The sequence below is a fragment of the Lichenostomus cassidix genome, chromosome 13, assembly GCF_008360975.1.
Source record: "Lichenostomus cassidix isolate B80296 chromosome 13, HeHo_3.0, whole genome shotgun sequence".
Taxonomy (NCBI): domain Eukaryota; kingdom Metazoa; phylum Chordata; class Aves; order Passeriformes; family Meliphagidae; genus Lichenostomus; species Lichenostomus cassidix.
This window is the reverse complement of record NC_139494.1, coordinates 10,802,918-10,856,621: the sequence shown is the minus strand read 5'-3', so window position 1 is coordinate 10,856,621 and position 53,704 is coordinate 10,802,918. Positions and strand designations below refer to the sequence as shown.

At 39.1% G+C, this 53,704-nt stretch overlaps 1 protein-coding gene across 8 annotated transcripts; it reads left to right on the top strand.

The window, feature by feature from the left end:
• The first annotated feature begins 7,454 nt into the window (after nt 1–7,454).
• On the top strand, nt 7,455–52,059 carry FAM13B (family with sequence similarity 13 member B). 8 transcript variants are annotated; one of them, XM_085073599.1, is made up of 26 exons: nt 7,456–7,659; nt 17,857–18,023; nt 19,008–19,198; nt 19,643–19,855; nt 21,946–22,123; nt 22,790–22,934; nt 25,037–25,194; nt 27,808–27,999; nt 31,016–31,057; nt 32,069–32,224; nt 34,150–34,285; nt 34,508–34,531; nt 36,850–36,917; nt 37,463–37,517; nt 37,895–38,042; nt 40,532–40,597; nt 41,657–41,867; nt 43,379–43,508; nt 43,970–44,051; nt 44,324–44,553; nt 44,888–44,971; nt 45,762–45,857; nt 48,039–48,122; nt 48,219–48,391; nt 48,807–48,908; nt 49,693–52,059. In XM_085073599.1, exons 3-26 carry the CDS (start codon nt 19,042–19,044, stop codon nt 49,814–49,816), a joined length of 3,054 nt encoding a protein of 1,017 aa, XP_084929725.1. In that variant the 5' UTR covers nt 7,456–7,659; nt 17,857–18,023; nt 19,008–19,041; the 3' UTR covers nt 49,817–52,059. The 8 variants fall into 8 exon arrangements, with proteins under 8 accessions (XP_084929728.1, XP_084929725.1, XP_084929723.1 ...); XM_085073597.1 differs by having other exon boundaries at nt 7,456–7,727; XM_085073598.1 differs by lacking the exon at nt 7,456–7,659 and adding an exon at nt 10,376–10,927.
• Nucleotides 52,060–53,704: the final 1,645 nt, after the last annotated feature.

The following is a 53,704-nucleotide window of genomic DNA, read 5'->3' as shown; positions in this document are numbered from 1 at the left end:
ATCTATCTGGGCTGTAGCCTTTCACAGGCTGGGGGATGCTGTGCTCATGTTTGGCACAAGAGGTGCTCTGGAAATGCCAAGTTTCACAGAGATGAAGTGGGCAACTGCCAGAAGAAGGGGTTTCTTTCTCTTTGGTGCAACAGTGGGAATCAAATGGTGTCTATTTCCACAGGGAGCTGAGGGGGGACAAAGCACCCTAATGCGAGCAGCTGGGTAGAGGAACAGACGCTCTCGCAGATCAGTGTCTGTAGCTGAGCCAATAAGCTGACACAACTGATTTTATAATCACATTAGTGCTGTCTCGAAATAACACACCCACTCAAATATAACAGTGATTTCATTTTCAAAATGTTGTGGTATTTTTGGTGCTAAAGGTAGAGGATTAATTTGTCAAGGCCAAAAGCTGGGCTGGAATCTGCACGCACCCGAATTCCTGTAGGTCCCTGTGAGCACTGAGCACCTTCCAGGCAGGTAGCAGGATTGGGTGTATTATGAGCTGTCCTTAGAAGGTTTCCCGTCCTCAGGGGAGCAGGAAAAAGAAAAGACTACGGCTTCACTGAAAGGGTTTTCTTAGCTCTCTTTGTGCCTTTTGTTCCGTCTTGCTGCCAAAAAAAATATCCCTGTTTGGGAACGGAGACAGGTTCCCAGGCTAAGAGACAATGAATCCTGGGGGTGTAAGGAAGGCACTGATCCCTCTTTGGCAGACTGTCTGCTCTAAAGCTGCACTGCCAGTGAGTAAATACTTGACACTTGTCCTACCCTGGATGTTTTATCATTACCTAAGGTGTTTCATTTTCCTTATCAAGACCATTGAACCCTGAGGGTAGGTACATACAGAAGATGAGGAGGGAGGAGAAGCAGTTGTAGATAGTCCTTCTCCCTGGGCTATTTTTTCCAACCCCATGTTTTCCAAATAGCTCCGGAGTTCAGACAAGTCTACACCAGAAGCCCTGTTGCAGCGACGAGCAAAAAGAGAAAACATAAGCTAGTGGGAGTCGAAATTTCCTCTCTCTTTTTTTTTGATATTATAAAACTTGGTATGGGGATGAATTTTTAAAAGTTTAACCAGATGGAGATTCTTGCAACAGAGCTTTCTCAAGAACTGACCCAAAAGCATGTCTTCCAGCACACAGTACTAGGCTCTGGCCTGGCCTCTTCTAACAAAATGTGTTGATCTATGCATGCATTATTAAAGGAAAAATCAAATTAATACAGAATGTCCATGCACAGGCTTCTCCCCCCAACGCCAGGGTGGGGAAAGAAGCATGTGATGTGTTAGTCACATTAGTTAGTGCTACAGAGCACATGACAGTTTGTGATGAATACTGGTCTAGAAGCACAAGTCGAGCATGACTTTGAGTCCTCAACAGCCTTTCTTTCCTCTCCTTTCTGTCTCTGGACAGAAACATCTCTTGCAAGCAGCAGTTTAGGGAAGGAGTAAGACAGGGAAATCTTGGATGAGCATTGAGAGTGTGCTCAAACATGGCTGTTCTCAGTGTAGATGGCTGCTCTGGAATTAAACAACCCATCCTTGGGATTCTCCCTCTCTTTGCTTCAGACAGGTGGAACATTACTATTCCTAATGAAGTTCAAATTGTGGTACCCACTGTGCAGCAAATAGATAACCAACATAATCCAGGAGAAGTTAATCAGAGATAATAAAATACAGAGATCTACTAACCTTTGATTAACTTCATATTTTCCTTTTGTCCAGAGAAAAAAGGACAATAGGTGGGTTTGTTGTTACAATCCGTGTTGTGCTGGAGTAGATACAGAGGTGTGGTATTCACTGCTGGGACACAGGGCTGTGGATGTAGTTTTGATGGGTGCCTCACCAGCACTTCTCTTTGTGTTGCCAAATCATTCCACTGTCAGGAGCCTGGGAGCTCCTGGTAGCTTGAGGGGTTTTATGTGTGGAGGAGAAGAAGATAAACCCTGAAGTTTTTCAGCTGCTTAAAGAAACAAGGCTGCTGAAGCAGAGGAACAGAAAAGGCAGCCACGTGTCTTTTCTAGCTGATTATTTTGAGCAATTTACAGAATAAAAACTCGTATTTCTCCATCATCTTTTCCAAAAAGGATTTTCCAATCTTATAAGCTTGTTATATAGTGTAAGCCAAGCACATAGGTATATTACATGCTGTGTACAAGGTCAACAATTATGTAAGAAAGTGATAATCAGTAAGTTCCACATCTGTTAACTTCTGCCTATTCAATGAAAGCTGCAAGTATTTTATGCTAAATACTGTTTTTCTTTCTTAAGATTAAAAAAAAAGAAAAAGAAAGATTTTACTATTTTCCTATCTGGGCATCTGAAGTGAGCATCTCTCTCTTTAGAACCTGACTGAACTAGAACATTTTCAATGTGTACTTCTGTGGATTTTTTTCCTGCAAATGTATGTAAAATGCTGAAATCAGTTGGATTAAAGCTCTGTCTTCATCCCAGAGTTAACCCGAGCTCTGTCACAGTGACTCCTCTGGCATTAGTGTACCTTGAATGTGAGTGACCACACCATGAAATAACATGGGAGCAGCAGAGAGTGATTGTGTTGGCAGCTGAGAAATTGTGCTAATGTGAACTGTAGCCTTTCCTCAATCCAAGGTAAAAGCACCATGGCAGCTGACTATAGACTCCATGTAAGTGCAAAGAATGGGAATTCAACAGGGATGGGGACATATAAGCTTCAATTTGAGTTAACTTTAACTATCTTTAGGGCATGAGTATGTATGTCCACAGCCCAAGCTGGTGAATGCAGAGAAAAGCAAATAGGAAGTAAAAAATGCAAGTGTGCAATACTGCAACTTTGGCTTGCCTGGTGCATACATTGAGTGATTTTCCCCTTTGGATGAATACTGGCTTGCATAAAATTCAAATAACTCAGCTGTCTACAGATGGGGGGTGGGGAGGAGTGTGGGAAGGGGAACAGACGGAAGGAAATGGAACTGAGAAGACTGAATTAACCTTTCGAAGTCTTGAATTTCAAGGAGGGAAGAATTATCTCTTGTTAAGTCTGCAACCATGCAATTAAAATATGAACAAGCCTTAAAAGCCACATTTGACCCATATTCCTAGATTTCTACTTTAACGACAGATCTTCTAAAACCAAGATTCAGATCCAAAAAGTATTCAGAGGCAGGGAAAAAATCTCATGCTGTAAATGTTTATTTTAATCCCAGAACTCTAGTAGAAAAATGAGTAAAAATGTCTGACATTTACGCAGAACATGTGCCTTTGATACTGAATTCAGTTTTTAAAAATCCTTACATATGTGTGTCTAGTAATGGCTGACTGTATCTGAAATGATGAATGGTTTTCTCTGGGCTGGGGTTTCTTCTTCCATGAAACAGATTCTCGTACATGTTTGCTTGAGTATTGCGAAGCCTCATTTGTTAATACAGGGCAAAGCTTTAAAAACGGACTTTGATTATAAAGTGCCCTTTTGGACACCATGAGTCAGAAGAACTGGATACTTGCTGATAGGAGAGTTTCTGTGGAGAGTTATGGATATTCAACATGGCCAAGTGTCATGTGCTGGGCAACCTGAAGCAAAATGTTTGTTAGAAAATGTTATAATGCTGGAAAAGAAGAACAAAGTAAAGACTCAGTTTGGGGACATGTCTGTTTCTGGGTGAATTTTGCAGAAAAGGAAAGCACTTTGCAGAGCAACCAGCTGGAAAGCGTTTGCTAGTTCTTCCTCAGTGTTGAAAGGACTCACGTTTGTCAATATTTTTTGCAGGATATCAATAGGACCCACTTAAGGCAAAAATGGAGCACTTCCAAGTTGACAAGAATGTAGCAAATAATTTGTAGGTGAACAATGAAACCCAAAAGCAAACACTTTGCTGACATATAGATAATTTCCAGGAAAAACTGTTTGGCATATAATACACAGGTATTGCAACAGACGGTATCTTGTTTTGCTACATATCCCATTTCCTTGATTCCCATTTCCTCCTAATAAGATAATAACCTAGTATGAAGGTAAGAAATTGCATGGCAGGCCATCAACCTTCCAAGGATTCAATGGCTTTGCAAAGCTGATTTCAGTTTTGGAGTATTTTATCTCAGTTTGAACTCAGCCTTGTACAACAGTGAGCAGAGTTAGGATAAGGATATTTTTCTTTAAGTTGCTTCAATTTCTGATGAGGTGCAATGCAGGGCTATTGCTGGAACTAGACTTAATTGTAAGCTAAAGACTTCAGAGAATATTTATTCTGAAGCCATACTAGGTCAGGATGGGAACTGGGGATACATGAAGGAAACACAGCTCCAATTCTTCTGTGACATATACAGGCAATAATGATTTATGCTCATGAATAGCTTTTCCAAGAGCCAGGGAATTAAACCAGTAACTATTTCAGATCTACTGAGTTACTTGGTAACTCAGCAGTCAATCTCTGCAAAACTTTTAAGCTGAGCAATTTAGCTGGACTTGTAAGAAAACACCCTGAGCTACAGGAATGGCTCCTCCTTTGTGGTGTGGCTCTGGACATGATTTACCAATGAGCCAGGGATGCCATGGCACTCTGGCTCTTCAGTCCTAGGAGCCACATGCAGACCAGATGCATCCGCCGAGCCCCTGGAGCTGTGCAGCAGCTGGGGAATGGGTTCTTTCCTGAGCAGCCTCACACTGGGTCACTTTACAAGGCAGTGCACTGTCATATGTCCTGACATGGGGTGACAGTGCTGTGTCACGTGGTGGGACACAGCTCATTCTGCTATGAATGAGCCTGTGGGTTCAGAGGATGGAAATGAGGCTGTGTGAGCTCCACAGCCTGCACAGCGCTAGAGTGGGAGGAATATGAAATGCTGCCTTCAAAACTGAGGTGTGCCTGAGAGAGGGATGGGAACAGCTAATGGACAGTGCTCTATTGTGAGGTTTAGGAGTGATCTGAGAGGCAGATGCTTTCAACAGCTGAATTTTGGGGCTGTAACCATGCTGCCATTCAAGAAGTTGTTGCCTCTCTTCTCTCAGTATTTACTATCTTAAAAATGTGGCTAAAGGACCAGACAGAGACTAAGCTGGTGAAAATTCTCGAGGGAAAGTCTTACAAAGAGCAGATTAGCTCACTGCATTGTTCAGCTCAGAGATGAGGAGACAGAGGGGGCTTCTCATCACACTCTACAGCTTCCCTTAAAGGCAAGTGGAGATGCTGATCTTCTCTTTGATGATCAGTCATAGAACCTGAGGAAATGGAATGAAGTTGTGTCAGGGAAAGTTCAGGATGGATATTAGGAAAATGTTCTTCACTGGGGGGAAGGGGGGTGGTTGGTCACTGGAACAGACTCCTCAGGGAATTGGTCACAGCACCAACCCTGCCAGAGTTCAAGGAGCATCTGGACAATGGTCTCAGTCACATGGTTTAGTTTTAGTGAGTCCTGTGAGGAGCAGGGAGTTGGACTCAATCCTTATGGGTCCTGTCCAACTTGAGATATTATACGACTCTGTGACTCCTGGGTTGTCCTCAACCTTTCAAGTAGACAGCAAGAACAAAAAGTGAGCAGAAAAGCCTAAAATGGCAGCCTGGGACTGCATATGTCTGCCCCCTGCAAGGAGCCTTGGAAGCCTTTGAAAGGAGGTAGGATAAGCTGGCATGAAATGCTGTATTCAGAGCCAGTTCAGAGGAGGGAAGCCACTGCCTTGGCCTCAAAACCAGCAAACAGGTGCTGTGCAGCGCCTGCCTACCTGCCTGCCTCTGCTGTCTGTCTCCTCTCACTGCGTGTGCTTTCTGTGTCAGGTTTCTTGCAGTTTTATTCCTGTCAACTGGCCAATGTATCTGCTGAAGAGCCAGCTGGAGTCCGCTCTTCCCCATGTTTCATCAACAAAATTGCCAGCTTGTTCTGATTCAGTATCTTTATTGTTGTCGATGAGGCTAAATGAATCAGAAAGAACACAGCTATGTATACAAAATACAAATTCGGAAACCTCATCCTGATGTAAGGAAATTTTATTAGTGGTTCAAGTGGAGAAGTCTGCTGTGGAAGCAGATGGACAGCACACACAGACCTTCTGAGAGGCCATTTCCCCTGACCTGACACGTTTTATTGGGTTTGCATGGTACCTCCTAATGACACGAAATCTTCCAGCAGGAAAACAGAGCTTTAGATCTGATTAAACCCAGATTAATTTACTGTGGGGTTGTGACTCTCTCTTCTTTAGATTATAAATGCAAAACCTTAATGAGTCTTATAAATATATCTCTAGATAAAATTCAGAATCCATGTTGGAAAACCTGAAACAAAACCCTCCCAGCTATTGAAAACACAGAGGTTTCAATTAATCCCATCCTGCTTGTATAAATTTTTTTTTTCCTCTTTCATATATTCTTTGTCAATTTTTCATAGGGGAAAAATAGCTTTTCCTGAGAGGAGTTTTACTAACTAAATCCAAGTTTCCTTAAATGCCTTATTAAACCCACCACCTATGGCTGCTGGCACTGCATGACAGAAAAAGCTGTTGTAGTTTCAGCGTGGCATGTGGGAACCACAGACTGCCAGGCATGGGTTTTAACACTTCGGGTGTAAGCTTGCATCTCCTCTCTAACTTATGCTAACTCACTTTAAGGGTGCTAAATTTTGTGTTTCAAAATGCATTAGCTCTTTGTCAAAGGGCACTTCGTTACTTCTGGCGCGCTTACATTTGGGAAATGTTTGGCAGCGATCGCTCTTGATGCTTCAATTCAGAAGATTTACAGGAAATATTTTAATATGGTTGTGAGAAAGGTAAAACTGGAATCACAGAATCAATCAAGCTGGAAAAGACCTCTGAGGTCGTTGAGTCCAACCTATGCCAACCAGGCCATGGCACTGAGTGCCACGTCTAGGCTTCTCTTAAACAGCTCCAGGGATGGCGATGCCACCACCTCCCTGGGCAACCCATTCCAGTGCCTGATCACCTCTTCTGTGAAGAAATTCCTCCTGATGTCCAACCAAAGCTAGCAGGGTGTGAGCCTGCATGGTGCCACTGCTCGCCATGGTCACTCTCTGGGCACCCCAGGACGAGAGGAGCCTTAAACTGCCGAAGAAGAGGTTTAGGTTGGACATCAGGAGGAATTTCTTCGCAGAAGGGGTGATCAGACATCGGAACGGGCTGTCCAGGGAGGTGTTTAAGGAAACGGGATGTGGCACTCGGTGCAGTGATGTGGTGGACACGGTGATGTTCGGTCCAAGGATGGGCTCGGTTAACTCAAGCGGTCTTCCCTAAGCTATTCGATTCTGTGACTCTGCAACCGCACGGGCCGAGGCTGGCGGGTGGCTGAGTCACCGCGCGGGCGAGAAGATGAAGAAAACGTTAATTTCGGGGCGGCTGCCCGCCGTCCCCTCACGCCGCCCCGGGCCGCTCAGCCCACAGCCGCCGCCTCAGGGCGCGAGCCCCGCCCGCCCTCAGCGCCCGCCCCGCCCCGCGGCACGTGACCCCCGGGGGGAGGCGGGCGGGGGGGCGCGCGCTCTGCACCTGTCAGTCAGCGCGTCACTTCCGCCCGTCGCCGCCGCTGCCGTCGGGGACCCCCCGCTCGCGGCTCGGAGCTCGGAGCGGCTGTGAGGCACGGACGGCGCCGGGTCCGGCAGCGCGGCGGCCGCGGCACAGGACGCGGGCAGCGGCCGGCGGAGGAAGGCTGCGAGCACAGCGGAGCGGCGAGGAGAGGCCCGCGCCGGCCCCCGGGGTAGGAAGAGGCGGAGGAACCTGCTGGTGGTGCTGAGGACGGCGGGGAGGGCGAGTCACCCGGCAACGGTGAGGGGCGCGGGGCGCATGCGCGGGGGGTCCCCGCTCGGGCTGGTCGGTGTCACCTCAGGCTTCAGGAACCTTCTGGCACCGGCGCCGAGCGGGGCGCGGGAACTTCCTCCTGCCGAGTTGCTGGAGCCGCTGCGGGGAGCTGTCAAGAGGCGGGAGCGTCTCCCAGGCTGGTGGCGGTGGGACCTCGCAGGCAGCTCTGACAGCCCGGCTCCCGCAGGAGTTGTGTGCCCAGGCTGTTCCCTCCTCCCACGGACCAGCCTGGTCCCCCTGCGATGGGGTTGGCGCGCTGACAGCATCAGCCTCGCAGCTCCCTGACAGCACCAGCCTCGCAGCTCCCTGCCAGCCGAGTTGGTCCCAGAAGTTGAAAGAAGGGCAGTCAATTAATCGCCCGTGATCACGAAGGGAGCGCTGGGTCATGGGCTTAACGCGTCAGCCTGAGATCAAATGTATCTTCCGAGGGGTTTGTGGGTGTGGGTTTCCATTGTTCATGGAAGCTCCTTAGGGATTTGAACATTTGAGTGGAAATGTTTCTTGCTAGCAAAAAGTTGCCGTAACATGAGATGTGCCAGTGTTGGGGTGCTCCTTCCAGGTTTGGAGAAAACCCCATAAAAAAAAAAGCCTGTCATCATACACTGCAATGCCAGCTTTTAATGCACAGCTCTCTTACTCTCAAATTCCTTGGTCTGGCTGCATTTTAAGAAATTTTTACAGAATTTCTTACTGCTGTCAGGCTCAAGATGGGGAAAAGCAGTAACAGATGAAGAAAGTAAATACCGCCTAATAACGCTTGCCTGTTCGAAAAAAAACAAAAGAAAGTGAATATATGAAAACCTACACAGTTGTTTATTTTTTTTTTTGGCATGTGTTCCTGAATGTCCTCGGGGATGGAATTGTTAATATGTGAGTTTAGAACAAATTGTTAAACTGGATTAGCATTTAGGTTTGAAGTTTTTCTGTCTTCCATGCAGTTTAATCTGCCAACATAAGAAGAATAGAAAGCTGGTTTGTTGGCCTATATTATAAGCAGTTTAGCTATGTTGTTTGTTTTCTTTTTTTTTTACTGCTCATTACTCGTAAATTGCTTTATGTGTTCTTTGTTGCATAGACTTGGAGATGTTTGGAATCTCTTTTAATCTTCTTTGTCTATATTTTATACATTGTTTGGCTCCATAGGGATCCTTTCCTTGTCTTGACTATGTAACAATAAGGAATCAAATATCTCAATGTTTTGAAAGCATCAAACTGGAAATTTGCAGTATTGTTTTAGAAAAATCAATCAAGTAGAGTGTCCTATGGTTACATTTAAGGAAGCTGACTCGGAGGAGCTCCTGGTAACTTTTAATGCTTGCAAATTTTGACATGGACAACATGTCAAAACATCTGAGTTTGGCAAATGGTAGTTTTTATCTGCTCGGTCTTAGTTTGGGCACTTGGTTTGTGTGCTGCTTGGAACACTGGAGTATCTTCTCACAGCTCATTAAAAGACTTAATTTAACGTTTGTCATGTGTGGCTCATACCCTGAGACTTGTGCAAGAAGTGAAGTTGCTTTCTAATGTACATAATGGCATGTTTGCAAAAGCAGGTGAGGCTGAGGAAATACTCTGTGCATTTGGAACGGGCATCAGTAAGTTCTGTGAGTCCCTGCTTGCTGTGTGGGAAGGCTTTATGGGGTAGATTTTTTTTCCTTTTCTAATACTCAGCCTTTTGATCTCTGGTCAAATGTTTATAGCTGAGTAGCGATGCCCTTTTCTAGGGCTCATTGGAAAGTGAGTAAAACCTGTCAAGTCTGGGGTGAGTTTTTAGTTTGGATTTTTTTTTTTTTTTTTCCTGTGGTTGTTCTCTGTTTTTTCCCATCCCCCACAAAAGAAGCTGCAGCTATATGGAAGAGGAAGTGATGTCGGTAAGAGCTTCAACTTGTCCTCTAATTCAGTGCATAGCACCAGGTTGATTTTACTGCCATATTAGCACACAAAAATCTAGTGGCCATTTAGGTGGGAGTGAAACAACTACGTGCAGGGCGGTTCATCATTTTCATCTGTGAGGATGAAGGATGGCAAACTCTTTTAACTTTTCCCCTTGCATTGCAGACCTAGTTGTGTACTGATCGTTTCAGATGTGAGGACTGTTACTTGAGAACTGAGAAATAACAATTTATCCAAAACATACGAGGAGGAGATACAGAATCGAGGGAATATTAAATCTTCTGTGAAGGGCTATGGAAGAGGGGGATTACAAACTGCATGACAAGTAACAAAGTGATGGCTCTATCAGTTTTTCAGCAGAGGGGCTGTATGTCTCCTGCCAAAACTGGATTCAGGCAGACAATACAAGAATTTTCCATTGCTCCCTGGAAAGTTAGTGAAATTGAGCAATTCAGTCTGCTGACTATTCTTTTCTGTAAGGTAAGAGATTTTACCTGCAAAAATTTTGTTTGAGAATGACTAGCTCTCAAGGCTTTGGTAAAGTCAGATTTATCTTCACAGTTTGTACTGGATTGATAGCCAGCTGTTGAGATTTGTGAAAGTTCAGTCAGTTCAGGGGAATTCTGTGGATTACTGCAGCCTAAAACATAATGTGTTTGTTACTGCATCTTCTACCAGGCTTTTTTTTTTTTTTTCCTTCTGTAGAGCTGATTTGTTTTGAAGTCTAAAAAACACAGTTTAGAAGGTCAAAACCTGTTATGCTTGCAACATATGAGTGGAGTCATTCACTACAAGAAATGGGTAATATTTTGCAGGACCATATTCTGATTAGTGAAAATAGTTATATTGTGACAATAGCAAACAGTTCTACTCTTGTGGTCTTTCCCCTGTGAATGTATGAAATCCTGTATATTTGTTTAAAAAAAAAAAAAAGAAAAAATATGCCAAATGAGCTTAAAATACAGATAGGGCTTTAGGTTTATGTTCAAACAGCTTGTAACAAAGACTGTGGTTGCGGAGCCTTTTTCCTATTGAGAGATTTAAATGGTTTTTATTTTCTTCACTGTTTGGACATTTCTCAGGATGTTTGGGTGGGGCATCTGCTCGATCTGAGCCCTGTATCTGGTGGGAACCCTGCACTGATTGTCCAGGTTCCAGTCTCGCTGGCAGCTCTCCTCATGTGTCTCTTCTGTTCAGTGTTCCCTGCAGTGTGCTCAGGATTAAAATTTGTGCTCAGCTGTGTAGGATAATAATGCATGGACAAAACTGAAAAGGTGAGAGCTGGAATCTTATGAATGTGGTTCTTTCTTCCTTTATGCTCTTTTTTAAAGTGTGTATGTTTGAAAGATTTTTCTCCCCTTTTTTCTGAACTTCACATTTAATAAAATCTTTTGTTGTCTTGGCACTCTTGTAATGCAATCAGGTTAGTTAATTTTAGCCTGCAATGTAACTTTTAACCTTAGGATTTCTGGTAGTGTCTTCAAATTTAGTCACAATCAAGTTTTGACAGGATACCTCAGTACCAGACCTCTTTTTTCAGATTGGATTTTATTTTTTTTTTCTTTCCCCATCTCTTGAAATTCAAAGAATCATTGCTACAGAATTGAACTCTTCATTGCAATGCCTTTCTCCTGCAGTGGGGATGCTGAGCCTGTCCTTTATTTTGGAGGCACGTGCTCATGGTTCTGACAGAGGCAGTGTTTCGATAGTGAAGAGGCTGTGTAACCATTTTGTAATCTGCTGAGTTCCATTGTGTATTTCTGTTTACCTGTTTGGGGGGGGGAGAAACAAGCTGATGATAAATGTACGTAATAAGATAACTTATGTATAATGAATTAAGTGCATTATATATTTATAATTTGCTTTTTTGGTGTCTCTGAGGTAGCTTGATGTCTGTTCCAAAGTCTGTTTTAACAGCAGTGACAATTGTTAAATTGCTTTGGTTTTATAACGTGGAGCTCCCAAGTTGCATAGTTTTACTGATAATTTCTTCCTGTCTGATACCTTACTGGACTTTTATAGTGCCATTGCACTGAAGTTCTGCATTATCTGGTGCAGGGCCAACGAGACGTGTGTGGTTGGTGGAGTAGAGCTTTGCATTGGGGGGCGGCAAGTAGGATGAATATAATTAGCTGTTACACAAGATACAAAAGCCTTTTTATTTATTAACTACTGTTGTTAAGAATGTGATGGGATCTGTGTGAGCAGGAAGTTTCTTTATAATTCTGCACATGTGCATTGGCAGCAGCAGATGAGAGCAAATCTGGCAGTGTGTGGTGGTGGGTGTGAGGCACTGAGCAAACATCTACTTTTTCTGGTATCGCTGATGGTTTTATTTTCTTGCTACAATGCCGTTGGAGGATTATGAGTTGCTGTAATGCTGTTAAAAAGCCTTTGGATTTTATCTAGTAAGTGAATATAAAATGTTGGTTTTGCATATCAAAAACAGCTAACATTTTGCTGATCTCTCAGCTTGTTCTTTAAAAGTGTAGATTTTTTTTTTAATGTTGCTTACATCAATTATTGTATTTGAGATTTTTCTAATAGGTGGGATCTGCCTCTCCTAAAAGTCTGTGAAGGATGGGCTTTTTCAGAGAGTGTGATCAGGTTCTGTCAACTGAAATTGTAGAATAAACTTTATTCACTGGAAAATAAATACTAATCAGTATTATGGTTTCTTGGGTTGTAAACGAAAAAACCCAAAATCCAGAATTCTATTACTTTTACTTATGTCTCTCCCAGAGGAGCTTTCGTGAGGTGTTTTGTTGCTTTCTTGCGTGGTAAGGACATAAAGGCTTAAGTTAAATTGTTTTAATTTGTAAATTAGAAGGCTTGCTACCACATTCCCAGGAAACAAAAATTGCGTTAGACTTGCATTCCACTAAATCTTATGTTGTATTTTTTGTGCTGCTATTTGCTTTGTCAGTATAACCAGTATTTTGTTAGTTGAGCAGTTTTTGACACTATATCTCAGAAGTGCTGGTGGCAAACGATGGAGAATTTCTGCTAATAGAGTTGAGGTTTAGTGTGTGAGTGCACATGTGAAGGCATACACAGGCAAGTAGTTCATTATTTAAAGAGCTGGCATTCATGCTTCTGCTGACTCCTTTTGTGACTGTGTGTAGAACTGCAGTGAGCTGGTTTCCTTCTGATTCCTACTTCACCAAAAAGCAAAAAGGACAGTGAAGAGTTAGGAGCCATAATGGGAAATTAAGGGAGCAGGAAAGTCACATCTGCTTGAGAAGATATTTATTCCAACATGGATTCCTTCAACACTGCAATTTGAATTCTACAGTTATACTTCATTTCAAATTAATATACTTCATTAATGGGGATGGGGATTGTATTCCTAAGAAGACCAACTTATTAAATTTAAAATAATAACTGAGCCAAATTGTCTGATTTGCCGGTCTAGAGTTGTGACTAAAATACCTCTTGATAGCTGATTTCACTGACAGCCAAAAAAGAGGAAATCTTGCTTTAAGAATCTATTTTAAGCTAATCTTGCTGATTTTGAAACTTTTATTTTAAATAATTATTGTTTTGACTACTCAAATATATTAATGAGTACTGAAATGTGATTATTCTTTTTGCATGGAGGATGTTCTGTGTCTGTTCAAGCACAGGCACATTTTTGCATGCCTTTAGCTGTGCTCTCGAGACAAGTTTGTCCTTTTCTGTGTCCTGGATTTGTGGTAGTGTTCTGTTTGTGGGGTTTATTTCAGTTTGTCTTTTATAAAAATTTACACCAAGCCACATCCCCTCCCCAACCTGGCCATCTTTTCAGCTTTGACTGGATTAATTCAAACAAGTAAAATACTGTTTTTATTTGTTAGCTTAACAAAAGCTGAAAGTCAGATGAGCAAAAGCTCTTTTGTCCAAAAGCAGTTCATCCATTGGGAATGCTAGCAGTAATTTAAGTACACAAACAGCATAAAAATCAGTCAGTGTCAATTGTTACAGTTCTGACACACAACATTATAGAAAAATCAGTTTCCTTTTAACTCAGCAAAGCTTAAGAGTAAGGACAAGAGTGCTGGTTGCCTTTTTTTTTTAAACATAAATAGTGTGTAGTAGAGTAGTTGCTGAATTGGTGTGTGTGTTCTCCAGTGAGTTGGAACGCAGAAGTTTCCTGAGGAAGACTTCTTGCTCATGCTCATGCCTGGCAGCTGGCTCTGCGTGATGACATGAGGAGATGATTACATGAGGAGAGTTCCTGTGATTCCAAGTTGGAATCTGTGTCTTAAATCTTGACTATCATTTAGAAATTCTTAAAATCTGTTCTAACTTTGATAATTTCAAACTTAGCAAAAAAAAAAAAATCAATATTTTAACAGTATTTTTGCTGTAGGCATCCAGGGGGACATCACAGGTTTTGTCTAGCTGTAAGTCATAGAAGTAACAAATTACATTATTTTTCTATATCAAATATAAAGAACAAATATTTGAGGCACATTTTTTTGGTGGAGTTTTATTTATAAATAAATATTGTAGACAAGGAGCATTGATCTCCGTTGCTACTGGAGGATGAATGTGTGATCTTTTAGGACCTGGTTTGCAGGCGTGTGATGGTTCACAGGGCCACAGCACTGTGGGCTGAAAAAGCCAAAAAACTTGAGGTGTGTTTCCTGAGAAGCAGGGACAGGCCATTTTGTTGCTTTTTTTCCTATCTAAAAATCTTACAGTTCGTTTTTACTTCTGTGTATTTAAAAAAAAAAATCCACTGATGATGTTTGCTAATGCCACGAAATAGTATATTAAAAATAGAGCAGAACAGCGGTCAGTGTTAGCTTTGGGTTTGGCTTCAGAGGCGATACGAATTTCTTGCTGCATAAAACAAGCAAATAAAAGAATTGCTTAAATAGCTGAGACTTGTGGCAGAAATTCTACACGCAGAATTAATGTTTTCATTCCTATGGCATGGTTTCAGTTTGCAGCTCTTCTTTGTTTATTTTTACTTGTTGCTTCATTCCTTTGTTTTAAGGAAAGGTGGTGGAACCCTGAGGACTTTAATTTAAAATGATACCCATATATTATTTGTACTTCAGTCATTAATGTAAAAGCTGAACTAAATTAAAGTCTAAATTTTCATGTGTGTTCCTCAAATATTAACAGTTATACATGTGTTCTGTGGGGGTTTTAGTGGCATTTCATGTGTGGATGTAAATACTTCCTGACTTGCCAAGATAAGTGAAAGCGATTGCAATGGCAAAATGAAGCTCATGGTGCTGTTTTCCCAGCAGTCTCTGTGAAGAGCTTGCCTTAATAAAAAAACCAAATCAAATTTTTTAAAATAGTGCATGAGACCATTAAATCTACAATATAGAACAAAATTCTATGTTTTACCCTAATTTAAGATGTTTGGGCTCAATGTGTTGCAAAGGAAGTTGTAAGTTTTGTGCAGTCTCTTGTAAAATTGTGGTATAATATGTGGTTATAATAAGGTGTATTTTTAGTTTCCTGCATGTACAGTTTGCAGAGCATGATTGTGGGTTATGGATGTTTTTAAATATTTGTACTAACGAGGAGGGGAAGTAGATTGAAAAAGATGCAACCAAAATGCTTGTAATTAAAGTCCAGCTAGGTAGTTTTCTTTTGTGTGGAGTTCTTTTTGGTTGCTATTTTTTTTTTCCTTTCTTGACAGTACTCGTGAAGCATTTAGGTTGTGAAATTGTGAGGGGGAAGCATGTGCTCAAGGATCAGGATAATATGGGCAAAAGTAGAAATAGTTGACTGAATGGGTTAGCTCCTGTTTCCTGAGTTGTTTGATCAGGCCAAAAAAAGTATTAAACTCCACAGCATTGCTTAGTATTTGTAAAAGATTCTGGAAATAATCCTGAAGGTTACATGTCTTGTCCTAATTTTCATGTGTCAGTGAAGTGCTGCACTTCCTGAGCCAGGGGAGGTCAAGTGGGGAAGCTTTTGATCCATATAAAAAGTGGAGATAAAATGTTTAATTATTAACAGTTTTACAGTGTCGGAAATAGCAGGAAATAAAACTTGCTGGAAGTTGAATAACTTTCAGAGTTTCTAGCTCTTTCTAGATTTCGTGAATGTCAGATTAATTGTATCACAGCTTTTGAAGATACCAAAGCCTGAATTAAAAGAGAAAAGGCTGAAATCCTCTGAAAATAAACTGTTGCCTATAATGATGTATTGAAATGTGTGTATAAGTATGTGTGTATCTGAGAGGGTGAAAATGAGGCTTTCACTAATTTTTCTAGGTGATAATAAGCCATATAAAGCTTTCTTTAAAGTATAAACCTGGCTTGTAAATCCGGTTTTGCTCTAACAATGAGACAACCAGGCTGTTTCAACTTCATTGTTACGTTGCCAAGCCAGTTAAAATAGAAGTCTGTATTTTTTCTTTTTTTCATGCCTCTTGAATGAAATTAATATTCAGACAGCCTGTTCATCTGCTGCACCTGGCAAAAGTGGCTGAGCTTTCATGTCAGTGAACTGAGCATAAAGTTGCCTCTGCTGAGAAAGCTGGGCCTCAAGATTGTTCATTTAGTGCCAAATTATAAAGAAGTGGTTACTTCTAATTTGGTCTTTTTATTAGGTGATGTTTGTTTTGAAGGTTTGTTTGTTGGTTTTAGCAAGTCAGCCTGAAGCATTGTGGCAGATTCATCAAAGGTTTTCTCCCAGCTGCCCTTAACCCCACAGCTGGCCAGTGTGAGGTTTTCTGGTTCATTGTGGACAGGCTGACTTTGGTAGAACTTGAGAAAATAGCCTGTGTGCAACTTCAAGTTTTAAAATTCGCATGATATATTGGGATTGATTCAAATCTACTTACATGCAAAGATTATGTTGACTTTCATTTAATATACCAAAGCAATAAGAAAAATGGCTGTACAAAGCCTTCATAAATTATAGGAGGGTCATGAATTGCAACTGCTTCACTGTTGCAATCAGATTTGAACATGATGGGTTAAAAAAAAAAAAGTAAAGCCCATTGACTGGAATATAACCCTTCATTTTCTGTTGTCAGCTCACTTGGAATCTTGATCTCAGACCAGGATTCACTGGTGTGAGACTTAACAGGTTTAAAACCTGTGTGTCATACTAGGCAATAGACAGAGACAATTTAAACACTTTTAAACCTGAAATACTTTTTCCCTCTAGGCCTCAATGCACGAAAATGCTGAGGAGGTAGAAGCAGTCTTGTATAGAGCGTATGATAAACTCCCTTAGCAAATGGATGCTGTTTGGAGAGGATTGGGAGCATGAAAACTGCTTTATTCAAACTACTGAAAGTACTCTGGGTTCCTGTTGTGATAGTCTAATGAATGGTCTGGCATTTTGGGACTGAAACCAGAGGGGTTGGTTGTCAGGAATTTGCAAGTGAAGATGAAGTTTATTTGTCCTGATGTGGAACAGAAGCAAGAGCTGTTGTGGGGGAACAAAGGGAGGGAATGTACTTGTCTCCAGTTTGTCATATCAATCTCCAGTTATGAAACAGAAAGTTTCAGTGCATATACTTTGAACCTAGGGAAAGCCTATTTCTGTAATCATAAAGGCAATTATTGCTATGGTTTGTAGCTATTTTGAGAGCTGAGAAGATGACAAATGTCCAGATCTGGATTCTAAATAAAAGGTGGCAAAAATGTGGGTGGTTCTATGGAGTCTTGACTTGTGAGAAGTTGCTTCCTGTATTCAGATCTGATGATCACTTGGACTTGGAACTGGCAGTTAGGACACATAGTCACCTTGCTAGGAAAGGTGATCAGTATGACCGGAAACTGGTTGATTGTAAATGTTCCTTAGTGAGGATTTTGGTTTTGGTCTTGGTTTTTAAAGACAGTGTATTAAACCAGTGCCTGAGATCCTTGTAAAAATTTCATAGCCATTAAATATTTCAGTATGGTAGGTACTTTAAAACACTCTGTGTAACCTACTTAGCCCTCCTTGATTTTTTGGAAGAGGATTGAATGAGTCTGCAAATTATTTTATAATGGTAAAGATTTAGATGTCCTGTGCTAACTTTCACTTCAGGTTTGGTTAACTCATTAGTGAAAAAGGGGATTTGCTGTTTTGGGGACTCTCTCCTAAGCTGTGCTAATGTGGTCTTTTTGCTTTCTTGTTCAGAGCAAGGAACTGGTGATTTGACAAGGAGAATTCCTCTAACGTGATGTTTAGATTTGTGACTGAGTTTAAAACTGTTGAAAACTTGATGATCTAATAATATTTTCCTTATTTTCAGATTAACTGCTGAAGTACTGATCGGGTTCTGCTATTCTTCAATGAGGAACTACAGGCTGATCTTTTGCCATAATCTTAAACAACCATAAATGACAAAAGAATGCTTGGTCAGTGAGGGCAGCTGGCGCAGAAAGCGTTTTTCAAACTCGGCTGTTTAAGTACTCGGAGGTAGGTTTCTTGACTTGTTTTACTGGGAAGAAAAAAAAGAAAAGGAAGAATAAATTTCAGAATGTCTGATCTATTAGAATTTATCCATTAATAAACAGAGAATTTAAGATTGATTGCAGTGCTTTGACTAACAGCATATAATTCGTGTTCTGTGTGCCAGCCTTTACGAAAGTGACTGCTTGCATTTAAGCAAGTATGTTTTCTTTTCTTTTTATTATTTATTTTGAAAGGACAGTTTTTTCTTTGCTAGAAGAAATATTTTGGTTTTGACAGGATAACAGCTTGACTGAGTGACTTACACTGCCCTTTGTTATCTGTCTAGATCCTTTATCAAGCAAAGACTTGCAGGTGAAGCTTGAGCTTCTGCATGATAGAATGGTATCACTGAGTATCTAGAAACTAGCTTTGGGGGTTTTCAGTTCAGTAAAAATTTTAATTTGATGCAGGTGTTGAAAGCTTTATTTGTTGAAAGCTTTATTTCTGTAGACCAGAAAATGCCAAATATATTTTAAAGTTATTATAGTGCAGTTGTGTATCAGAAAATACTTAATCATTTAATCTAATTGAAACTTGGGGTTTTGGTTTGGTGTCATCCACTGGTTGCGTTTCCTGTTGAGGGGCTTTTGGGTTAAGTTCTGAAAGCCTGACTACTAAATGCTGTCAGAAAAAGTACTGAGGAATCTAACAAAGTACCTTAAAACTTAATTAGAAATTTTGTAACTAGCATTTTCTGCATTTTCTTTGCTGTATACATGTTTTTCTCAGTCCTCTGTTGAGGGTTGGACAGAACACCTCAGTGATAGTTGTTTATCGAGTTAGCTGTGTTTGGAGTAATTTCAGAACTGTCCATTAAATCAGTGAATTGATGGAGACAAACTAGAGAGTATTTGCATTGGGTGATTAAAACACTTTGTGTTACAGGTCAATGCTTTCAACAACATATACTGAAGTGTATTTTTTGGTTTTAATTCCTCTTATTGACAGAAAAGACAGCTTTGATTTTTGGCTGCAAAAAGATATGAGGAAGAGCTCCTCCCCTTCCTTGAGTAACTGCAACTCTGTTCTTGCTAACAAAATATTTGGAATTCCACTTGATGAGCTGCAGCAAGAAGGGCAACCAGACAATGAGGTTCCATTCATAGTCCGCCATGTTGTGGACTATATTGAGGAACATGGTAGGTATTACCTTGCTGTATGTAAAATCATGTATTTTACTGTTATTCTTACACAATAGATTGTGGGTTTTGAAGAATACTTGTTTTCTGAAGTTAATAATTTAATTGGATGTGATTTGGTTGTTTTGGATACTTCCTTTCTTTACTCCGTTATGTTTATCACTGTTTTCTAGCCAGCAGTAATGCAGCCAGCTCAGCAGGGCACCTCCTAGGAAATGCTGTGGTTTAGGTACTGCTAACATTTCCCATGTTATGTTATTGTTACCTGGGCACAAGAATGTGTGTGTTGGGAAGAGAGCTGCTGGAAGTCTTGCAAAACTGTTGCTCAGAAAATGTTTCAGTCAAGTATGGGAATTATGCGTATCTTACTATCAGTATTTTTTCTGATATATTTGCCCATACTGGAGCTAAAAGTTTATTTCTGCAATTTTTTTTCCAACTCAGGGGGTCTGGAACAAGAAGGACTTTTCCAAGTCAATGGGAATGCTGAGACAGTGGAGTGGCTCCGGCAACGATACGATAACGGAGAAGATGTGGACCTGGTTAAAGAAGCAGATGTACCCTCAGCTATTAGCCTTCTTAGATTTTTTCTTCAAGAACTTCCAGAGCCAGTTATTCCAGGCAGTTTGCACATACATTTGATGCAACTTTCTCAAGGTAATAACTGTTCTTGATTCAGAGATTTTATTTTACAATTTTAAGTGTAAAACCCAGTGTTGAGTTGAGATTTGTAGTGGTACTAAGGTGTCTTTGGTCTCTGTGTAATAATAATACTGCTGTGCACCTTGGTTGCAATGTTATCTGTCAGGACTGGACGTGGGGTTGAGGTATACTCACTTGGTGTGACATAGCATAATTCCCTTCTACTGCTGTAAAATCTCATGTGAAAATTGTTTTTTTCCTCTAGTCTTTGAATAGATGGCTGTGGATGGGTTTACATATGGATTGTTTTTAGCAGGCAAGACCCCATTTAGTTCCCTTTTGTTAAATATATGGAAAAAATTCACTTAAACGTGCAACTTACTGTCTTTGCTGCCTTTTTAAAAGTGTAAAATCAAGTTATTTCAGAAGGATGTAGAGTTATCTGTAACAAGGAAACCAAACCACATAAACCCTTAGATAGTGTTTCCAGATGCTAAAATTAGACTTTTGCTGTCCTCTAATTGGGTTTTGCCTGTCTGATAGACTTATCTCAGTTACTTTGCAGAAATTCATCATCAGCTGCATTTGAGGCAGAGGAATTGGTTAAAGAAATGCGGAAAGTGGTAGTAATTGTTGATCCATGTTAGGTCTGGTCTTTTCCCTCCTTTGCAGTCCTTCTATATCATTAGTTTAGGCTTAGTCCTCAGGGCTGACTTCATTATACAGCAAGGTGTGGCCTGTCTACATTTGTAGAGGCTCATTGCAGGCAGGTGGTTCCTCAAAGACAGGTGATTTGGGTAATTGAGGTGTGAATGTGATGATCCCAGTGCACTAGGCCGTGTGTCCCAGAGGTGTGTATGCATGCTTTAGTGCCAGAGGACTTCAGTTAGAGGTAAGAACGTTCTCCCTTTAGGTCTCTGGTTGTTTAGAACTTCAATTTCGGGACAGATTGGTTAGACAAAACATGGAGATGTGTATGTGCAAAGTGATCTAATTATCACCTCTCTCATGCTCCCTTTCTTTTCAAAGACCTGCATTGTTAAGTATTTTTAAAGTCTTTTTTTTTTTCCTGTTCAGTTTCCAAAATGCATTTCTAGAGTAAGTACTGTCAAAGAAATGTTCATTTCAGTGTCTTATGTGTTGAGGTTATTATTTTCTGTACCTCATTGCCTGTATTCAGCTACTGTAGATGTTGACTGTGTCTGAGTAAATGAAATCCTGCACAGTTCCTGCTTGCTGTTCCTCTATGTACACAACAGGGAATTTGCCTACTCTTTGCTTTGATATTAAGGACTAGGATATCTCTGCTCTCTCATGTAGAGAGGCAGAGATGGCTCATCATCTTCAAACGTACTTTTTCCTCTCCAACTGATCTGAGAAGAGTTTTCAAGTGTCTGAGAAAGAAGGGGAGGCTGCTTTGTATCAATTTTTCTCCCATTTTGCTTTCCTGGCGTTTCTTTTCCTATATATGGAATTTCTCAGGTACAAACAGCTGTAAACTCTTTGAACCTTGTTGGCTGTTAGGCTGATGATGTAACAAATGAGATTTATGGGGAGATATTTTGATGTATAGTTAAATGAGGTGAGAATGTGGAGGTTTTATGGTGACCCTTTTTCAGATCTGAAATTGAATCAGCAAGCTTCAAGCTAAGCATGTGTGAAGATGATTGCATTGAGATAGCTTAAATTTATCAGTTAAGTATTATAAGAGAAAGTAGAGTGGTGAGAATGGGATGCTTGTAAAAGAAAAGGTGTCAAAGTAGCTCATCTGCTAGAAGAATTCAGCTAGATGGAAGCTAACTCACTATCTGGAGCTGTTGCTGTCTGTAGAGCTCTTCTGCAAAGCAATTGTTATGTAACAGTGGTAAAACAAAAACATACAGAGTTTGCCCTCTGAAATCAGAAATTTGAGCACTTATTGGGGAGAATGTGGTGGATAATATTGAACAAATGCAAGTCAATTTTCATATTTTAGGCTGTGGTTTGACCAAATTAGTTGTACTCCTAGAAGTAAGTAATGGTCATAGGAAAAAACCGGATCAGTATCAAATATTAAAAAGCAGGTATCTTCTTTGTGATTAAAATATTTTCATTAATTTTTTCAGATTATAATAATGAAGATGAATTTGGAAGAAAGTTGAGGTTCCTCTTGCAGCAGCTTCCACCTGTTAATTACAGTTTGTTAAAGTTTCTGTGTAAATTTTTAGCTAACGTAGCATCACATCATGAAGAAATTTGGTCAGCAAGTTCCTTAGCTGCAGTCTTTGGCCCGGATGTTTTTCAGTAAGTTAATTATAAAAGTTCATTCTCTGTGTCTGTGGGAATTTGAGTGTCTGTAGTTTACAGTCATTCCTAGTCCATGAGCAACAGTAGCAAAGTGCACAGTGTGTTTAGGGCAGAATCTTTCTTTCTGTTTCCACCCACTCCCTCACCCCAGTTTGGTTTTACAATTTTTGCTAAAATTTAAACAGCAACTAAGATTTAAACAGCAGCCTTCTGTGGCATCAGAAACCTCTGGTTTGATTGTTGCATTACTGTATTTATTCTGAGGTTCAAATATTTTAGTGATTGTATGTAAGGCAATTTATTTTCAAATATTTTAGTGAATGTATGTAAGTGATTTGTAGCAAGAAAACAGTTTTCAGAGAAGACTGTTAAAGTAACACCTTATACTGTTGTTTCTTCTCCACAGGAATATACTTGAATTTTAAATACTTGTCTTGAAAAGTTAATTGACTATATTGTTGATAATTCATAATTTTTAAATATAGTATTGTGAGCACATTGTAATGCAGTAGTGTGAAGACATGCTTAAAGTTCTGTGTGTTCAGAATGGATAGGGATAATGGTGTGAAGTGTAGCACTTAGTCATGGAAGACATTCAGAGGTGTTTTTTTGGGAAACAGTTGGATTTAGATTTTTAAACTAAAACAGTGTTGAAATCTTTAGCATTTACACAGAGGTGGAGGATCTGAAAGAACAAGAAATAGTTAGCAGAATAATGGCGGGACTTCTGGAGAACTACTATGAGTTTTTTGAAAATGAAGAGGAAGATTTTTCATCTACTAATGATTTGAGCTCAATAACTGAGCAGGTAAGAATATTTTGAATGGCAATATGTTACCACTTAACTGCCTGTTATACACATTTATGTTTATGAAAGGCACATTGAAATACAATTTCTTTAGTATGACTTCAAGAAGTTTCTTGGAAACTGACAAAACCTGGCATTTTCTTAATTTTCTTAAAGCTTGTGAAATTGTTGCTTTTGTAGTAAGTATAACAGTGCTATATTGAAAAATACATAGGGATAAACTAACAGTGGTATCCTGCCCAACACAGACACTGTTATAAACAGCTAATTACCAACTGAGGCATGAAGAACTTTGTTTTGATCAAATGAAGAACGACTCTTGTTGGTCTTGGTCAAGAGTATTTCTAGGTGTGACTTACAGGAACATGCAGGGTCCTGCACTCCACTTGATGATGTTATCATTGGTACTTTCCTATGGTAAAGTTTTTGGATGGTGTTTCTGATTCTAAGACTTGAAAACAATATATTTTTTGTAAAGAGGAAAACCGATAAATAATAAGCAATTGCTAAGGTAGGTAACAAGAAGTACTGAATTTTAAAGCCTATCTCACAAACTCCTCCTCTAGCAAGGCAGGTAGGGCAAGTACTGGGGCACTTGGTTGCCTCCTTTTCCCTGCAGCAGATGTTGGTCTGGTCTGCCAGGCATGGGCAACAGGTTCTGGAGTGAGCAGCATCTGCTGTGTGAGCTCCTCGAGCAAGTGCTGCAGCTCTGCAAAGCTCCATGCAGGAATATGTCTGGCACTGGGAGCTGACACAGCCCTGCTGCCTGCAGGGAGCTGCTGAGCAAAGCTGGGCTGTGACTCCTGCAGCCAGAGGCTGGGCGCTGCTGCTGGTTTGGGATAACTGCTCTGTAAACCAGAGCTGCTCTGTGCTCTCAAGCTTTGAAATTACTGATTTGGCTGTGCCTCGTTATATGTTTTAGCAAAAGAGTTTCCTAAGCACAAAGTCTGTTTGGTGTGTGGTTTTGTTTGTTTTTTCCCTTAGTTGGAGGGCTGGTGGGGTGTCCCTTTAATTTCGTGGTGTCTCCACCAGATGTCAACAGTGCACTTCTGTCAGGGGCTGCTGCGGTGGGGACAGAAGGGCTGCTGTCGCCGCTGGGCACAGCCCTGCTGGCAGCTGCCCCAGTGTGTGGGTGGGCTTGCCTTTGCTTCACTGGCACATCCTCTTGCAACTACAGAGGAAAATCGGGGATAAATACATTTCTTGCCTGGAATGTAGTGCCATATAACATGTTACACCCCTTTAAAAAACTAACAAATATCCCCTCTCTTTCTTCTGTGTGATCTCAGACTTCTAAAGTTTCAGTTTCTCTTAATTTAGTGGTTTTGTTTTATACTGGTGACTACATTCTGTTTTTAAGGTATTATTTTTTAAGATACTATTTTTTTGAGGCTGCTGCTCTAATTTTTGGGTTTGCAAGGTTGGGAGATCAGTGATCACAGAGGCACCTTGGGAGTCAAACAGAATCACTTTTGTTCTCTTTACCTTTTCCTGTTTTAGACGTAGTTGCTTTTTAAAAAATGGAAGTGGCTGTCTTGAGTTGCCAGTTGGCTATATTGTTTTTCTTTTTAAATTGGCCGTATTTTGCTGCTTCAGTAAAAACATCTGTGTTTGGAAACAAAGAAACAAAAATAGACAAGAGCACAGAAACTTTGTAAGTGTTCACTCAGTGCTTAGAAGTTTGGTTTCATAGACTTCTGTATTGCATTCCCTAGGAGAGTTTGAAAATGCTTCTGATACGTGAATAAGGCTACCTGTGGAATAGAGCAGAATTATCTGTTTTAGACACAGATAAAGAAAAGTTCTCTAGTTCATGATTTCAGTGTGGTTGAGATTTTGTTGTTTCTTCATTCTGCTTGTGTTCATTTATGGCATCAGAGGTGCTCCTTGCTTCTCGGTTGTTGTCCAGTGTTGAAAAGCAGCTTTTTAATGGTGTAGAATTTATAGTTTTACATAAAAGCAAGTCTGGCGTGCCTGTTTATTCCTAAAATTGAGAATTCTCCTCCTACACGTTACTTTCATACCTTTCATGCTCTTTTAATTCCATGGACCTCTATGAAAGGAACTTTTCAATCCATTAACTTCGATTAAATCTTTTTTAGATCAATGATCTCTTGGAAGAAGAGGAAGATGTAAAGCTTGAGCAGTCGGAAGAACTTCCGGAAGATGGCACAGAGAAACCTGATGAAAGGCCAGCTGTGGTGCATCTAGATATGACAGGGAGTCTCTCAGATTCCAGGAATGTTACAGCATCAACAAGGTAACTTAGTTCTGCCTTGGAGTTTGGATTTAAAGTTTGGATTGTAATTTATTCCGTCAGAGAGAGAAACTGTCAGACGTTTGAGATGAGTGTTGGTGTCGACAAACTGAAGCTCTAGATGTAGGTGCAGTTCTTATAATAGCAAAATATGGGTTAAAATAACTGTTCCCAAATTCAGCAGAGGAATGTAGAACTCAGATCAAGTTAAATATGGTGATTTACACAGGGAAAGGTAAAAAGGGCATATTTTAGTGAAACTGTAAAATATTTAAATAGTAAATTTTACAGCATTTTAAAGCAGAAATAAGAAGAATAAGAAGAATCTGCATACTAGTAGATCCAAACCTATTCTGTACCATGCTTCCACCAGTCCCTTTCAGTGGGAAATCATACGACTGTTTCTTGCCAGAGAAGAGAGCTGTGGGCAGGTTTGGAAGTTGCAAAATGTGATATAGGCAGGAATGTTGGAGTGGGAGTCAGCTTTTAAGAGCAATTCCCATAAAAGACATGTGTAAACATAAAATCATACTTTCATTTGAGAGCTTATTGGTGCTTGCTTGTAATACACATATTTATATTTTACTTGCTTGTAGTACACAAGGTTTTATTTTTAAGTCTGCTTTACTCGTACTTAGAGTTTACATTTTACAGATGGTGAATTTTACTCTTCCCCTCTATGGCATGTGTTTGCTATGGGCATTGCATGTAAGAACTTGTAGAGAGGAGTGAGGAGGAGTCTGTAATAAAAATGTGACTAAAAGCAGAAGAAATGCAGGGAAAATCACAAGTAAGTTACTGCCTAAGAAAGGGTAGTTTCAAGAATGTGGATTTTGGGTTGAAATCTGTTCAGCTGCTGTCTGCATTCTTCATTCTACGTCATGGCAAGAAGCTGTAAAATATCAAATAATGACAGAATCGTGATTCTGTTTTGTAATTTAGAATATATTTTAATAGTTAATTGTCTGTGTCAGTAATAAAGCTTCTTAATTTTAGTTGGAATTAAATTATAAAAAAAAGCTGTAATTTAACTATTCACAGGTATTAGGTTGCTTCTGGAATGTGTAAACACAGCAATAGTGACAAACTCAACATGTTTCAGAGTTTAAATTGGATAGCCTGAAGAGAAAAACATTTTTACTTGATGTTTAAGGTTAATTTAAAATGAATAGGCATTAATTATGGTTGGCATTTTGCATAATTTGTGGGGAAGGATAAGAAGGAATCCCGTATAGGAAGGAGAATTTTGACTGTAAAACCAGAACAAGTGCAGGAAACATTTAAAAAAAATAGAAAGTGCTCTTCATTAAACTTTTAACCACTATAAATACTGTAAATATTTTCTAAAACCTAATGGCTTTTATGTATGCGTTTAGTGGCCTTCTTTTGGTCTTAGTTTCTTGATATAAAAAAAAAAAATTAAAAAGCAAATGTTAATGCAGGTTTATTTGGATTATTTACCTTTGTCCTGACATAGAACCTGTGGCAGTTTATACAGGAAAGAGGAGGAGAAGTAGGTGTTAAACATGATTCTTGCACTTCTTTAACCTGGGGTTTTGTTGTCTTTTTGCCGCTGTCAGGTTTTGGGAATCAAATATCTGTGTATTTTGGTCTCTCTATAGAGAGAAGTAAAAGAGATTGGTTATCTTGATTTGTACAATGGGGCATCTGACCTTCCTCCTTGTTATTTGAACTATAACTTGCTTATAATTTTGCTCACTACCTTTTTTCTCTACTCATTCTGTTTGTTCTGTCTGAAACCTATGACCTTCCTGCACTGCATGGCGTTAATTGGACTTTGAGTTAGAGATCTTGTGAGAATGTGGATAATCATTAATGAGCTTTGATTTAGTGACTGCTTGAAAATTGTATTTATAATAAACTTGTTGAATGATCTTTGAGCCCATTACCCAGCAGGGAGCATTTGTTGCTTGCAGGTTGGCATTGAGTACGTAAAGGAAACTTCTCCTTTACCAGAAGCCTTTTCTTTCCTTTTTGCTGCCCTGACTTCTGGAGTAAAGAATTACTGACTCAGCATTGCAGCTGAATTTTAAGATGTGCTGTTAAAATAAGTACTTTGGAATCCTTCTCTGTCATTATTCCAAATTTTTCATCCCAGAGCCTTGCCAAGCAGTATTTGCTTTAATTGGGCAGTTCATCTCAAATGTTGCCAGTCAGAAGCCTAATATAAAAACTCTTTGGTTTTGGACTTTTCAAAATTATATGTGTAAAAATACGAGATCTGACAGGCAGTAAGTTGTATAAACAGTTTGCTTTGTTTCTACTAAATGCAGTGACAATAGCAACATCCTCACTGCTTCTGTGATATTTTTTTAACCCTTTTGTGATTTAATTAGTTCTTATCAGAGAGAAGTGATAATATTAACAGCTACCAAGGGAGAAAAAATGCATAGTAAAACTGACCGAATAGAAGAGCTGCCTAAATTGCTAAAAAATACATTATTATTTTAATGTAGCACTGTTTTTAACATCTGAATACTTGTTCCTCCTTCCATCCTGGAAAATCTGTAAACAACACGTTAGGAGAGCTTTCAAGTGTTGATTGGGCAGCTTATTGTCAGGAGTGACCTCATGTTGCAGTCGATTTCTATTTAGACTGCAGGGTTTAGTGCAGCACTCCAGAGGTGCCGACTCGACTCGCAGGCAGCCCCGGAGCCCAGCCAGCAGCATGCACAGCCAGCAGCCCACAGCACGCTTTGCTGGCTTCCAAATGAAGCATTTTTACATGAAGTGCTCTTTTGGGATAGCAAAAATAATCAGAATGGCCTGCAAAGTTCTGCTGCACAGGTAAATATATGAAAGGAAAATGTCGTTTTGATAGGATTGCCAAGTAAGGCTTTAACTTTAAAATTATGGGAGATTAAATGGGGTTTGGAGATACAAAATGAAATAATGTCTCAACTGATTATTTTAATGAAAAATAAGAATCTATGTGCCATCAGGAAATTACCAAGGGAAGCGTGGACATATTTTATCTCTAGTTAATGAATTTTTCTACTTCAGATATGTTTTTACGTTTTATGGGACGTTTTATGGATAGGGAGCCAGTGCAGAAGGGATTCTCAGGAGGGGGTTAGCATTATGAAACAAAGATGTTTACCTTTCTGTGTCGTGCTGTGTCATGCTGCGTTGAGGCTCTGTCTGGCAGTATAAATTACAGCTTTTAAAAAGTATCCTTGATCTGTGCTGCATGGGCTCAGAACTTGTAATGGCTTTTCACCTAAGGTTGTCACATTTGTTTCAGAAAGTGCTTAATTGCTGAAGTGATTAGTTGAAGATGTAAGATATTCTTTATGTAGTAAGAGGATTCTTTAGGCTTTAATACTGCTAATTTATGCACAGCTTTTGCTGAATACCTCTAATGCTCCTGAAGGTGTTGAATAAAAGCACTGGAGAACTATCCTGTGCTGGGGGCTGAAGGTTACACACTAGGATGGAAAATTTTGTTGTGAACCATATCTGAAGTCATCTGGATTCTTTGGAGATGAGTTTGATTCTTCCTGTTCTTGACACAGTTCCTTATTGTCTCAAGTGGTAGAATAAAAGGATTTCAAGTCATCACAGTTTCCTATAAATAGTGTTTGTACTTGTGCCCTTGACTCAGTTTTTCTTGCTCTCTTGCAATTAGAGTGTTGCAGTGTTCTGTGCTCTGATTGCCTCATTTTTTCTCACAATTTGTCCTAGGAGTGATGGTTTTAAGAGTAAATCAATTTCAATCTACACCATTATGTATTTGTACCTTTAGAATGCAAGAATACTTTAATAAAGCAACTTTTGTAGGAGTTACTGAGATGGATACTTCAGACTACCTTTTTCATGTTTTGAAATATTGCTGGTTTCTTTTTCTGAGATTCTTGATCATGCTTCTTTTACCTTGTTCATGAAAGTGAGCTTACAGCTTCATATCTTTATTTTTTATTTCAAATATTGTCAAAACAAAGTGTGTTTATCAGAAAATGTACTTTGTAGAGTAGCACGAATGGTAGGGCTATGCTGAACTTCAGTGCATGGAAATACAAATGAAATGTAAATATCTTAAGCTGTAAACTACCTCTTGCCAGTTTTTTTTATGTAGGAAAAATACAAAATGCTGGTGTGTTCTCCCTCAGTTATTTGATCCGCAGCTTTGAAATCAGTGGCTACAAGATCTGGCATCTATCTCAGGTGTTTTAATTTCTGAAAGTTATGTCTGTTTTGAAATAGTGGTTGAGTGCTGCCTGTTCTGTCAATGTATTTGGAATAGATCAGCTTTGGCTTTTCACCCAGGCAAACACACACACACAAATCATTAGATGAACTTGATTTGTCAGTAAGTTTCCATAAAAAAAAAGGTGAAGAAAAGAAATTAAAAGCCTCTGTAAAGCACCTGCTTTTTCAGTTGTGCCAGGGTGGGGTTTAAACACTGTGCACTCTTCTGTTGGCCCAGTATGATGAAGTGTGTAAGGCAAACTGGTATAGTTATTTTTACATGAATACTTTAACCGCTTTCTTTATCAGCCTGTGTTTAATTGAAAATCCTTTACTGCTTGTGTTTCATCTACTTGGAGGAAGGAAAAACTAGAAAGTCTTGAGGTGATTTCTCTCTCTGATTGTGGAACTACTAATAAACCTCATAAGTTCTAACCAGGATGTTCTTTGCTCTATTGAAACTATTCTTGGGTAAACAGAGAGATTGTCTGCATTTTTTAGTGCAAGCAAGGCTCATATCAGTCAAAACAGATAGGATACCTCACAGAGGTGATGATAACTTGCTCAGTTCTCCAGGGGAGTCTTAAGCTCCCTTGTATTTCAGGATTTACCTTATGCATTCATGAAAATAATATTTAAAATCAATTTTGTCTGGTGGCAGTGTTGTTGCATGGTAAAGAGTAGACTAGAATCTTGTTTTTCAGCTTTTTGCACTTAGTTATCTGTAATAGGAAGAAAAAGCCTTTGTTTGCCTCCCTACCTGCCTCCAAGTTAAGCTGAAATTAGTATTTACTTTTTTCCTCAGTGCAGTATATGTGTTACAGCTCACTGCTGTTTATAGGAGATTTTTCATCTTTTATTTTATTCTTTACTGTCACTTTGTCTAAAGTTTTAAGTATTCTGTTTATAATAAAATTTTAATCATATAAATGAAAAATTGTAGAGGGACCACATACACATGAATTAACTGGCTGGTGTTAGTTATGCTGATTTCCACCCTCCCACCCCTCCTTGAGGAGTTTAACATTCTAGGCTGAAGTGCCTTTGCCTGGAGATTTGCAGATGCTTTACAAATGTCAGGCTTCTGTCCCAAAATCTGCCTTCCACTTGAAATGTTGAAGCTTTGCTTAGAGAGTGTTGTAAAACTGTTGAACGCTGCAGAATAAAATTATGCAACAGTGGGAAGAACCTGTGGAGGAGAGCAGAGTAATTTGGAATTTGCTTTAGGCAGCAAGGTTAAAATCTGCATTCTTAAGCAAAGTGTCAGGAAATGTTTGACTACAAAATGACTAATATTTCCCATGGGAAAGACCATACATCTCAGAGCTTGGAGCTTCATAACACAGCAAATATTGTCTCTTGAGAGACAGAAATCTGCATTGCTACTTCTACAACTTTGTCTTGTGATGGTGTTCTTTAAGATCACATCATTTAAATAATAAAAGGACTGGAAATCAGAGTGTTCTTTTATGTGTTTATTCTACTTCTATTATCTGCATCACATGCAATATTTAAGTATTTTCTAAGTTGCTTTCTGTTGACTTCAATAAGAGACTCTTTTATTTAGTGTGATAAGTTTTTGCATTATATTAACTGTTTTTTTTCTTTATTGCAGTGCTCATATCTCTCCCATAAGCATCTTGCCAGCCTCTGCAGAGTAAGTATAATGAAAATACAAAATATTTGAATATTTGAAACATGCACGGAAGTTATGTATCCTTTCAAGAAAATGCACTAGGTTTGATTACAGTTGTGAATGAACGTGTTCTAGTGTGAAGTATTTTTCTGGTGGCATTTAACACTAAAGCAGAAAATACCACATGTCTGTCAGTGTTGTTGTTGACTGCAGGAGCATGAGAGCACAGTGTGGTTGGAACTAGAGTCCAAAACACTTTGGTTTTACAATTAGATACATCATAAGTGTTTGACTTAAAATTATGATAGCATTCACATTTTATTTTTAGCACCATTTCTAGTTGTTGATGTTCAGTAGCATTCAGTGGAATTGTGTGTACAAATGTGGAGGGAAAATCAAAGCACAATTTCAGGGTTTAAATGGGATTAAACAGTTTAAGGTTTTTACAGGAGGGTTTTTATAGGCCTCTTGTGTATTTGGGAAGAGCTGGCTCAGAAGAACTCAGCAGAGTAGTCTGCTTTTAAAGAATATTCCTCTTTGTTGATGAAATTTTGGGTATATCCTGTGTTCTTCATCAGATGGTTGCTGACTGTCCATGTTATTTGTTGGCTTTTGCCTTTTAAGATTACAGTCCTGTTCAGAAGGGGATTCAGCCACATGTGCTGAAGTGGAAGCTGCTCCAGGGTTGACTCTGACCTCTTACTGACACAGGATTTTACTGTCACATTAATAGTTAAGGCTTTTATAAGTTTTTGTGTATAGTTAATAAGAAATAGATTAGTTATTGTAATGTGCTGATTACTTTGAAATACTGTTGATAAACTTAATAATACTTTGTGTAAATCTCACAGATTCAAAAATATTAAGTGTAGTAATTCCCACCGCCTCTTTGGAAAAGTTAGTCTCTTTTTGCCTTGAAGTACTGTCATCAAAGATTCCTGAAATGTAAAGTTTATCTCTGCCTTTCTGTGTAGTTGACCAATGCAAATGTAGAGTTCTTAACAGGGCTTTTCTGTCTTTTTTTCTTTTTAGCATTTTAGAAAGAACAATCAGAGCAGCTGTGGAACAGCATCTTTTCGACCTGCAGAGCAGCTTAGATAACGATCTGAAACATATACAGCAACACCGACTGGGCTGTAACAATGAAACAAAAAATCCCAGTGGGGATGAGGAAGGATCTAACAACCAGTAAGATTTTGTTGTGTCTGTAATGAATTCTGTAGGATTGTATATCTTAACTCTTCCAAAAAACCCTACCCAAGTCCTCCATGTCAGTTCAAAAGTTACGATTTTTGCTGTTGACTTCAATTTATCTATTTTAAAACAAATCAACTTCCCTCAGTTGACAGTAATCAATAGCTCTTGAAGCAGATGTTTTAAATTGATTGTGTAGCTAAAAATGCTGTGAAGTGTATCTGCTTTGCTGCTGAATTCTGTGCAAGTAGCACAGGAACTTAAATTTACTCATGTGCTTTCATTCTTATCTCACGGATGTGACTTACGACAAAATTTTACCATATTAAAGCTGTTGTTGAGGATTCCATTTCAGTTTCATAACCCTGTCTTTCCATGTCAACATCGCTACTTTATTGCTCTGGCTGCCAGTGTCAATGAAACAGCCAAGAATGAGCACTGTGGGTCTATTTGCATTGAGTTCCAACCTTATTTGATCAAATTTTTTTTTCTTCTAAACCAAGCTATTTTCTGAGTGTAGTGATTGCCATGGCAGCATTTGGAAGCTGGTACATTTTGGTGCTTTATTAAAAATAAGTAGTCGTGATTAATACCCAGACTGCAAAAATGTGTTGTTAAGATTTCAGTACTTAAATTTCTTTGTTGCTCAGAGCTGGAATATATAAACAGAGCTTGAAATGCGTGAAGTGTTCAGAGATTCAAATGCTCCTTCTAAATTGTTCCGTCTTTACTGGTTTTAGAAGACAAGAATAAAGTTTGCAGTGGATCATAAAAGTAATAATCATTGCTGGTAATGATCAATTAAATCTGAGTTTTAGTGCTAGAGATTTAATGTCTTTGAAGTAATTTGTAAGTGGGTGATTGCCTGGAAGCCCTGTAGCAGCTGAATTCCTTCAGTGACAGTGTAAGTGCTGTAAAGGTTGGCTGATCTCACAGAGGGGGAGGCTCCAAGTGCCATCACTGCCGGTTTGAAACCAGTATCCTCCTCTGGCACAGGGACCCTTCCAAATGCTTCTGATCATCATTCCGCTGCGGATTAGCTGTAAGAGAGGATACATGATATCGTTCTTCAGAGGGGTGTCTGGGTTCTTTAAAGCAGCACAAGGCAAATGCACACTTAAATTAAGAACTGAAAAAGTAGTGATCTGGTGCCAATTTCTTAGAACTAATTTAACGGCTACAATTAAGAAAAAATAGTTAAAACGTTAATTTTCAACCCATCCTGTTTATTATCTCTGTATCTGATAGAGAAGGAGCTTTCTTAATGTGGTTTGGAATTCTTTTTGAGTGAGGAGGAGGAAGGCAAAGAAGTCAAAGGCTTGTGATGAATGACAGAGTCATGTGGTAACAGGGATGGTGGCTCATAAAGAATATCTGTGAATACAAATATGGTGTCAATTAGTTTTAATCTGGCTGTAATGTTACATGCCTTAAGTTGAAGTCTTGGAAGATTAAATGTTAGAAATAATGGGATTTCTCACTGGAGGGGAACACAGTGACAGTAGCTATAAACTAACTGGCTTCAGTACTGAGAGGAGTGGAGCCACAGCAATGTAATTGAGTCACTGTAGTTTCAGGAGGTTGTTGCTTCTGGCTGTTGTGCTTTTATTACTTAGGTTGGTGTGGTAAGTGTGGGGTGGGTGTATGCCTGGCCCTTCATACAGTAATTAAATAAATACACTATAATATGTCTGTGTGTGGATGCACAAAACATCACATAAATAATTGTTTGCCTGCAGGTGATTGGAATTGTAGTTATTATTATTATCTCTGGTGGGAATAATTCTGTTCAAAGAAAACCCAAACAAAAAGCATCCTGATGTTTGATACTGTTTAAGGGGGAAAAAAGTGTGTTTCTTTTACTTTTCTTTTAAAGGTTGAGCAACAGGTTGTTACAGTCTTTCTGTTTGTATCTTTAGGAATGATGTTATTGAAGATAATGACACTGGTAGCAGTGAAAACACGGGAGACTGCTCTGAAGTATTGGTTTGCACTGACTTAGACAGTGAAGCTATGAAACATGATACTGTAACTGAGGAAGAAGAAAGCATTCGGGTGAGAGGAAAAGTCTCCTGTATATCAAATCATAAATTGCTGCAATTTTAATGCTTTAGAGGTCCAAGTTTTCCAAAGAGTTCAAATGTAGTGTTACAGGATGCTGTTGCTCTGTGCAGTCAGTTGTCTTCCTTGCTGTGCCACATGCACTGTTAAATTCTTGTGTGTTTTTGTATTACTTGTTTGGACCCTGACTGATGTATTTCCATTGTTCTTTCACAGGTACCAGCCCTTCCTTCTGCTGAGGTAAGTCAGTTTATGAGCCAGCATGGCACTGGTTAGAACAGCATCTGTGTTGGTAAAGGTTTCCAAAGGAGCAGAAGCTGTAGAGCTGTGATTGCAGCATAGCCCACACTTAGTCACCTGGCACTGGATCAGGGAAGGATAGCAGTCACCTTGAGACTTTGCAGCCTCTTGACTATGCTTGTGCTAAGAAGGTGTGGTTTTGCAGTTAGCTAAATTACAGCCTTTTCTCTCTATTTCCAGTTTCTTCTGTGGTAGGCAGAGATTTCCTGTTCTTTTCAGCACATATTTATCTCTCCTCTGGTTGATGCAATCAAAGAATTCTGTAAAATATGTGCTGACAAAAATGAAATCAGAGATAACGATAATGTGCAAGAGGAGAGAATATTTTACCACTCTGTATCAACATGTAGCACATATACAGCTGTCAGATAAGCCCTTCTAATGAAAAAATCAAATATATAGTTCTTTATTTATTTGCTAACATTTCTGTTGTTACAAATCTAACTGGTGAATTCTGTGGGTACAGAGGTTTGTTACACATGTGTAGAGAACTTTCTGCAGTGGTTGTCAGCTTCTTGCCTGTGAATCCATAAATCTTCCTGAGAGTTTCCTGAGAGATAACCAGATAAGCAAACCTATTGTTAGTAGACTTAAATTAACTAGAAGAATTTAATGGGTCTTCGAACTTGAAAATATGGGAATGGATGCCTTAGCATAGTGAAACCGAGTTGTCTGGAATTAAAACAAAATGTTTCCGTAGTGCTTTTCACTGTTGTGATGTGTTCTTCTTCAGGGCTTCTGTTTGCTTTTGGGGATCCCAAATGACTCTCTTGACTCACCTAACAAGCCAAATTTTTCAGTTGTTCCCACAAACTAGCATATTGTTTTAGAATCCTATTCTGTAAATTAAATTTCACAAAATGTATTCATTGTCCTGGTTCTTTCCTCATGCTTTAGTGCCAAATCTTGTTCTAAAAAAAATAATTAGGTTGTTATCCTGTAGCACAAAATGCACAAACCATGGTGTTGGATATAAAGGGGAACATGGTGCTTGGGAGTGCACAGTAGAAGTGCTTTTGTTGTCCTACCTGGTGTCATTCCTAGCCTTCTTTGCTTTTTAATAGATTTCTGTCCATTGCTGTCAGTGGTAAGGTGACTATTGGGGTGAAGGTTTTTTTTTTCCAATGTTAGTTTTTACCTTCTTTTTAATACACTGTTTCAAATGTTATTGGAGAATTGTATCTTTTGGGGAGAGGTTAAAGGGAAATGTGGTGATTCTCCTGCGTGGAAGGAGTTTGAGAGGAGCATGTAGGGTTGTAGGAAAAGAAAGCTCTGCACCTGAGCTCTCCTTTGGGCCTGGAATGGAAATAGAGGCAGCTGTTTCCAGTAATTCCAGTAAGTGTGACTATGCAAGACTTGCACAGCGCATCTCCAGGCTGGAAATTATCTGCTGGAGTATGACAAATGCACTGTAATTAAAAATTGTTTCCCCAAACTGGAATTTGACTTGAGGACTGAAATAATGCAAACAGAATAATGACGTTTTTTCTGATAAGGGTGTCACTTGCTGTCAGCAGTGTAGAGCTGGCAACTGTTGGTGTATTTGAATTCTCCTGGTAACTTTATTTTCTATATAGACACTGTAAAGATCATTTTGCGAGAATTCTTGAAGTTTAAAATCAAATGACATTTTATATTTCAAATTTCTTGTATTCCCCCAAATAAGACACTTTTCTGAACTTTTCTGAAGAAGTCAAGTACTGGGCTTTGACATAAATACTTCTAGTGAGCAAAAAGGTGACATGGATTCATCTGAACTCGTTTTGTGAGATAGTCTTGTAGAACTGACAGCACTTCTTCATCCCCTTCCAACTCTGTTGCTGCTTTATTTAGTAACAGGGATTAGTAGGTCCTTTAAAAAGTTTGTCAGACTTCTTTCATTTCATATATGCTGAGCACAACTCAACATCCAACCCAGCTGTTTCTGAGACCAGGATGTGCAAAATGCCATGATTTTAGTCACCGCAAACTTCATGTCATGGTTAACAATTTTAGGTACAACTTTTGTTGATGAAATAATAACAAATGGTTTATCTGAAGATGGAAAGTCATTGTCTGACTTTTGGTGATTAAAACACCTGATCACTGGCCTTACTTTGGATGTAAAAATGTCACATGGTTAAAAAGTGTGATTTCCATCCCCCCACACAAGAAGCTTTTAGTTCCTGAGGGCATTTTGTGGTCAGCGATGATTATGGAAATGTTTTCTGCTGAAAAAGTCATTGCCAAATCTTTCTAAACATACTTTTTCCCAACAGACTGCAGACATATTATTGAAACCATGTGATGAAGATGAAGATGTTGATGGAGAAAATAATAGTGAAAGGTTTGTGTTTTTCTCTGGTCATACAAACCTATATGATGCAGCTTTTTTTGCGAACAACCCTATGTTCTGGGCAAGGGAAACAGAAGAATAAAAATTTATTTTCTTTAAAATGTTTTGGCACATTTTATTGCTCTCAATGATTGAAGAATTAATGTTAGCAACAGTGACTCACCAGAAAGCTTTGTTAATTTTCAGTTTTAGTTCAGCACTGATTGAAATTTCAGTTTTAGTTCAGTAGAGTTTTAAAATATTTACTCTTAATTTGAGAATAAAGGTCTGAGCTGTTTTTATTTCCAGCTTTGCTCAAGTGTAGTTGTTGTTTACATGCTACAGCTTGAAATTCAATGTAAAGATCAGAGAGTGGAATAAAAAGGAATATAACATTTTCCCCCAGAGTTTTAATTACTGCTTTAAGTAAATACCTTACATATCTGCTAAAACTGGATGGGATTTGTAAGAAAAAAATGTCAGGGGAGTGTATAGTGTTTACTGTCCATTAAGCACTTGTATTTAAAATGATAACAAGGTCTGTGTCTTCTTTTTAGGGAAAATAGTATATTGCTTGATGGCAATGATAGAATATCTTCAGAGGTGTTTCTGGTAAGAGTGATTTCATTTATATACAGATACACAGCATCTTATATGAAATACAAATATGAAGTTATGCAATAAAGTTAGCTTTTAACATCTTATGGTGGTTGGCCTGCTGCAAGACCTGTAAAACCTCTGTTAGAGATTTCATCATGTCATTTGATGGAAACTTAGGGCAGCACAGCACATTTATACTTATGCATCTCGTATGAGAAATGTTTTGTAATGTCAATAATTGACTGCTTTTGGGGTGGGTGTGTGTATTTGTAATTCCCTGAGTTTGGAAAGATTTTTTTCCTTAAAATTTCTAGATGTGGTGGAACTGATTAGGTACCTGATTTCCAGTTGCTAAGTAATGATAAAACTGTGCCATTATTTAAATTCAGGATTCAAGTAGCAAGACTTGTGATCTTAATGCAAACACTGATTCGGAGGTGCTGGGGGATGGCAGCGTTAATGTTCCTGAGGAAGCTCCGGGTGTCCAAGTACCACGTCTGGATCTGAAGAATGTATCTGAGGGTGACAAATGGGAAGGTAATTTTCACTCTTTAGCTCACAATATAGTTGGGGAGGAGTAATGAATAAAACAATTTACAAAGTAGAAGCATCAGACAACAATATGTTCCTGTGCATGTGGTAAGATCGACCAAGTCATGACATAGGTCTCATTGTGTTTCAGAACCATCTGCAGCTCAATTAAGGACCCTTAAAAAATATTAAAAAAAAGTAGTTCAGGTTTCATTCTAGGTGGCTTGTTTTGTTTTGGTTTTTAATGCTTTTAAAATCCCATGACCCTGAGTCTTTCATCACAGTCGTTAAAAACACTTTGTCTAATATATCATTTAGTTAAAATTTACATAGTGTCTTGTTTGTCTTTGTTTTATTAAATGTAAACTACTGAAGTTCTAATGCTAGATGAGTTAGTTGAATTTGACTTAAAATCACTAACCTGACAAACACAGCAGTTTGTATTTCAATTTTTCTGAAAAATCTATTGGTTGTTTTGGTTTTCATGTCATTGGACAATTTGAAGCAGCTCTAAATTTTCACATAAAGGCTAAAGTTGCTGATGGATATTATTTCTGTGCCCCTTCCTCCTCCATGGTTTGCATTTTAGGAAAAGTACTTGTAACAGTTTTCTCTCAGACAGTACTCCTTATGTTTGTGGCCTTATTCTTCACTGCCTTCCAGGCTTAGCAGTCCCCTGAGCTTGTGACTTGATTGATCTGATCTTTATTGCTCTAATGTCTGATAATAACTGTTCAGACTTTTGTTTTACTTAAAGCAACCATAAGCCCTTTGTAGCCAGAGCAAAACACTCTTTTCAGTATCTTCTTTTCAAAATACTTCTCTTTTTATGTCTTCCTTATATCGTGTTTCATCCAATATTGATATTTGGAGTCATCACACCTTGAAAAATGCAAGTGATCTAAGCTGCTGAACTCCTGTGAGCTGTCACTGACAGTGCAATGGCCACAGGCTGCTCGTTTCTGGTTTTGAAAACTTGCAATACAACTTGATCGATGTTGTGCAGGTGAACTGTGCAGGGACAAGGTTTTAACTTTCAGCATGCTGTTCCAGTGACAGCTGCTCCTTGAGATGCCTTTAAGTGTCACAGGGAAACGTTAGCAAGACACTGGTAACAAGGAATCACTGTACTTAATGTCTGATTGCAGTGTTCGAAATAGTAAAATGAGGGAAGTAACCCTGGAATGTGTGTGATGTCACAGTGCAGCTTAGAGCTGTCCCATGTCAGCACATACAGCTTTGTCCTGAAGCTCAAGTGGTGAGAGCTGTTGATTTGTCACTGGTGTCGACTGTATTGAAAATTAATTGCCTTCGTGAGTCCACATTTCCCTTTTAACCCTTTTGCAACTAATGAGGTTTGCACCTTGTGATTGACTTCATTTTTTGACTTCATTCAATATTGGCTGGTTGGTGGTCTTGAGCCCTGGCAAACTGCACAGAGTATGTCATGGCACCGGGCAGTCAAATTGCAGGCATCCAAAGACACTGAGTCCAGATTTTCGTTCTTGTTGCCCAGGTTAGGAACAGTGTAAAGCTAAAAAAACTATTAAAAATCCTGCTTATGTTCTCAGTGTTTTATTTACTTTAATTGCTTACTTACACATTACATTTTGTTGCATCCTCTTTGTGTTAAGATGACTTCAGATGTATTTTCAGAAGGTTTGTGGCATCCATTTTCATCATTTCCTTAAATCTGCTCATGAAATTGCTTTGGTTTTACTTCTCCAAATAGCTTTATGACCCTTGTTTTTAAAATAAAGCAACATACCTGTTTATAAATTTATATTATAACTTCTTGGTATTAAATCATGATCTTTGCAAGAGGTGTTATTTCATTGTGAAGTATCTGAATGTTGACTATTCTTCAGTCCTGTTTAGGTTGGTTATTAGGAGCTCAGCCTTCCAAGGCACTGCAAGTCCTTGTGGCATTCCATTGAAGTAGAGTGACTTTGTTAAGAAATCTGTACTAGTCCAAATTCTGTTACAAGATTTGAGTTATTAAAGCCAATCCAATAGAAAACTCAAAGGCATGTATACAACAGGGTTCTTGAAAATCAACATCAAATGCTTGCTGGTCCAAAGCAAAAATGCAGAATGGTTGATTTATACCTCTGAGTATTTTTTCTGCATTTGCCGTGCTTTTTGGAAATCACCACCATCTCTATTATTTGCAAGCTCTGAGCAAAACCGTTAGAGCTTGCTTTCTGTTCATGTGAGGTTGCATGAATCTCTTATTACACTGCAATAAGTCTTTACTATTCCTGTATCAGTTCTTTGTAAACCTTTCCAGTAAAAAGTTCAAATTGGCTGAGGACTGAGCATCCTTATCTGCCATGGGAATTGCTTGGAAGCTGAGAGTGCTCAGGGCCTGGTCCAAAAGATGGGATGTTTTTCCCTGGTACTGTATCTTCCTGCTTTACATGTTATGTATAGTTTGTTCTGACTGTGCTGTGTGTTCACTTTAGTATTTTTGCCATTCTTTTTCATTTTATTAGCGCCATGCCCTATCACTTTCCCCCTCATTGATTTCAAAACAATGCATCTGCAGAGAGAAGGGGAGGGTAAGTATGGTTCGCCATACATTCAGTTATCTGCCTTTTGATAGTTGATGGTTTGCTTTCTAACTAACCCTTCACCTGCTGTCCCTTATATCTTGGGAATATTCTGATCTGCAGTTTTTTTGTTGATTCAAAAAGGTCCCCTTGTATCTTGTACTGTGCAAACAGGCAAGATCACAGCTGAAAAACAACAAACAAATTCCCAGTAATACTTAGAAAAACGTGCAGTGGAAAGCAGGTACAAGGGTTATTTTTTTTTAAAGATTACTTTGTGGGTTTTATTGTTGTTCTGCACACTTTGAACCCAGTTTTCAAATTTCTGCTTTGAACTAGGAAAACCAGGCAACTCTGAAAGGAAAAGGGGGGTGGGATTTTAAATTAAAGTACTTGGAAGGCTATGCCAGGATTTTGTTAGACTGCAAGAAAATCATGTCAAACAATTATAAGAGATGTTAGCAAGGAGCTTTTCATAGGGATTTGAAAGGATTGTTTTGGAATCTCCTTAAAAAATCACCTTCCACAAATTAAGAAATCTCTTTTTCTCAGTGGTGTCAAGATAGATTTCATCATAAAACCCAAAAACACTCCTTGAAAAAGACTTAAGCAAATGGGCATTGTACCTAAAAGAGTGCTGTCAGACTTACCTTCTTCAAAACTAAGAGGACAACCTTTCAAAGTATATGTGTACAGTATGAAAACTAATTTCCTCATCAAAATACTTCAATGGACAATAAATGTATTCTTCTTATTTTTTATTTCTGATACATAAATAAGGCTCTTTTACACTGTTGAACTGCTCAGAAATGCATACTCCCAAGATACACTTTGAAAAAGGGATCCTAGTGTGCATACTTCATTTCAGTACCTTTTTCTTTCAGTTATATGACAGAATTTGTAGCTTTCTGATCTATTTCACTATTTTTATTCACTTTGTGTATGACACCACATCCTCTAGAGCATACAAGACTAAGCATTGGGTATGCATTTTTGTTTCCTTTTGACTCTTGTTTATAGTGCTGTTAACAGAAAAGTACCATTTTCTGTCCTTTTTTTATCTTCTAGATCCATTTCCTGCTTTCAAATCTTGGCAGGAGGACAGTGAATCTGGAGAAGCTCAGCTTTCCCCACAGGCTGGGAGGATGACTAATCATCCATTGGAAGAGGACTGTCATCCCATCTTGTCACATCGGAGTTTGGATTTTGGGCAAAGCCAGCGTTTCTTACATGATCCAGAAACGTTAGATTCTTCATCCAAAGCACTTTCTTTTGTTAGGTGTGTATTTTAATGCAATCTGGTGGGTTTGAGGGCAGGAAATGTCACTGCCAGGATGAAAATACAGCTGTTTAAGATCCCTGCAGGTTTTCATGATCTGAATGAATTGAAGACCAAGGTCAAATGTAGCATTTATGTGGCCATTTGGCTGTTCTGCCTGCCCAGGAACTGCTGTAATGAGGCAGAGCGGAGGTTCAGCTGGGCTGGTATTGTGTCTTTCCAAGTGGTCACTGGCAGATGCTGAGGGAAAGAGGATAAAAATAGGACAAGCTTGCAGAGCTTTCCCTGGCATTTAGTCAGGGCTTCAGCCAACCTGCTGCAATGGCACTTCCTGGGCTGAAGGTAGTATTTATAGCCTTTGTTTACCAGGCTATACTGGATTCTGCTCTGTGATTTTATATCAGCTCTGGCTTTATTTTCTTCTTTTTTATTTTAACCAAGTTTATTAAAGTAGAGTTGTCGCTAAGCAAGCTGCAGGTTATTTGTATGAACTGGGGAGTGTGACCCTTCAAAACTGTAGATAACCCATGATCTATACTGTCTGTTACTGGGAAAGGGAAGTTGAGAAGAATTTTCATGCTTGTTAGGGAAGAAGTAATCTCTTAAAAATGAGAAAACCTGAAACAGGAGATCAGAACAAGTTCAGAGTTTCTAGTTGTCTGTCTGACAGACAAAATTGATGCAAAAGGATACTTGTCCAAGTTTTCTCCAATTAGCCACAGAAGATGTTAACAAATACTGATAAAATGATGTAGAAGACTGACCTGCAGAAAAGTGCTGACCTGAAGAGCTGTTCTTCTCATTCTGAAACTAATAAGGATCTACTCTAGTAGATTATTAGATTAGTATTGCTAATATCTTGAACTACATAGATGTCACTGGCCATGTTGAGGGATGTTTCAGGCACCTTGTATAATAGGTGTTCTGGAAAATTTTCATGTCAGTCTTGAAATAAAAATGCTTTGCAAAAGCAGCAAATGTCAAGGAGCTGTGTGAAAGGTGATATAAAACCAGAAGCACATACTCTAAAAGTCTATTAAAATTTAAGAAATTTATTAGTAAGACTAACAAATTATGTGGGTATTTTTTAGGTAACTGTCTAATAACTTGCCTGAGACAGTTAAGTGAAGCTATTTAATTACCAAGGATTGTTCAGGGGTATTTTCTAGCCTGGGCTTTATTCTGTGCCCAGTACTTGAAGAACTACCAAGTATACAGTAATTTGGGTAAATACCCCAGGCACCAGAAAGTTGGCAATCAATGGTACATTGCACTTGAATTTCAAATACTGTTTTCATGTTACGGGTTTTACTTGACACTAGGGAGGAAGAAATAATAACACATCTTGAAGGCAGCAACTCAAAGCAGTTTGAGTAAATAGCTCTGAAAACTTGAAAAGAATGGATTATGAACTGGAGAAAAAAATGAAATTATTCATCTGTTACTTAAATATACAAATTGTTTGCACTCATTTAATTATCTAAATGACATTTGAAAATGTTTTTATACAGAACACGAAGAGCATCCTTTAGCTCAAAAGATGACAAAAGGGAAGACAAGACACCTTATCAGCTTGTCAAGAAATTACAGAAAAAAATAAAGCAATTTGAGGAACAGTTTGAAAAAGAGAAAAACAGTAAGGTAGGTTAGCATTTCTGTCTTTATTGAGGATAAAGGACTGCATGGGAGGGCTAAGTGACTCCTGTAGTTCATCACTGAATAACTGTGTGTTCACAAATGAGAAGAGTTTTGTTACATGCTGCTGTCTGCAAAAGTGAGCTGAGCAACAGCAATATTAGAGAATGTGCCAGAATGCCAGAGCCAAAGGAGAGCAGAGTGACAGTTCTGCTGAGAGACTGAGGGCATTTCAGATGAGGTGTGTGGAAAAGCAGAAGTGTCTGGTTCAACTGCTGAAGTTGTTTCAGTTTTATTTTCACAACTGTTGCCCTTATGTTGGCACTGAGATCTGACCTGATACTGAGTGGCATCCATGTAACTGTTCACATTCACTGTCACAAATATTACCAAATCTTGAAAGAAGTAATTATAAACAAGATTTAGTGAGTTTGTTTTAATATGTAGTTTGTTTGTATTTTTTTCAGCCTTCCTATAGTGATATTGCAGCCAATCCAAAAGTTTTAAAATGGATGACTGAACTTACCAAATTGAGAAAGCAAATAAAAGGTAAGGGATTGCTACAGTTTCTGGTTTTCTACAAACACAAATTATCTACATGACTGAAATGGCTAAGTCATTCAGTAAAATTCCACAGGACACTAAAAATGTTTCATTTTTACATTCTGCACTATTTGAAAATCAAATTATTCTTACGGCTTTTGTTCTTTAGGAGAGAAATTTTGCCCAAGCAAATTGCTATGTTCCTGTATTTGCAGTTAAACAAACCAAGAGTGTTATTTCTTTTAAACCTTTGAATTGAAAAACTTTTCTCATTTCAGATGCAAAGCAGAGGAGCTCCGATGGAGATTTCATACCTCAACCACGTCCACGAAGTAACACTCTTCCAAAAAGCTTTGGTTCCTCTCTTGACCAAGAGGATGAAGAAAATGAAGATGAGATGCGGGTTGTGCAGAAAGAGAAGAAGCCCACCAAGGAGGCTACACTTGAACTCATTTTGAAAAGATTAAAGGAAAAACGAGTTGAGAGGTGTTTACCAGAAGATATAAAGGTAAGCATAAGGTTATGGATAGTTTCTTTCTAAGAGAATAAGGTGGGGAGATAGTGCTCTATCAGACACTTGAGTTTATCAACACAACGATGCCTCTGGCTAGCAGCTCTTTGCCAGGCCATCATATTTCAGACTCTGTGGGGAAATTACCAAGATGAAACATATTTTACTTGCTCTTTATTAAAATATTTACAAATATGTGCTGACAATATTGAGCAGCTTTCAATGGAAGAAGGTGGTTTGTGTGATATTGACTAAGATAACTTTGGCTTAGGCATGTGTACAGCTGGTAAAAATGACTTGTCTTTGATTAAATGCTAATTATTCCTAATAGAAAATGACAAAGGACCATTTGGTAGAAGAGAAAACATCTCTCCAGAAGAGCCTCCTGTATTATGAAAGCCAACATGGACGGCCGGTAATGCTTGGCTTTATTTCAAACTGTGTCTTTGTGTGCATAGACAGCACTAACTCTCATGCAATATTGAGAGCAGAATTTAATGCTGGTGTGTGGGGGGTTCTTCTTTTTCCTTCTCCAAAACACAAAAGTATCTATTGGCCTCCATGTTGCCATCTGAGGAACTTGCTGCATTGACTTCTAAAAAAAGAAAAAAGTATGTATTAATAGCCCCTCTTTTCAGAAATCAGCAGGTTATTGGAGTGTGCAAAGTGATTGGTGTCATTTGGTGCCTTATATGTCTGTGAGGCAAAGAGAAAATAAATAAGATTATTGGATTTCCTGGGAAAAGACGGGAAATGTTACTCTGGATTTCACAGAAGCAGAAATGAAAAGACAGTTCCTGCCCCCTCTTACAGTTTCATCTTTTTCTTTTTTCCTTGTCATTTCCGTAGAACCATTGTCATTGCCAGGCACACATCTTTTCCCCTAGTTCTTGATCCCTTTTTTGCCTCTTTTCCATAGATCTTTAAAGACAGAGGGTTTTCCTCTGCTGGAGCTCCCCTAATTTTTAGGAAGTGTTTGAATCTTTTTCCTGAAAAATACAAGGTGTTAAAGTGAGAGAGAATGAAAAAGCATCCACTTACTCCCTTTTATCTACATAAATCCCATTTCATACGCACAATTTAAGCTAGTTTTATATTCCTAGTTGGAATGTTCATGGCCTGGCAGGAGAAGCACACGGCTTTGTGTTTGCTTGTCTGTGATTGAGTGACCGGTATAATTAATTCTGTGGTTTCTCTGCCTTTAGGTTACTAGAGAAGAAAGACATATTGTGAAGCCACTTTATGACAGATACAGACTTGTAAAACAAATGTTAACTAGAGCAAGCATTACTCCTATTCTTGTGAGTAAAACAAATGCTATTTCTATTTATTTTCCCACTTTTGAACTGCTAGGCTGCCTTTAGAAGAGCTAGTAACACTGTTCCATAAAACATCTTTCTTGTGGAAGATATAAGATGATGTTGTCATTGTACTTGAGGCATTTGATTGATTTACTGCTGAGAACAGAGCAGTTCCAAGCTGTCTGTGACCTTGATGGCTCTTGGGAATTAAATGGCTCTCTGTGGAAGTAAGTGAGCTGTGCTAACTTGCTGTAGCTGAGATGTTCCCAAGTCCCTGTGCTAGGTATGGATCCTCAGGACATACTGTACTTTAGTCCTCCCCAGAATAGTAACACCAGTTGCAGTCCAGGTTACTGTCAGCAGAGGCTTGAGTGACAGGACTGCCATCAGAACCATTTCATTCCTTCATGCTTCCCCAGAGAGAGACATGCTACCAGCACCTGCAGCATCTGTACAACATCTGTGCTTTTTCATTGTGTTTTCCCTTCATTTCCTTCTGAATTTTCTATCCTCTCTCTGTGGTCTTGTAAGAGATGAGGAAGAAAAGTTTTCATACTGTGCAAGAAAATGGATGTTACCTTGTTTATAGTACCTGTAAAACAGCTGGGAAATGACAGCCAGCTGGTTTTGTTCTGCATGAGCTGTAATCTAAACCTTGCATACTGACCCAGACTTGCAAAATACCTTGCTGACCCTTTCGGAAGGAAGGGACTGCATAGCTGACGTGAGATAATCTCTTTGCATACAGACAGTTCTTAGCAGACATAGGTAGCTGGGCTTACTCAGCAGGAACTTAATCTGCTGTTTACATTGTCACTGACAGTTCTTAGCTCTCCCCTCTAAGCTGAAGTACATTGAGATAAAGGGACCAGGACAAGATTCTGCCTTTCTTGCACGTAAATTCTTTTTTGGTGGCTGCTTTTAAAGAAAAACATTATTTGCGTCACAGTCATATTTCAGTTCAAGGGCTTTTCTATCAGAATCCCTTTTTGAACTCCATAAATACAGGTTGCTCTTGGGCACCAATGTGTTTCTCTATGACTGGTGAGTGACAGCTTTTTGGTAGTGCCCTTGACTGGTTGAGATTTCTCATCTCTCCCCTCAAAAATCTGACTCTTCAGCTGAGATGGGTTTTACATTCTGGGCAGCCTTATGACTATAGCATATTCATTCTATTTTTTTGGCTGTGAAATAAAGGGATGGGTGATAGCCCACCAGAAGGATTCAGAAGAGATCTCAGCAACACATTTCCTAATCTGTGCTGTAGGCAACACCTGTAAAATGTTTTTCATAGGGCTTTGCTTTTGAAACCTCCGAGATGTGAGGAGCTCTCCCTTACTACTAAGGGTTGTTCAGTGGTAGCTAGGTAGGCTATATTCAGTGCCAGGTATTTTAAGAATGGACTTTTTGGTTTATATAACAAATGGTTTCTGTGAGATACCTCTTACTGTATGCTGGTACACTAATGACATGCACTGAAGCCTGTATGGAAACATCCAAAGAAGCAGGAAACTATTTACTTTTCACAGATCATTGTCTGTGTGGCTTTTGTGTTTCACCTTTCTCCTGTCCAGCAACCATCTGTTGGAATTGCTTCTGCTGTCTGGGGATAAGGGATGAGCAGGACATTATGGCATGTGTGAAACAGGCACCTGGACAACACAGGGACACCTGCTTTAGGCTGCAGTTCAAAGGATTTGATTCTGAGGTGGCAGCAGATAGCTCTGATTTCACACTCCCAGCTGTGGAGCTTCAGAATGGTCTGGAAAAAGAATCTGGCAGGATTATTCCCAATGGGTGCCTGGCAGGAGATAGCCAGCTCTGGCCTCTGTAACTGTGGTTTGGTTTGGGAGAAACAAGAGTAAATATGAAATTCAGAGTTGTAATTGCACTTTATGAATCTTCTACAAGCCATGGAGAGAGCAAATGCTCTTTATTTCAAGACTGAAAAGGAGTATTTTTAAATAAATTATAATCTACAACATTTACTTCTATGTCAAGGATATCTTGGGCATCTGAGCTTTTTGTGTTATATGGTTATTTTATTTGTGCTTTGGAAGTATGTTTGCAGTGTTTTATTCATCTGAAAGACGAAATACTGGGTGACTTCAACAGAATTCTGACTTCAAACAGCACTTGATGTCTTAATGTACATTTTAAAACAAACTTCTATTCTTGCAGGGATCACCATCAACCAAGAGGCGGGGGCAGATGTTACAGCCCATTATTGAAGGTGAAACTGCCCATTTTTTTGAAGAAATTAAGGTATGTACAGTGTATTAAAAAAAAATACTTCCCAGCACTTGTAATAGGGAAATGAAATACTTCATATTTGTTTTGAATTTCTGTTTTCACTTTCAGGAAGAAGAGGAAGAAAGTGATGGTTTGTCTGCAGACCTGAATGAGATCTTAAAAACTGCTGCCCAAACCCAGCCCGTTCTAAGCCCAGTTGAAAACTCCGAGTCTGATATTGAAGATGGTCAAGAGAAACTCACCCGGGACCTGAGGCTCTCCAGCACCCGAGCTGCTTCTATGTATGAACAATTATGTGGATAATTTAATGATAGTAGTTGTAATTATTGTTCTTAGAATCATGATACTAAATCTATGATGTTGGGTGAAAGGGAGTGACATGTTCAGCAGTTCTCAGGAAATACTTAGATTGAGTGAGTGTTCTTTGCTCTGACATGCCTAAGATCTTTTTGTACTCAGTGAATTATTTAGTATCTTCTAAACATTCTTCAGCCTTACTTGAGCTGTGTAGACTGCAGAAAATTTATACCCCTTTATTAACTGCTAGTTTGTTCTCAATATTTCACTTTCAAATAGACAGCGTGTTCCTTATGAGCCAGACAAATAAATTATTAGTGCAGCTAGCTTAGCTGTTTCTGAGGAATTTAAATTCTACTGTATGGCCAACAGTATTTTTCTTTCGCTTGAAATTTTTAGGCCTGAATTATTGGAGCAACTGTGGAAAGCCAGAGCTGAGAAAAGGAAGCTACGCAAGACATTACGAGAATTTGAAGAGGAGTTTTATCAGCAGAATGGAAGGTTTGTTTAGCAAAAACCAGATGCTGGGCTGCAGCCTCATTATGCAGCCAAGTATATTTTCTAGCTTTGAATGTTGTCAGCTGGAATTTGATCTGTTTTGATCTGCTGTGAATAATCTCCTGAGGGAGATAACTTCGTGTATTTTTAATAGTTCCATTAAAAAATAGCATTTAAAAATACGTTCTGAAATGTATGATTTTTTTATGTAAAAAGCCCCATATTATCCCTGTTCTGTAACATAGGGAAGGGAAATTTGCCCATTTGCCGCTTGTTACAGTAGGTCTGTTCTGGCAGTGGATATTTGCTTTACCAATGAAGGGTTTTATAATTTTTATTCTTCTCTATATTGTTTAGTTCTTTTAGGCTTCTTATTTGAATTTGTGTTGTCATTAATTGGATTGAATTGCCTGTTGTATGAGGTATCTTACCTCATGAACAAAACCGACAACACTCAGAAGTGTTTTCTGTAATGTGTTCACAGGATCTGAAATAAAACCCTTCATACCCTGTTAGTTAAATTCCCAGGAGAACCTAGGGAAATTATTGCTACACAATGCTGCAGCAGTTGTGCTGAAAAAATGCTGCTGGGTTTTCAATTCAGGTTTTCAGGTGATGGCAATTTTAACTACAGTGAACTAAAATATAATGTCGTATCTGTTATTGGTGAACAAGCTGCCAATAATGTTTTCATCTGCCCTAAAATAACTGCCTGTAGCTGTTTTTGTGTTTGGCTTGCTGCAGGATGGAGGATTTAATTGAAATTTTCATGTTCCTCTTTTTACAGGAACGTGCAGAAAGAAGATCGGGTCCCAATGCTGGATGAGTACAGGGAGTACAAGAAAATCAAAGCCAAACTGAGGCTGTTGGAAGTCCTTATCAGTAAACAAGATTCTTCAAAATCAATTTAAATTATATTCCTCCAACCTGTTGAGTAACATGCTGTTTCCATATACTACCCCTGTACTTATTGGGTGCTTGTGTTCATGTGTCATGCACTGTTGAAAGAATCCAGTTTGTGCACTTTACTGTGGTGCCACTAGGACATGTTTGAAGGGTAAGTAGGTCCTCTCTAGAGAGCAAATAAGGTTTCTGAGTTTGAGACTGCTCTATCCAACTTTAGCAAACACAGTTTCCATCAAGGTTTTGTATTCCAGATGCATCCATCCTGTTCCAAAACAACCATAGCTTTTTTTTTCTTTAGCATTCAAGAACCTTGAGACTTTTGTTATTACCAGCCTTTTGCATTGTTGAAGAAATTAATACCATAATGCTGCACCGAACTACTCCTCTTGCCTATTTTTTTATTATGGGGAAAACAAATCAGCAAATTAAGGGTACAGCTCTTAATTCCTGGAACACTTAAACAGACTGTAATTCCTTTCCAAGGACTGCTGTGGAACAACTTTGATTTTTGGTATTCTAAATTGCAGCTATAGACAGTAATAATTAACGTCTATGGAGTTCGCTCATTAGTGGTCACGTTTCCTCCTTGATAAAGATGACAGTGGACAAACCAGAAAGTGACCTTTTCTTAGTGGCTTTTAAACCTTGGAAAACTGAAAAGTTCAATCACATGCTGCCTACAGGACTCATGTAATTGTTTTTCATTTGATCACTTTTTCGGTTGTTGTTTATCAGCCAGTGGTGACCTAGTGTTTGGGCTGAATTGGATACGGCATCTCCGCTTTCAGAAGATTTGAGGAGCACAGTGAACACTTTGGTGTTTGGGAAATCTGATGGCACTCAAACTTGTGTAGCTCCACAGAAAGGAGCTGGCTTAGGACAGTTAAAATCCCACTGTACCTGAAATGAGTATGGTGTCAAGGGCTAAAATCAGTGTAGTTAACATGCACCACAGGGAGAACCGTCGGTTTGGAGTGGAAAGATTACTGCTGTTTATCACGGTTTTGTTTTACAGTTGGAGAATAAAAATACATTATCTAACCCTTACGATGTAAGCAAAACAGTTTATGGGCCTTGCATGATTTAGCTTCAGAGTTGAAACTAAATAATGTTTTAAGTATTACATCTGCTGTGCTGAATGATGATTTAGGGACTAGCTTTGCTCTGCAGCAGCCATCCGCAGCTGTTTCTGATCTGGCAAAATCAAAATGTTAATTTCAGCTGGTGCTTTCTCAGTTTTTTTATTTTATTTCAGTGTATCAGTTTGATTGTGGCCATGTTTTGCATGCACCTACTCTCACTGCATGTTTTTATGACTGGCTAATGTCAACATAGCAATGATTCAGTCTGCGTTATGAAAGACCAAAAATGAACTTTCTCACAATGTAAGAAATGGCTCGCACATAACCTCAGAGACTTTGCTGTTCTGTCATGAAGCATATGAAATAGGTTGCAGATAGGATTTTTAGTGCTCAGATTTAATTTGTGTACTGTAGAATACTTCTCGGTTTGTTTTACTCTGCTTGTAGGCATGTAATTTTGGAATTCAGAGAAAAAAAAGCACTAAAACTATTGAGCACTGGTGGTATGCCTTTTTTCTTTCCTCTTTTTTTTTTTTTAACTGCAAAGTGATCTGGGACCTTAGAGAATTATGAGGTTAAACTAGTCTTGAGACCATTTACCAATTTTATTCAGTTCCATTGTGCAATGTACACTTCAGCTCCTTTTCTATCAGTCTATCAGCAGACACGGGTGTATCCAAACATTGAAACTAATGTGTACTGTATAGTGTTGTACATGAATGTTTGTGTTTTATATACCACATGCAAAATGTCAATATGCACTATTTAAATGTTTTAAATAATATATTCCTCCTTTATAATGCTTAAATCTATATGATTCCAATATTTTTATAAGTGAGTGAGTGATCAGACTGGTTCCAATTCAGAATTAACAGCTGCTTTGTGTTTGTTATGCAGTGTTTGGCTGTTTATTCAGTATAGTAGATAAGCATGGCAACAGTTATGCTGAGTGTGTTTTGTGCCATCCTTGTTGAGCAATAAATAAATGGTAGAACTAGGCATTTTGTGATATAACAGTTTTACTTTGGTAAAAGCAAAACCTATATATCTATATGGATATATAGATATGGAATATATATAACTAAACCAGATATAATTGCATTGCTATGTCTGGTGCTCATTGTATAGACTTTTATAATAAAAGTACCTTAACCTTTATTGTCTTATATCTTCGTTTCTCATCATGCTTTCTCCTCCACTGCCATCCCTTAAAAACAAGAGCTGAAAGTCCTTTGCTGCTGCTGTTTGTATCTCCAGGGTGTTGGTGAGGTGGGTCCAAGTTGCACAATCTGCCATGGTGGTGGCTCTGGTGCAGCTGCATCCCCTGAAGGACAGCCTGGATCATGGTGCTGGGTGGGCTTCAGTTCCTGCTGGGAGTGATGCAGGGGCAGACTGGGAGCAGCCTGGCTCCTTCTTGCCCCAGCAGCAGCAGTTTGGGAGTAGATGGGGCAGGGAGCTGATGGAGCCACTCCTGGAATAATTAATTCACTGCCAGTGAATGTACCCTTAGCTGAGCCCATGGTTTGTGTCTCTATATCCATGAGGATCTCTCGTCCCTGGAATCAGTGTCACAGCAGTTACTGCTGACTGTGGCCAGGAAACACTGCTCTTGCACACGCTGCTGTACACACCAGAGGATGCATTTCCTCTGAACCAAACAGACTTTATTTCATTGTGTGTTATTGTGAGTTCATAGGAAAAGTGATCAAGGTCTTTCAGGCTGACTTTTGTGTTACATTCTGTGAAAATCCACCTTTTTCCATCCTAAGGCATGGCAGGGTATGAAGAACTCCTGAAGGTGAAAACTCTGCTTGTGGATAAGTGGCAGTGCAGGTAAATGGGAGCAAGAAACCAGGACACTGAGGGAGCAAGTGAGGGAGAGGGGATGGAAGGCAGCCTTGGGCGTGTTCTTTGGGTTGGGATAGGATAACCATCCTTCTGATCACATGGCCTTTTTCTGAAAACGAGGGGAAAGAAATTCTTTGGACATTGACTAGAAGAATGAACAAGGTTCTTACATATCTGTTCTACAATCCCCTGTTTTTCCTTAATTACATTATTTATTCAATGAAGTTTGCTGTGATCAGGATGCGAATGAGAAAACAATATTCCCTCAATGGTTTAGTGGCAACTGCTGTAAATCCATGTGCATTGAATTAAGATTTTAATGAGGAAAATAACTGTGTTGAACACTTCGTCAAAATAGAGGAGAAACATGTTTTTGAGGGTGCAGAAAGCTCAGTGATCCTAGGGAAATCTTCACTGAAGAACCACATCTGAGCCAATGCAAATCAAAAGTGTTCCAAGTTTTACCTCTTCAAACAGATTAGCCTGAGCCATTGGGTCACTGCAGGGCACAAAGCTTGTAGGGAAAAGCCAGGCAGGGTGTGGAAAGGGTGTCCTGTGTCCCAGAGGTATGGGGTGAGGTTGAGGAGTGCCTGAAAGCTGTTTTGGGAAGTTGTGGAGGAGTAAGAGTGTCCAAAGGTTTTGAGGCTCTGTAGGAGAGGGCTGCCAGGAGGAGGAAAGGTTGGAGATGCCAAAGGTGCCACACACCTGCTTTCCTGCTGTCAGACCATTGAGCAATCAGGATAAACATCATCAGTGACATGTGTCTGGGGACAAGTGTCCTGGGGCACTGCCTGGCAACAAGATCCCTTTGGAGGGGAAGGGAAGAGGTGTTTCGTTTTTAACTGGTCCCTTTAGGACAGAGCAGAGGGCTTGGCTTGGCCAGGAGACCAAAGTGTACACAATCAGTGACCCCTGGAGGGCTACTGTGTACCTTCTGTTCCCTGACTGTGCTGTTGGGCTGGA

Bases quoted from the DNA above. Each gene is read 5' to 3' on its own strand.
- FAM13B (XM_085073599.1), top strand. From the start codon at position 19,042: ATGAGGAAGAGCTCCTCCCCTTCCTTGAGTAACTGCAACTCTGTTCTT. The intron at 34,532-36,849 runs GTAAGTCAGTTT...TTTTCCCAACAG, and splicing joins CAGCCCTTCCTTCTGCTGAG to ACTGCAGACATATTATTGAA. The intron at 48,909-49,692 runs GTTTGTTTAGCA...CTCTTTTTACAG, and splicing joins TTTTATCAGCAGAATGGAAG to GAACGTGCAGAAAGAAGATC.